The sequence below is a fragment of the Rattus rattus genome, chromosome 6 (assembly GCF_011064425.1).
Source record: "Rattus rattus isolate New Zealand chromosome 6, Rrattus_CSIRO_v1, whole genome shotgun sequence".
NCBI lineage: Eukaryota > Metazoa > Chordata > Mammalia > Rodentia > Muridae > Rattus > Rattus rattus.
The window spans coordinates 117,885,570-117,957,658 of record NC_046159.1 but is presented as its reverse complement, the minus strand read 5'-3'; the positions used below and the strand labels follow the sequence as shown (position 1 = coordinate 117,957,658).

Sequence of the window (72,089 nt, the reverse complement as noted above, 5' to 3'; positions counted from 1 at the left end):
TCAACCTTCCCTGTAGCTATTGTCACTGAAAATGCATTTATATTTTAGGATGACTTGGTGGCAACACAAACTGCTTCTAGGGAAGACTCTGTTCACATTTGCTCTGTTCACATATAATATAAGATTATATTTATCTTATAATAAAGGTCGATTATGAATATATCCATGCATGTGTTCACATGCATGCGTGCTTGCGTGTTCATCCTCAGCTTTCTTTATTCTAACTGTCAGACTATTGAAGCAAACTACCCTTTGGAAGTGAAATTACCCCCAGAAATCTCATGTAGTAAAAAGGAATATGCAAAAGACTGGGAAGTGCTGGAAGGAGCTTGTCTTCTGGAAAGAGATTTGTAATTTGTAAAATAATTTTGGGAGTGATACTGGAGCTGAGATAATGATGGGTCAACAACAGCGAAGGCCTTGCCTTGACCAGGACTATATAGCTATGCACACCACTTATCTTCTATTTAAACGTAAACCTCATGACGGTATCCCAACGATGGACATCAGTAGGTCATTGCATCACTTTGGCCTTCTTAGTTTGGCAACATTGGATAAATCTTTGTTTGTTTGCACTATTATTGTTTTTTTCTTGGATTATTGAAGACAGATATTGTTCAGGCATAAGGGAGAAAATATAAATAGTTTCAATTTAAATATTTTTGGTTACATTTAAGATAAAGTAGTTTACAACTTGACCAAATCATTTTAACCTAGAGAGCAGCAATATGTACAAACAAGCAATATTTCTCTAACAGGGAGCTGGGAATGAGCTGAAAGAAGATGTTGTTAGAACCTGAGAATATTAGTTGAGGAGGGTACATCTAGTTCACCTTTCATGCTTGGTTTTACTTTAATTCTAAATTCAGAGCAGCAAATTGGCTAAGGACTTACAGAGAGGCTGTTTACTTTGTGAAATCTAGGTCTCTTGCAAACATCTAAGATTATTGGAAAGAAAATGACTGCATGAAGATGATTTTGTTTAGACATGTTTCATACCTTAGTGCCAGAGAGCTTGGTTTATCTTTGCCTCAAACTGTTGCCTGAAGGCGGCCTATGGCTGTGCTGATGCAGGTCTTCTCAGAGGAAGACATCTGGTGGATGTAGAGGGAGTGTCAACCAGCAGCTGCCTATAGGCTATGACAGTCACTTGTCTGAGGAGCATTGTTTCCTCCAACACAAAGGAATAGAAACCTTTGTTAAAAGGTAATGCCCTGAAGGTCAAAATCAGGATCCAAATAATGCAGTGTAGCTGAGACTCTCGATTTAAAATTATTTACAGTTGACATAGAGCTAGAAATGGAAAATGAGCTGTGACGTTTTGAATCTAGCTCTCTTTTCTTCAGAAGAAAATTATTCACCATATTTTTTTTTCATTTTAAAGGTGATTTTCAAAGATCTCCCTGGCCATTTCTAAATATAGAAGCTTTTCACTCCTTTGTTCCTTTCCAGTATGAATTTTTAAAAATAAGCTCAATTGCTTAGACCCTCAGAATTGTCATTAACTTGTCGTATTCTTTTGTTGATGGTTCTTCCTTGCATCTTATGCTCCCTTTTCACCAAATAAATTGTAAATGTGTATTCTCTTCAAACCCCTTGGCTACCATAAATTATTCTGTATTTTTTCTTACACTAGAAACAAACTATAATGTAGTATGTCTTTATTGTTTCGGTTTGCTTTTTTTTACATTCTCAATATCTTTTGTTATGAAGATAATTAAATATTTCATAAGATATTTATAAGTGGGTCCTGTGGCATTTAGAGCATAATTTATCTTTGATCATAAAATAATATGACATTATATATTTTATATGCTATATTCAAGCTACTTGAAAACTATAAGACAGAATGAATCTATAATTGATATATCTGTATTTATGTACACACCACATAAACACATATACAAACACATACACATGCATTGGAATTTCACATCTTACTGATGACATCATATTAGCAATCTAGTGTTCATATTTATAATATATATGTAATAATTGATGGTGTATATAAAGCAGACTGTATGCATTTCATATTGATTTCATAATATTTAGATTTACTATAGTAAGAGAAAGTGCTGCCTAGATTTTCCTTCTGGCCTTAAATATTGCATGCATTTACTTGGAGTTTAAGCTGCTGATAGCTTTTATTCCCTATGTGGAAAACATACTCAGTTGAAAGAAAATCTTTGTCCAAGACTACAACACCTTCCTGGAAGCCAGTATGCCAGTTGATGTGGGGGATATAAACACCTGATGTCCTTGCCTGAAGTGGGATCATTGTCCCTTCTCCAGAGTTCCCATGGGATCAACAGAGACTTTTAGTGCAATTACACGGCAGTCCAATCACTTTGTCCAATCTTGCTACTTAACTCCTCTGCAGGTGTTGACCCTGAGGGTGCTTCCTAATACATTTTCAGCTTGCAACTCTTTGCCTTATAATGTCTTTTCAGGGCCAACAACCATAAAAATGTTGGTACCCACAAGTGATTCAAAGAAACAGACTCCAAAACCAGTTTTTAGAACCGAAACACATTTCAAAAAGTACAAAATAAAATCCCATTGCTCATCAGTTCTTGTGAGGCAGCTATTACCATTTTACAGTGACAAATAAAAGATAACTCTTGTTGGATCATTTCTGTGTTGAATGAAGTCAATAAAATCTAGAAAGCAATTCATGAAAGAAAGTATGAAAGGCAGAAGTCTTTTTGGTAGCCTAGAAAGAGGTGGGATTTGAGGTCTTTTATGCTCAAGCCATGCCCAGTGTAACACATAGTCCCCACCTGCGGCCTATAGATCAAGATGTAGAACTCTCAGCACCTTTTATTCCAGCACGATGCCTGCCTTATAGGATGACAATGGACTAAACCCCTGAAAATTGTAAGTCAATCCCAATAAACTATTTTCTTTTATAAGTGTTACCTTGATCATGCTGTCTCTTCACAGCAATAAAACCCTAAAACACATACATGCATAAATAGATAAAATCCACATAACATTGAGAAATGAAACAGCTATTTATAGTCTACAGAAAGAGTTGGATCACATTCTACTGAAGGAAATGGTTGGCAATATTCTCATGTGAAGAACTCTATAACACCTACAAAGGTCAGGGATTACTCTCCTCTGTATAACAGGGATCATGGTAGTAAATACTCCTGTGGACACGATGGTGATGAAGAGGCATACTTCCTCATTCCCAGGAAAGAGGCCAAACAGAAGAATATACCTGTCTAAGTCAGAGGGTGATAGTTACCCCAGTGAAGGACCAAGTCAAGGTGTACACAAACAAGGCCTATTTACAAAGAAGCAATTATTATAATTACTAAAATTATATAATATATAGCTATAATTATTAGCACATGATGCAAGGTTTTAACATACATTTTCCTTTTAACAGGCTATTGTATTGTATTATGGTCCACTTAGCCTCAGATCCAACAATTTTCTCATTTTGCATCATTTGCATATTAGTTGTCTTTATTTGCTCATTTGTATTAAGTGTCAAAATCTTGATATTCTAATGAATGTTAGTTGTAGCCTGAATATCTCCATGAAGTAAGACATAAAATCAGAAGGTGAAGAAATACCATTTTAGTAACAATTTATTTAAATTCCTCTACATCAAAACAGTACACATACAACACAGGACACACTGGGAGTTTTTGCCTATAGAGGAGCTATTTATAAAGATAAGGGAAGCACAAATAATACAACTTGTTGGAGCTAACAGCAAAAAAGAGGTCAAGGCAAGAAGCAAAGTCTATGATGTAGAGTAAGGGAGGATTGTGCTTTGCAAACCGTAACTCTGGAAGGAATTGTAATCTTCAACTGAAATGCACACCAACCCAAGTCATCCTCACAGGGTGAGAGACAAATCAAATAATCTCTTCCCAATGTTTGCTACTTGCTCTGACTGCTCATCAAAATCTAACACAGATGCAGAAAATGAATGTTCAATCTGTAGAATTTATCAATTTAATATATGACCTATAAATTTAAGAACCCATTATGGAAGAGAAGGTCTATATGTATCTGAAGGGATAAAAGAGAATATTTGGTTAATCTGTAAATTTTTCTTTCTCACTGTGAACATTAAAATATGATGGCAATAACTATTCATAATTGGATAAAGCTTTGGATGATTTCATCCATAAAGAGATTAGACAATTAAGTCATAATATCCAATATTAATATTTCTGTTGCTTCCTTCAATTCGAAACCTCCAAGACTTTCAAGAACAAAGTCAGAAAAGTTTGCTTCATATTTTGTATCAATTTACCCGATATAGAAAATTCTGTATTTTTTTAAGTTTTCATTTTAATTGCTGTCAAACTTATATGTGCTCCTCTCTAATACATCAGTTACATAAAGTTTTCTGTGAACAGTAATAGTTCCCACCTCCACTCTCCTCAATTACCCTTCTGCAAATCAATCACCTTCAAGTGTTCCCCCCCAAATCTTCATATCTCTATGGAACAACTTCACATCAGATATTCTTGATTTTCAGTTTCAGCAATTATATTAGCTTGTAGACTGAGTGGCATAAAAACTATTGTTTTACTGAGGCTGTTCTCTAGGCTTGGCAGATAGCTGCTGTCTCTCTGTGTGATCATATCACCTCAGGATGAATGCTGTTTGGGTCCTAATTTAATGTCCTTTTAGGACTCCATTTACACTAGATTGGCGCCCAAGCACCTGATCACATTATACTTTGGCGTTTTAATGTCTTATCTCCAAATTATGTAACATTCTGAGGTATTTTGTGTTAAGAATTCCATCAATGAACTTGAACAGAATACACACAACTCCATCTATAGAAACTATTGATGTGAAAGAGAAGGGAAAATGAACAGTGTTGTTATTTAAGGATCTTAAATGCCAAGGAGAAAAATTACTACTTACTGAATTGCCAATGCTTTATTATTGTATCCTTAATTTTAACTTAAGTGAATTAGATAAAATACTTTTCTCAAATAATTATTAGATTTATGTATCTATTAAGATAAAATCACATTTATATTATTCAATAATGCTTAATTTAATGAAACTTTGTGACTGGGCTTAGTTATTTTGGGATAAATATATTAATTTAAGAATGAAGATCTGGATGTGGTTTCTCAATCTGATAAGAATGACGTTTCCTTAAAATGTATTGGCAAGATAACTGATGTACCAAAGGTTGGATGACGTCTAATGAGAAATAGAAAGAACAGTATCAAACTCAATACAGCTAGGTTCTGGAGCAAACTCAAAAGAAACAATGCTTCTAGATAACATAGATTATGGGGAAGAACATTTGACTCCAAATCATCAAGCAACACAGCAAGAGGTGTTTTAAACTATCTTTATATTTAGATTTCACAATTCCCCTTTGAATTTCTATTATGCACGATAGACTGCATCCCATACTGAACACTTAAAATATAATGAAGTTCATTACATTTCATTAATTGAAGTTAATGAAAACTATGGTGTTGTCCCAAACAAACAAAACCAAAGGAATGTGTCAAAACTACAAGGTGGTGTTCTTACAATAAGTATTATCTGTCTTTGTTTTTAGAACAATCTGTAAGTCCCTGACCTCAAAATGAAAAATTGAAATGCAAAATACTCTTAGATTTTGTGTATGTACTCTGGTAATTTAAACATATCACTGCTCTATCATATTTTGCTCTCAAAAGAGCAGTTCAGGAATGAAATTAAGAATTTCAAGGTCGCTACTACAAAGCATTAAATTACAACTAAACATTCTTCCCTGGTTACACTCCTGCATGTCTGAGCTTATATGTGTCTGTGAAGAAGGATAGAAAGTTGCAGTGAGGATGTAGGATGGAGAGAAAGAAAACCATGGGAAAGAGAGAACAGAAGAAGAAAAGGGAAGGGGAAGGAAGAGAAAGTGGGGAAAGAGTACACAAAGCAAGAGAAGGAGCAAACATTTTATATATAAAGTGTCACAACATATATGTATATGGAATACCAACAAATAAGAGCAAGAACATGATTCATCTCATCCCCTCTGCTGCTGGTGTTCCCTGAACATGCTCATAATGAAAGTTAAGTATTGGAAATAGCACTTCCCGTTGGTCTGGAACTGCCCTACCCCTTGGGCTTCATGCTATAGCATTTTACTTCTCTAACTGCATTTCAAGCAGACAGGTCTTGTTGCTCTTGCCCCAAAACACTAATAAAGCTTTTATCTCCTGGCCTTGGCATTTTCTCTTATCTTGGTCTGAAATGCCTTTTCCAAATCCACATGACTCATTCTCTACTTTCCTCTCACCTTTCCAAGCCCTCTGTTTGATTGGCAGATTCATAAAATGTCCTCTCTGACAACTCCAGCTAAAAGTGACTCTCCATCTCTCTTGCTTCCTGCTCCTCTCTCTCTCTCTCTCTCTCTCTCTCTCTCTCTCTCTCTCTCTGTCTCTCTCTCTCTCTCTCTGTCTCTCTCTGTCTCTCTCTGTCTCTCTCTGTCTGTCTGTCTGTCTCTCTCATTCTTCTTTTTCTCTCCATTCTTATTATCTATTTTTCATGGCATTTTTATCTTTATTTTTCAGTTCACTGTCACCATTAAAATCTACTGCCATTATTATATTGAAAGATTATATTGTATCCCATTGTAACCAATATTATTCTTAGATAGCAGTTGATCAAGAGGTAATATGTAAAATATGAAAAATGAAGTTGTTACTTTAACATGTATGTTTCAGTCTTTGTGGTAGATCTTTCATAGAATTCATCTTTTGTAGCCCATTTAATGTGCAAACCACTTAGAAACTAGAGAAACCACATACAATTTCTTAGGCAAATGCATGAAACTAGCAAATACCATCCTGAGTGAGGTAACACAGTCACAAAAGAACACACATGGTATGCACTCACTGATAAGTGGATATTAGCCCAAAGGCTCAGAATACCCAACATACAATTCACAGACCACATTAAGCTCAAGAAGAAGGAAAACCAAAGTGGATGCTTCAGTCATTCTTAGAAGGGGGAGCAAAATACCCTAGGGAGGAAATACAGGGACAAAATGTGGAGCAGAGACTGAAGGTAAGGCCATTCAGAGACTGCCCCACCTGGGGATACATTCCACATGCAGACAACAAACTCAAACACTATTGTGGATGCCAAGAAGTGTTTGCTGACAGGAGCCTGATATGGATGTCTCCTGAGAGGATCTGCCAGAACCTGACAAATATAGAGGCAGATGCCCTCAGAAAACCATTGGACAGAGCACAGGATCCCCAATGGAGGAATTAGAGAAAGGACTGAAGGAGCTGAAGGGATTTAAAACCCATAGGAAGAACAACAATATCAACCAACCAGACCCCATTAGAGCTCACAGGGACTAAACCACCAACACATGGAGGGATCCATGGCTCCAGCCACATATGTAGTAAAGGATAGCCTTGTCAGACATCAATGGGAGGAAAGGCCGTTGGTGCTGTGAAGGCTTGATGTCCCAGTGTAGGGGAACACCCTAGCGGGAAGGTGAGAGTGGGTGGGTTGGTGGGGGAGCACCCTTATAGAAGAAGGGGGAGGAGAATGGCATAGGGTGGTTTTGGAGGGGAAACCTGGAAAAACAATAACATTTGAAATGTAAATAAATAAAATATCTAATAAAAAAGAAGATTGTTTTCTACAAACAGTTAGGAAAAGTTAACCGATGATTAAGAAATTTTACACACACACACACACACACACACACACACACACACACACACACTGAGATGTTGATATAACCTATGGAGTCCATTTAGTGTTCTTCCTGCTTATTTAAGTTTAAGGCAGATCACGCGGAATTGGATATCCTATTAGACATATTCCTGGTGAAGTCTGCTTCTCCTTTCAGCAGTCATTGCTTACCCATAGAGCATCAACTAGGGTGAGTGAAATTTATTCTGTTCAGCCTGTCAAGTCAACTGATTTTGTCAGTATGTAGATTTTGTTCAGAGAACCATATTGTTAACTTTCATAAGTTTAGCATATGTGTCATGCCTAGTAGATAACATCTTGCAGCTGGTCTTCTAGCTTTTAACATCTTTCTGTCCCCTCTTTCACAGTATTCCCAAAGCTTTATATAGAGTAGTTTCCTGGTAGATAATCCAGTTGGACTTGGGCTCCCCATGGCCATAAATTCTGTGGGTTTTGACCAGTTGTACATCCCCGTTACTCTATGCTGTAGAGTAGAAGCTTCTGTATTGAGGAGAAATACACTTATCTGTGAGTGTAGGAATATTTATTTAGAATACAGTTAGAAACAATAACAGGCATCAATCCTAAGCTAGTGAGTCTTCTGTTGTCTTCCCCTTTAGCTAAAAGTAGCACTGCTGGGTGTCTGGGGATCTCTTTCCTGACCTGTCAATATTTTGGTTCCCAGGCTATAAAACTGGGTAAGATTGCTTTTCCTCTTTTGCATAGCCCTTTTGATACTTTGACAACCAGTCCTCAGCTAAGAAGCTCCTAGTTTAGTTCCAACTTGAACCTTCCATGTCCTAGGTCTTTGCAACAATAGAATCCTATCTTCAAATTCTGAGAGTAAATGCAGCAAAATGGTAATAGCTTATATATTTTTGAAGTTTCTTAGACCTCTCTGATTAACAACCAGAAGATGGATTTCTCTAGTGAAAATTATAGAATTATCAATTATCTTTAATTGATAATTATCAGTTAACAATTAGAATAACACTTCCACATGAGATTAATTGAAGGAGGGAATCAGAATTAAACTCCATAAAATTGAAGACTGTATATACAAAAATCAAATTTGGAAGCTAAAGCTGGATATAACCTATATGGTTTTTTAATTGAAAAGTAATTAGAACAAAGTCCTACTTTAATCAGCGAACTCTACTAAAACCAATATACCATGCACTTCAGGAAGACTGAAAACTTTGACAAAGAATATAAATTCAACATAGTTATGACAGAATAGAAGAGAGAAGGGAGTTGTGAAACATATATATATATATATATATATATATATATATATATATATATATATATAGAGAGAGAGAGAGAGAGAGACAACAAAGAATGACAATGAATAATCTACCAATTAGGGAAATCTGCAAATTGTATAATCTTCAAGTTAAAACTGACATGGTATATTCTTGGTTATCAAAATCCTCATGTAGCATGTGGTTTTTGGTTGGCAAATATTCAAAATGTGGTGAAAGCATGGTATATACTATATAATCTCAATTACCTAAGGGTATGTACACTTGCAGGATCTAGAACAAAATATTGAGCTGAGCTGCTTCTGCCCGGGGAATGTTGTTCTTGCCTTCTTGTATTTTGTTTCCTGCACATATTTAAAAATAAATGAAAGCTTGTTTTAAAAACATCAAAAAAAATCCCATAGAGATAAAGAGTTAAGACACCAAGTGTTTTTTCAAATGAAAGTTCAGTATAGATTCTCCAGATATTAAGTTAAATTAAGGTGACCAAATTTAACCCCATCATATTTGAATCTTTGAAAATTATACGTTTGTTGAAGGACAAATAACATGTGTTCAAAAATAGAAAGTAATAACCTTCGGTTCTTTGAAAAGTGAATTTGTGGGCATAATAGGAAATATGATTGCCTGACAAGCTTGAGTCCTTTTGTTTGGATCCACATCACCCATGTGACAACCGGGGCACTATAGCATGCAGCCTAATCTCAGCTTTGGTGAGACACAGAAAGAGGATTGCTAGCTGTTGACTAGCAACCAGAGTTGATGAACTCTGGGTTCAGTAATAGACCCTGGGTAAAATAAATAAATGAATAAAGAAACACATAAGGAAAAAAATCATTGAGGGAGACATCTGGCATCAACCTCTGTCCTCCATATATACTCGCGCATACCAGTGCATTCACATACGCAAACACACATACACAAAAGCAAACACATTCATACAACTCCCCCTCACATGTAAATGAATTTGTGGCTAATTAGTCAGGAATCTGCAGAGGAGCAGACAATTGAAATGAATATAGAAGTATAGAGGTACTGCATTGTGTTTTATGATCAAATGCTAGATTGTCTTACAATAGTCACATGCAATCTAAAGGGCTGAGAAAACTAGAAGCATTTTAGTCTAAAAAAGGTAGACATTTCAGAATAGAAGAGAGCATTGATGGAATCTTTGCCTCAGCTGACAAGTCTAGCTTGGAGATTAGGTGTGGTGGAACACATCTTTAATTCTAGCAGCCAGGAGACAGAAGCAGGGCATCTCTATGATTTCAAGATGACTTTGATGTATATAGTGTGTTTCAGTCCAGCCAGAGATACACAGTGAATCTCTGTCATGAAGCCAAAATGAAAAAACAAAATAACAAAAAGCAAAGTCCAGATGTTATGACAGCCAAAAAATAACATCTACCTACCCAAGGGGAATATTCAGTAGCTTTTGTTGATTATCCCTTTTTTGATTAAACAAATATACAAAATCATTTTACATTTGTTTAGTGGTATGTACATGCATGTACATATACTTATGTGTAGGCATGTGCCTGCACATGTCATGACAGATGTCATACTATGGCTTGAAGGAGCTATTTCTCTCCTTTCAACAGTTGTGCGCTAGGAATCAAACTGAGGCATTTGGTTTGGTGACAAGTAGCTTTAACCACTGAAACCTTGGCAAACGCTCTTCTGTGGATATTTGTTCTGAGATTATTGGATGATGCTGTCACGTGGGCAGTTACTTTCCCTCACTATGACCTGAATGCCAGTGGTCCCTGGAAATACAATCACACATACCTACAAGTGTAATATACAGATTTTTTAGGCATTCTTTTCACTACCAAGTTGACAACAAGATTAGCTCACCTCTTCCCACAGAGAAAAATCAATGCCAAGATGGCTTCCACTGACAAAATTCATCAAATATTTAAAACACAAGAAAACACTAAAACTCTTTCTGAAAACAGTGGCAGATAAACCAATTCCCATTTCATTTCACATAGCCAGCATTATCGTGGGGATGGCTAATCTTGATGGTCAACTTCATTTGGATGCGAAGACACCTAGAATAGTAAAGCCACCCCTTAGCTTGTCTGCACAGGGGTTTATTCGAAACTGATTAGTGTAGCAGTCAAGGGGAAAGAAGCATCCTGAATGCGGATGGCATAATTCAGTAGGCTATGCGTTTAGGAGGAACAAAGGTGAAAAAGGGAGCCAAACAGCAAATGCCAGCTCCATGTTCCCTCAGACATATATCTTGCTACTGCTATAATCTAAACAGTGCGTGCTAGAGTTTTCAGCTTTTCCTCTCAGCAATTCTCTGAGGAGCTTCTAGGTTTTCAATCTGGAATTTGACTATACCAGTGCTTTCCATTTTCTGATGCCTCATGGACTGGATATGTACAAGATAACCTGGCTATTTACAACACAGATTGTCAGTGATACACTATATAGTATTAAGTAACTAATATAACCTCATTAATAATATACTTTACTGCATTTTTATAGACTTCTCTGAACTTGTGGGAAATGAAATTTTACAAATGTCAGTGCACAACATATTTTAAATATATTAACTAATTGTAAGTTGAAAAACACTAAGACTAAAAATGTATCTGAAACTAATGGAGGTCTGCTTAGACAGGGAAGTTTACTAAGATTATATAGACAGCTCTATTCACCTCCTCTGCAAAGTAATTGTAATTGCAATCAGACATTCAGACAACCGATGGATAAATGAAGATGATTCTATAGGTTCCATTGATACACAAAGTACATTGCATAGGTCTAGGCACCTCAAAACCATAAACCTGTGGAGGACTTAGATTGCCTACTCTTATGGTTATTGACTAGTATAAAGCTTCTACTATAATTTAAAGTATATAACACTAATGTAAAGTTATGGCTGTAAATACATAATACATAGCAGATCATTTATAAGATATGTATGGATGGTCAATTAATTTTCAGAATTCACCAGGGTGTTTCAATACATCTTTTTAGTAAAAGGTCTTGGAATATTGTGCTCATCTGGTAATAAGTTTCACACATGCAACTATACAAATAACTAAAAAAATGAATCAGTTATCTAGGGAGAATTGCCAAAATTGATAGCTGATAAAACATTAGAACAAAAGATAAGGTGAAAACTATAATGCTTTTGAATGGGCATAGATTTCTTAGGGAAGAAAAATGGTGAACATAAAAGAATCATGATAAATGACAAGAATATATTAGGAAAACAAAAGGTGGAGTAATAGCAATATTCACAACACATATATCAAATTTTAATCTACATGATGAATATTATTTAGAACATGTTACTAGTCAACATTCACTAAATGATCCTATATAAAATAAGATGATTAAGATGATATGTCTTGATTGTCAATTTGATTCATCTGAGAGACGTGCCTATAATAGTACTAAAATATGCGCGTGGAGCAATCTGTAATGATGGACATAAGGCTCTGATAAGTGAATGGTTCAGTCCTCTGATAGATTCAAATTATAAGGCAATTATCAAAAGAAAGTATAACTATGAAAGATGAGGCCTAGATGGAAAATTTGGACTACTGCTGGTGGTACGGTCTTGGGGACACGATCTCTCCCTGATTGCTACCTGTCATTGCTCCAATGTTCTTGACAGTCATGATGGAACTGTTCTACTCTGCGTGAAACCTCTGAAATGATAAGCAAATTAAATCCTTTCACTCAGGATTGTTTCTGTCAGACATTTTGCCATGATGATGAGAAAACCAGCTAATAAGAAGCTGCATAAGTGGACAAAATATACATGCGAATGCTTAACAACACTTCTTATAAGATAAATGAAAATTAAATCCACAAATGTAAGTGAAAACATATTAATTAAAACAGTTATAATTTTTAAAAGAATTTAATTCCTTCTACTATTTTTTACAGGATTTATGATGAAACAATGGTGACAGTATTGCCTAAATCTGACTAATGATACAGGAATCAGTCAATTTGTTATTTAAATATTATGTTTTACTGTAACTATATCTATTTAAAGAAAAAAGAGCATCTTTAATTGACTATATTAGTTTTGTGTATATTGTTTCTAAAGTCGTGGAAGGCTTATTGATATTACATTAAAATAATATTTAGGCTAAATAATAGTGTATTCAATTTTCATATCAGAAAATTAAAAATCACATACTATAGTGTACTGATTACCTTTACCTTTTAATGCTCTATCCAGAATATCATAGTATAAAAATGAATGACACAGACATGAAAGAGACCTTGTCAGATTGAACATCTTATAATTGGCTATGTGTTTATAGATTTAATTTTAAAAAGTAAAAAAATTGTTCAGTAAACTGAAGGTGCATCATGATTATCTTATTACATGTTTTTCAACGTTATATTTATATCAATTTGTTCAATTTTCCAAGCCTTGTCATTTTAGCCACAACTGTTTTAAACTGTCTGATTATTTTTAAATTTGTTCAGATAAGTAAAGAATCATATGTAGCTGAATACACTCCTATTGACAAAATTATAAACAGGTTTGCCGGCTTAGTGTAATCCTAAAGATTATAAGAGTATGACACACATAAAAATTCAAGGGTGAGAATATTTTACAAACTGAAATTGATGAGAGAATAGATCTATGCAGAGTCTAGACATTTTGCAGCTTGTAACTTGAAGTCAAATTTCATTTACTTGCCACATGATTCATATTTTTGTGTATAAATGACAATTCAAAAACAGTGTAGTACTGAGAGATAAGAATCAGAGAACTAAAGTAGAGAAGAAAGCGAAGTACTCAAGATATGATGAGATGGAAAACACCAAGTATTAATATTTACAATCCTTAATTCTTATTGTAAGCAATTTGGCTGATTTGCAGAAATGCATATGTAAACAATGTCTTCTTTAAATTTATCCCAATAAACTATATCTATACTGTAAATTTTTCAATCACTTTTGCAGTTTTTGATTTATATCTATTCCTATAAACAGGTCTTTTAAATGATGGAGAGAGTCAAAGTTATTTTGTAATGGTGCTTTAGTAAATTCTTGTGACTTATCTGGCTTTAAATTATGTTTAGCCACTTGATAAATATTTCTAATAGCTTCCTTTCCTCAAGAAGTACCACAGTATGACCCAGTACAAAGCGTTGCATTTGAAGTCAGAAAACAATACCCAATTTGTGTTTGTCATGTGAAACACAAAGATTATTACATCATTGCATACTTTTAAATATGTTAAAAGCAAATATGCAGGGTTAAAGATTGCAGTATGCGATTTAGATAAAATTCAGAGTGGGGTTTGATTAAATAAGAACTTGTCAGATAAAACAAGAAAATATTTTCTTATTTATTTACACCCCAAATATTTACCTCCTCTTGGTTCCAGCTCACAGATTTCGGCCCCAATTTTTCCTCCCCTTTGCCTCTAAGAGTGCAACACTCCCTCTGGTACCGCCCCATCCCGGTGCATCAAGTCATTTCAAGATTAGAAGTGGCCTCACCCACTGAGGCCGGAAAAGACAGCTCTCTGCTACATATGCTTCAGGAGCAGCGGACCAGCCCTGTATGCTCTTTGTATGGTGGCTCAGTCTCTTGGGCTCCCAGGCATCCACAGTAGTCAACACTCTTTCTCTTCCTGTGGGGTTGCTTTCTCCTTGAGGACCTTCAATCCTTCCCCTAACTCTTCCACAGGGGCACAGGACTTCCCTCTTGGTTTGTCTGTGGGTATCTGCATCTTCCTCACTCAGATGGTGAGTAGAGCTTTTCAGAGGGCTGCTCTGCTAGGCTCCTATCTGTAAGAACAACATAGTCTCTGCCCATGGGATGGCTCTCAAAACGGGCAGATCACTGGTTGCCTATTCCTTCACTCTCTGTTCTATCTTTGTCCCTGCATTAATTTTATACAGGACCGATTTTGTGTCAAAAGTTTTGTAGGTGGGTTGGTGAACACATTCCTCCACTGGTGGTCCTGTCTGGCTACTGAAGGTGGTCCCTTCAGGCTCCATATCCCAACAGTTGGGCATTTCTTCTAAGGTCACCATCATTGACTCCTGGGAGCCTCCTACATCCTGGGTCTCTGGGACTTCTTAGAGAATACCCTCATCCCTGACTTCCAACAACTCCATATTGCCCTTCATTCTCCTTGTCCTCTGTGACTTTCTCTGGTCTCTTGCCATCCCTGGTCCTGCTCTCCTATTCCCCTAGCCATCTGTTTACCCACTCACTTACTTACTTCCATCTACTTCCTATGACTATTTCCCCCTTCTAAGGGGTGATTCAAGCATCCTCACTTGGGCCTACCTTCCTGTTTAAATGCCTTGGATCTGCAGTGTGTATCATGGGTATTCTGTACTTCTTTTCTGTAATTTTTCTATCCTACTTCTGTAGTTCATTTCCACTTATCAGTGTGTTCATGCCATGCACACCCTTTTGGGACTGGGTTTCCTCACTCAGGAAGATATTGTCTAGTTCCATCCATTTGCCTGCAAAATTCATGATGCCATTATTTTTAATATTTGAATAGTACTCCATTTTGCAAATGTATCCCATTTTCTGTATATATTTTTCAGTTGAGGGATATCTTTGTTGCTTCCAGTTGCTGTCTATTATGAGTAAAGCTGTTATGAGCATAGCGGGTCACATGTTCTTAGGGTATGGTAGAGCGCCTTTTGGGCATATGTCCAGAGGTGGTATAGATGGGTCTTCAGGAAGAACTTTTCCCAATTTTCTGTGAAACTGCCAGATTTTCAGAGTGCTCTTCCAAGTTTGCAATCCCACCAGCAAGGGAGGAAAGTTCCCCTTTCACTACATCCTCACCAGCGTGTGCTGTCACTTGAGTTCTTTATCTTATCCATTCTGACTGGTACAAAGTGGGATCTCAGGTTCATTTTGATTGGTATTTTCCTGATGACTAAGGATGTTGAACATTTATTTAAGAGTTTCTAGGACATTGGAGATCCCACTGTTAAGAATTCTCAGTTTAGTTCTGTATCCCATGTTTGGATTGGGTAATTTCATTTTTTGGAGTTCTTTATATATTTTGGATATTAGCTCTGTGTTGTATGAAGGATTAGCAAAGACATTTCCCAATCTGTAGGCTGCTGTTTGGCCCTATTGACAGTGTCCTTTGCCTTACAGAGTGTTTTCTGTTTGATGAGGTCCCACTTATTGATTCTTGACCTTAATGCCTAAGCCACTGACATTGTGTTAAGTAAAATTTTCCCTGTGCCCATGCATTCAAAGCTGTTTCCCTCTTTCTCTTCTTTAGATTCAGTGCCTCTGGACTTGAGTTTTGCACAGGGTGATAAATAAGGATCTATTTGCATCGTTCTAAATGTAGACATCCAGTTTTACCAGCACAATTTATTGAAGAGGCTTGCCCTGTTCCTTTGTATGGCTTTGGCCTCTTTGTGAAAAGTCATATGTCTGTATGTGTGAGGGTTTATTTATGGGTCTTCAATGAGATTCCATTGATCTAGCCATCTGTTTCCACACCAACAGTGTGCAATTTGTATTACTATTGCTCTGTAGCACTGCTTTAAGACAGGGATAGTTATACCTCCAGAAATTCTTTTACTCTTCAGTAGTATTTTGACTATCCTGTGTGTTTGTTTGTTTTGCTTTTGTGTTTTGTTGTTGTTGTGAAGTTTTCATGTGAAGTTTCAAGTTACTCTTTCAAGATTTGTGAAGGATTGTGCTGGAATTTTGAGAGAAATTGCACTCAATCTGTAGCCTGCTTTTGGTAAGATGGCTGTTTTTCACTACGTTTATCCTGCCTATCCACGAGGAAGGAAGAACTTTCCGTCTTCTGGTATCTTCTTCAATGTCTGTCTTTGGGGACTTGAAATTCTTGTCATAAAGATATTTCACTTGCTTGGTTAGAGTTACACCAAGGCATTTTATGTTATTTGTGGCTATTGTGAAGGGTCTTGCTGCCCTAACTTATTTTTCAGGCCATGTGTCACTTGTGTAGAGAAAGCTACTGATTTCTTTGAGTTAATTATGGATCCAGCCACTTTGCCAAGGTGTTCATCATCTCTGTAGGAGTTATCTGGTAGAATTTTAGTTCACTTTTGCATAGTACCATATCATCTACAAATATTGATACTTTGCTTCTTTTCTATTTGTATCCTCTTGATCTCCTTTAGTTGTCTTATTGCTCTACTCAGCACTTCAAATACTATATTGAAGAGATATGGCGAGAGTGGACAAACCTGTCTTGTCCCTTATTCTAATGAAAATTCTTTAATATTCTTTCCATTTAATTTGATGTTGGCTGTTTTCTGTATGCTGCCTTTATTGGATTTTTTTTTTATGTCCCTTGTTTCCCTGATCTTTCCAAGACCTTTATCAGGATGGGGTGTTGAATTTTGGTAAATACTTTTTTAACATCTAGGGGGATGATTATGGGTTGGTTTGGTTTTTTGTTTTTTTTTTGTTTGTTTGTTTGGTTTTTTTTTGCTTGTCTATCTGTTTGTTTTGCTTTTGTTTTTGAGTTTGTTTAAATAGACTAGGTTAATGGATTTTTGTATATTGAACCACCCCTGGAATGAAGCCTACTTGAAGATGGTGGATGATGTCCTTGATATTTTCTTGGATTCAGTTTTCCAGTAATTTATTGAGTATTTTTTCCTGTCAGATTTGTATCTTTTATAAATTTTGGTTAGTTTTTTTTTCATTTTTATTAGTTATTTTATTTATTTACATTTCAAATGTTATCCCCTTCCCAGTTTTCCCTCCTCAAGCCTCCATCCCCTCCCCCACCCTCTGCCTCTATAAGGGTGCTCCTGTCCCACCTGCCCACCTACTCCTGCCTCAGCACCCTAGCATTGCTCTACCCTGGGTCATTGAACCTATTTTTATATCAATGTTCATTAGAGAAATTGGGTTGTAATTTTTTTTCTCTGTTGACTTTTTGTGGGGTTTTGGTATCAGGGTGACAGATTCCTCATGGAATGAGCTTGGCAGAGTTCTTCTGTTTCTATTTTGTGGAATAATTTGAGGAGTATATCATTAGCTCTCCTTTGAAAGTCTACATTTCCACATAACCTGGGACAGAGCTGGAGCTCTAGAACCCCTACTACACCCAGAGACAGTATGACTTTCAGGAGGTCTGTCACAACCAGGCTCATAGGTGAGTTCCACTCCCATTGTCTTACTGGGACATCATAGTGTGTAGCTGACTCAGGAACTATCCTCCCTGCTGGAGAAACATCTTTGTTCTGGTCCACAGCTGTGACTGGGGGCAGATCAGGTGATCTATCATGCCATCATGCCCATACTCAGAGACAGTTTGACTTCTAGAAAGTCCTTCACAACCAGGCATGCAGCCTCACAGGAGGGACATGCTCTAGTCTAAAATAGCAAGGCCAGTTAATACCAGAGATAACCAGGTGACAAGGGGCAAGCACATGAGCATAAACAACAGAAACCAATACCACTCAGCACCATCAGGACCCAGTTCTCCCACCACAGCAAGCCCTGGATACCCTAACGTATGTGAAAAGCAAGATTCTGATTTAAAATTTCATCTCATGGAGATGATAGAGGATGTTAAGGATGACATAAATAACTCCCTTAAAGAATACAAGAGAACACACATAAACAGGTAGAAAATCTTACGGAGGAAGCACATAAATCCCTAAAAGAAATGTAGGAAAACACAATCAAACCAGTGAAGAAATTGAACAAAAGCATCCAGGATCTAAAACTGGAAATAGAAACAATGAAAAAAACCACACAGAGAGGTCACCCTGCAGATGGAAAACCTAGGAAAGAGAATGGGAGTTACAGATGCAAACATCAACAACAGAATAAAAGAGATAGTAGAGAGAATTTCAGGTGAGAAAAGAAACATAGACGATATTGATATAGCACTCAAAGTAAATACAAATTACAAAATGTTCCTAACACAAAATATCCAGAAAATTCAGGACATGATGAAAAGACCAAACCTAAATATAATAGGAATAGAAGAGAATGAGGATTACCAATTCAAAGGGCTAGAAAACGTCTTCAACAAAAACATAGAAAAAATTCCCTAACCTAAAGAAAGAGATGCTTATAAACATATAAGAAGCCTACAGAACACCAATAGATTGGATGAGAAAAGAAATTCCTCCAATCACACATTATAATGAAAAACTAAATACACAGAACAAAGAAAGAATAGTAAAACCAGTAAAGGAAAAAGGTCAAGTAACATGTAAAGGCAGACCTTTCAGAATTACACCACACTTCTCAACAGAGTCTCTAAAAACTAGAAGACCTTGGACAGATGGCATGCAGACCCTAAGAGAATATAAATGCCAACCCAGTGTACTATACCCAGCAAAATTCTTAGTCACCATAGATGGAAAAACCAAGATATTCCATGAAAAAAAAAAACAAATTTAAACAATATTTTTCCACTAATATAGACCTATAGAGGATAATAAAAGAAAAACTCCAACACAAGGAGGAAAACGAAACCCAAGGAAACCAAAGATATTAACTATTTCACAACAATCCAAAAAGAAGAGACACACACAAACATAATACCACCTCTAACAACAAAAATAACAGGAGCCAAAAAAATCAGTGGTCTTTAATAGCTCTCAATGTCAATGGATTCAATTCCCCAATAAAAAGATATAGACTAACAGACTGGGTATGTAAACAGGATCCAGAATTTTGCTGCATACAAGAAAGACACCTCAGTGACAAAGATAACACTACCTCAGACTAGAAAGCTGGGAAATTTTTCCAACCATATAGTCCCAGAAAACAAGCTGGAGTAGTCATTCTAATATCCAATAAAATATACTTTCACACAAAAGTTATCAAAAGAGATGGGGAAGAATACTTCATACTCATCAAAGAAAAATGATCCAAGATGAACTCTCTATTCTGAACATGTATACAAGGGCACACGTATTTGTTAGAGAAATATTTGTAGAGCTCAAATCACACATTCAAACTCACACAATAGTAGTGAGGGACTTGAACACCCTATTCTGCACAATCGAGAGATCATATAAACAGAAACTAAACAGAGACCCAGTAAAACTAACAGAAGTTATACACCAAAATGATTTAACAGATATCTACAGAACACTTCACCCTAAAATAAAAAAAAAAATATCGGTTGGGGATTTAGCTCAGTGGTAGAGCGCTTGCCTAGCAAGCACAAGGCCCTGGGTTCGGTCCCCAGCTCCGAAAAAAAGAAAAAAGAAAAAAAAGTTTAAAAAAAAAAAGTATCTTCTCAGCACTTCATGATACCTTCTCCAAAATCGACAATATAATTCGACAGAAATCAAGCCTCAACAGATACAAGACAATTGAAATAATCCCATACATTTTATCAGATCACCATGGACTAAAGTTGCTATTCAATAAAAACAAAAACAACAGAAAGCTCACATACTCTTGGAAACTGAATAACTCTCTATTCAATGATTTTGTCAGGGAAGGAAAAAGAACTCAAAAACTTCTTAGAATTTAATGAAAATGAAGTCACAACATACCTAAATTTATGGGACACAATAAAAGCAGTGCTAAGAGGAAGAAAACTCATAGCTCTGAGTGCCTAAATGAAGAAATTGGAGAGATCATACACTAGCAGTTTAACAGCCTATCCAAAAAGCTCTAGAACAAAAGGAAGAAAATACATCCAAGAGAAATAGATAGCAGAAAATAATCAAAGTAGGGAATGAAATCAACCAAGCAGAAACCAAGAGAACTATACAAAGAAACAAAAAACCAGGAGCTGATCCTTAGAGAAAATCAACAAGATAGATAGAACCTTAGCCAAACTAACTAGAGGACACAGAGACAGTATCAAAATAAACAAAGTTAGAAATGAAAAGGTAGTCATAACAACAGAAACTGAGGAAATTTTTTAAAAAATCATCAAATCCTACTACAAAAGCCTATACTCAACAAAACTGGAAAATCTAGATGAAATGAACAATTTTCTACATAGATACCAGGTACCAAAGTTAGATCAAGATCAGATAAACCATCCACACTGTCCCATAACTGCTACAGAAATAGAAGCAATCATTAAAAGTCTCCCATCCAATAAAAGCCCAGATCCAAATGGGTTTAGTGAAGAATTCTATCAGACCTTCAAAGAAGACCTAATACCAATACTCTTCAAACTATTCCACAAAATAGAAACAGAAGGAACACTACCTTATTTGTTCTATGAAGCAACAATTATGCTGATACCTAAATAACACAAAGACCCAACAAAAAAAGAGAACTACAGACCAAATTTTCTTATGAACATCAGTGCAAATGTACTCAACAAAATTTTTGCAAACCAAATTTAAGAACACATCAAAATAATCATTCACCATAATCAAGCAGGCTTCATCCCAGGGATACAGGGATAGTTCAATATAAGGAAATTCATCTGTGTAATCCATTATATAAACAAACTCAAAGGAAAAAACACACAACCATCTCATTAGATGCTGAAAAGCATTTGAAAAAATAGAAGAACCCTTCTTGTTAAATGTCTTGGAAATATCAGGCTTACAAGACACATACCTAAACATAATAAAAGCAATATGCAACAAATCAACCACCAACATCAATTTAAATGGAGAAAAACTTATAGCAATACCACTAAATCATGGACAAGGCTGCCCACTCTCTCCATATGAATTCAATATAGTACTCAAAGTTTTAGCTGGTGCAATTAGACAGCAAAAGGAGGCCAAAGAGAAAAAAATTGGAAAGGAAGATGAAAAGATATCACTCTCTGCTGATAATATGATATTATACATAAGCAACCCAAAAAAATCTACGAGCGAACTCCTACACCTGAAAAAACCTTCAGCAAATTGGCTGGGTAAAAAATTAACTCAAACAAATCAGTAAACTTCCTCTACCCAAAGGATAAACAGGTTAATAAAGAATTAGTGAAACAATACTCTTCACAATTGTCACAAACAATATAGAATATTTTGGTGTGATACAAACAAGTGAAAGATCTGTATGATAAGAACTTTAAGTCACTGAAAAAAAGGCACAACTCACATTCTTGCTAATCCTGGCTTAGTACAACTATGTGAAGTATTTGGACTCCTGAAACTTTGAGTGTTCCCAACAGAAGCAGGTTCATCAGGTTCATAGTTTCTGAGGTAGTCAATATGCAATACAAGCTGTCCACACCCTGTCCTTCTCCTATATTAAAGAGCAAAACAGCCCTATACATGTCTGTATTCGATCTATCCAGAGGGCTGTTGAGAATAGGGTGCACCCCTTGTTCATCTCACACATAAGATCATGTCTAAATTGCCTGACATATTAGCAGAAGGAAATGAGAGAACTGATACCCTGATTATGGTTATAGACATGGAATTTCTAGAACAAGCCAGAATGTTACTCCAGCAATTTCACCTTCCTTCTAATAATTTACATAAGCCTTGACTGAATTGCCTATGATGCATTGTATATTTCTTACAAGGTCCTGTGCAACATGTTCACACCTCTTAAACCATTGGGACCTCTGACTAATCAGGAGTTAACCTTAGAGGTCTACTCCCCAATACAATCTGGAAAATGGATGTCACCCATTATACTTAGCCTTTGATAATCTTAGGTATGTACATGTAGTTGTAGATACTTGCTTGGCCTTCATATATGTGGTGGCCATGACAAGTGAAAAGGCCACTCATGATGCCATTATGGCCATTAAACCAGCAATGCTGTTAATGGGAGTGCCTTGCGTACTCAAGACTGACCAGAGACCTACTTACTTATCTCAGTAGCTCAGAGCTTTCCTATCTTCATGGATGACCAGTGACTCCTTTGGGGTACCCTAAAACCCTCAAGGGCAAGCAATCATAGAAAAAGGAAATACCTCCTTGAAGGGATCACTTGCTCAGGTCACCTCCCAGAATCTAAAGGAGATCCACACCTAGCACTGTTAGAGTTCCTGTTCGACAGGAAATTTCTCTCCTTCAATGAGAAAGGCCTGAGCCCTGGTTACAAATATTAGGCATTTTTGCAGAGGAACACTCCCCTCCTATTGGTTAGATGGAGGTACCCAATAACCTCTCAATGGCAGCCACATACTCTGCTTCTGATGAAAGGGCAAGGTTATGCTTGTGTTCCCCTCCAGGTGCAACTGTGCAATATGGGTATGCCTGGGAGATGGTCACCCAGCTATGGACCAGGGGGCAATGAAGGGGCCAGAAGAAGACCAGGACTAAGAGGTATAATGTGCATACTACTTTTATTAATTTTTCTTCAGCCTGAGAGAGCCAATGAGCTCTCTGGGCTTTGGTGCCCCTGCCCCCCTTTTTTGCCTGTGGCAGTTAACTCTCTAACTTAACCTGTTCTTTTCTCCTCCAATGTGAGTTTGGGTTTGCCTTCCATGGACTTAGTCACTACTACACTATGATTAGAAGGCACCTGGACCATGGAAAAAGTTCTCTATTTTATCACCAATGTCTCCTCCATTGGTCCTTGTAACCAATTATACAATATGACCATGGGATTTTCATGGTAATCTAACCTATGAACCCATGTTAGTCATGGGACTTCACTTTCCCATTACTGATTACAAATTCTGAAAGGATCCCACAAACATATCACATCCACCCCTGACTCCTTGTCCAGGGATCCCTCAAATGCCCACTTTTGTGGTATTTTCTATCCCTTGGGAACACTGCCAGCCTGCACTAGGTATAAAATTCATCCAGGACTACCCAATATTGTCATCTAACCTCACACTTGGCATGTAGAGGTTTGCCTCACATGATGCTTCCAATAGTACCCCATAAGGTAACAGGGATCCCACAGATGCTGATATGACCCCATTATGAGCAATTGGGATTTATGTAGCCCTTTTAATTGTCTTGATTTATGTACACCCTTACTCTCCTAAAAGGAGACTGTCTCTTTAATGGGACATATTTCCACATAAACAGATGAGCAAAAATATGGACTAGGGAGAGCCACATGAATGTGACCATTCATAGCAAGGTTGGCAGGAAAGTCACCCCAGTCTCTGTCTGACCTCGCTTTTTCTTTCTGGGCTCCATTGTCGGAGACTGTCTTAGGTGCTTTAATGAAAAATGTCTCCTGACCACCTGCTGGATATGGTATTCAACAACAGCTATCCTGATGAGGGAATCAGCTTCCATTTGGATGACTGTGGTAAATAACACTCACTTTCTTGCCATCACTCTGATGGCCCAAACTCACTTATAACCCCTACACTGAGGAAAGACAGATTTTGTTATTATAGCTGTCATCATTGCAACCATCACTGCAGGCATTGATGGGGCAGGCAACAACAGCGGCTGATGATTTCACCAAGACAGCTGTTATGGCGGAGACTGTCAATGGGGTAGTCTCTAAGTCAGCTGAGGTGCTATAGGAACAGGAGGTATTAAATAAACATCTTTATAGAGCCATCCATATTTTATAACAACAGATTGACTTATTTGCAGAAGAGTTGACCCTTGTTAGGGACATGTCACTTTTGGCATGAGACCCCAGGCTTCACTCAATCTGCCTAACCCCTTACCAGGTACAAGATGCCACTGAAGCCCACAACAGTTGGCTCAATATCTTAAAGGTACCTGGTCAGACACAATATTTAACTATTCTGAGCTGTTAAGGGAGGACATAGCTAAGATTAATGTAACCAGGGTATCTGTATTCTCCCTAGATGCTGGATTCTTGGGTAAAAGTGTGGGACACCATTAAGAGGATATTCAACTTCTTATGGATAGCCGCTTACACTATGATGGGAAGAACTGTCATTCTAATAATTACTTTGCTTAAATCTCTCACACAGCTTATTTCCAGGCAATGCTCCATAAATAACGTGTCCCTCTAGGTGCTGATGGCTCTTGAATATCCATATTGCAGCCTCCATAAGGAAATGATCAAATCCTGGATGACAGAGGTTCATGAGACCACCATTTGGGCTATTCCTTATTCCCCCCTTACATGGTATGCCTCCTCTGTAGTGATATCTTTGAGGGCTGGTAGCCAATGAAGTATAGATCCTGGATGTCAGACATCAGAACAACCAAAGACAGGCACAGTTCAGTATACTGGGAATCCTTCTAGGTAGGGTCAACAATGTTGAGGCAAGGACACCCAGACTACCACTAGGCTGTCAAAATGCAAAGCAAAAAGGGTAGAAATATGGAGGAATGGCATGGCTGCCTCTGCATAAATGCTGGGGTTGGGATAGGACACAGATGCAGGAAGACTTGATTGAGGACTTCCTGAAAGACTAAGAATTGCTGATGTAGACAATGCTTGTCAATTGGGAACTGGTGTTTAGAAGAGATGCTCTCTTGGGACCAATGGAGCATGGGTGAAGGGTATTATAGAAACTTGCAGCAGTGTTCAGACGAGCTTGCTGCAGATTTCTCACCTGCTCTTGGAATCTGTGTCCTTGATACTGTGCCACTTCACCTCCAATCCCCAAGGGCAGGTAGAGTCAGATAGCGGGTGGTCCAGGGCACAGGCAATACCTCTGGGTGTATTCATCTTCACTAATATCTATGTAACTATGTAATAACTATGTTCTAGTCCCATCTGTAAATGTGAGAGTTAGCTCTTCTCAAAATTATTCATAGGTAATGGCTCATACTTAACCCATTGGATTTTCACTGCGAAGGTTTTAGTCATAATACCCATCTTTCAGACTGACTTATCTAAGTTGTTAATGGTTTACTAATTATAAAACATTTGTCATGTAGAGTTTTACTCCACCTCACCCCATCCATTCAATATTCAATAAATAAAGCAGAACAGTGAGATAGAAGTTTATACTTTAATTAATCACAGTTCATTAATAAGGATTCAAGAAGTGAATGCTGACATGATATTGTAAACGTACCTCATTATAAATGTTACATTGATTTTTAATAATTCAAATCTTTACAGGTGCTCATTCATTATTTCATAAACAGGATAAAATATTACTCACAAATGTTTCTTCATATCATATACTCATGGTAGGTTATACTTTTCAAAAGATATCAATCAGACTTCTAGTCCCACTGGAATTTCTAGAATATTGTCACTTTGCCATTAAGGGCTAGATCCTATATCTCCTTCCCTAGACTCTGGATGGAAATAAAACAGGGAAAGTGGCTCTGTGTTGTCCAAGTTTAGTCATCAAAGATACATAGCTTTTGTCTAGATCTTGCTTTTGGATAGTGGCCAATGGAAGCCAGCCATAGTACTGTGAGGAGACCCAGCCTCCAGGGTGATACCCAGATGGAAATGAACTGAAGTCACAGGCTTTCTGCCAGGCCTGGGCTTCACTTAAGAACCGTTCACTATCAGTCACATAACCGTATCCTGTGAGTCATTTATCTGTACTATACATAAGTTTGGTTTTTTTTGTGTGTGTGTGTGTGTGTTATACATATGCATATAATATACATAGATATTAATGTCTATAGTGTACATAAATGAACAAAATGAAAGGATCATTGCTTGAATTATATACTCTTGTTATTGGTTTTAAAAGATAATTATAATTCATGCAAAAGTGAATGAATACATTCATAGGAGTAAATCTTTCACTGTAGGGGATATCCTTGTAATGTGAGGGTGAAGTCCAGGGAAGCCCAGACTACTTCTCTTGGTCAACTTTCATATTGTTAGTTCTTTGAATAGAGTTAGTCCAATTATGAACTTAGTATATTAAAATATAAAAGCATACAATTATAACAAATTGGCTTAAATATCTAAAGATCATTTACATCTGGTTTATAAACATCATGTAACATTTATAACTCTTATTCAAAAAACACTGTTCTCATTTCCAAATTTTCTATTCCAATGATATTATTATAAAACATATTGAAAATTATGTAGAATCTTCCTTCATTCATTCCTTTCTTCTTTGTTTCCTTCCTTCCTACATTTATTTTTCCTTCTTTCTGTCATTCCTTCTCTCCTTCCTTCTCTGCCTTTGTCTCTCCCCCCTGATCTTCCCCCTGATCTCCCCCCTCATCTCTGCTTTTTGTTCCCCATTCATCTCATTATGAGACAGTTTCATATCATCTAAGTTTGCCTCAGAGTTGATATACACTAAGGGTGATCTTGAACTTTGGATCCCCTGTCTTTCCCTCCCATGTGTTGGGGTTAGAGATATACACCCAGGCAAGTGCTCTTACATGGTTCTGATGATCTAATCCAAGGCCCAATGCTTGCTAAGCAAGTGCTTTACAAACTGAGCTACATCTCTAGCCTTAATTTTTTTAGTTTTTCATTATTTTATATACAGTGGATATTTTCTTTAAAATAAATATTTCTTAATATTTTCTCTAAATGAAAAGGTCCTGGTAGACATTACTAACAAAGAATTCATATTCAATTAAATATCTTATACTTTTATTGATTTAAAGCAAAACAAATTGTTTTCCAAAGAATACTTTAGGGTTGGGGGACAGATATACCATGATTGTGAAGATGTTCTTACTATTTATTCTGCTTGTGAGACACAGCTAGTTACTAGTAGGATTGACAATAAGATGTATTAAATAATAAGCAGATATGCATAGTATCAGAATAAAAATATCACTGAGTAAATTTTCACTGAATATGTTATTATCTTCCATTTTATTCAACTGTAGTGTATATTTACTGGAAATATTATCAACATCTCACAGACATATTTATATATCTTCTTTAAAAACAAAAAGTTTATTGATTACTGTTATTTATAATCATTAGGTTCAATAAACTCAGAAGAAAGGAAGGTTAGATTTTTTTTAAAAATTGTGTATTAAAATATCAAAACAGCACATTAGAGAAATGGGATGTGTCATGAAAATGAATATTTATGAGTGACAAAGTTGTATTAAAATGATACTTTATATTCTTCTCATGAAAATATTTAGATATCTGTCTCAAAAACGTCAGGATGTAATTTATGTCATAAAACTTAGAAACAGCTATTGCCGCTGTTAAATTGTATTAGCAATGCCCTACCTTGAAATGATCTACTGGGACATTCTAGAATTTCAAAACCAAAATAAGATAACAAAATCAGCACATATGGATTTAGTTCTAACCTATTGCTCCTGACAGCATCTCCCACGGTGTTGAAGCAAAGAATGAAGATGAAAAGCTTTGTTTTTCAAAGGCAAATGCTTAACAGACTCATCTATACTGACATTATAGGTGGTTGGCACCCTTTCCCCATTGCATATAATGCATAAATGATAAATTTCATCTTGTACTTGTGTTATATTCTGAAACTTTGAAAGTAGCTTTTAACCTGACAGAAAAATATCTGAAAACATATAAAACAAAATGCTGATACTACTGAATAAAGAGTATATTACCTCTTCTTGTATTTATCAAAATTTATGACTAGAGCAAAATACTGTCACAAACTATTTCAAGGAACTATTAAGCTGAAGAAAACTGATATGATTCTGTTTTGGAAAATGACAAATAGCTAAGTGACTAAGGCTTTTCTGGTCTATTGGTAGTTCACAAATAAGAGCACAAATGAGCTCAGAGTGTAATAATGATCAAAATGTCTTTCGTTGTCCCAAATACCCACTGGACCATTCACTTGTACTTCTTATCTTGACTGCTTCTTGAAGTATTAATGCTTCATACTTAAGGATGCAGAGATGCCCTATCTTCCCGTACTGCAACACCACCTTTCTGAGACTCCATGCTTCAGAAAGAAGTTATTTGTAGATCACTCCATGATTCCCTATGTCTGGTTTCTTCCCTGTGTTGATTAACCTTCCTTTTGCCCATTTCTGGGCCAAATTCTGCTGTGTCATTTACACTCACTAAAACTTCGCTCAGTGTTTGTAACCCAGTTTAGAAGTATGTTAAGTGCCTCTAAATCCACTACACATACAGACATTTCCTAGACTCACAGAAGCCAAACGTGGTGTAGACATCTGTAAGACCAAGACGCTTCTGGGGAAGTTCACAAAAACCAAAGTTAAAGATATCTCTGGCTATACAGTAATATCTTATTTAAAAACTAGGCTTACATGATTCAGTACTTAGCTCTGTTATATAAGGTAGAAAGGATACATATTGGGAACATTCTTGGGAAAGGCTTTGCCTGGACGAGTTATATATGTTGCCTATTCTATGTTGTCTCTTTCCAGTGTGGCAGCATACACAGCACCTTTTCCCCAGCAATGATGTAAACAAGTGCCAAAATTTCACACAGGAAAACCTATTCATTCCACTTGGGGTATGTATGGCTTACTGAATATGAGCTCTTCTTACAATGTACAGAACTGATATTTCAGACTCCTAAAAACAAGTACTCAACACACACTACATAGGACACACCTTTGTACATTTTTGGATAGGTGAATTATAATTACCAATTCTTGAAAACTGACCCAGGAACCAACTTTCCATATGTCAACACGGAGTACAATTTCTAAAGAGATTAGCACAGGCCTCCTATGGCCTTCAGAATAAGAGATGGCGCTCTGAACACTCTAGTGCTGAAATAGTGCTGCTTCTGCTGCTGCTGCTGCTGCTGCTGCTGCTTCTGCTGCTGCTGCTGCTTCTGCTGCTGCTGCTGCTGCTGCTGCTTCTGCTGCTGCTTCTGCTGCTGCTTCTGCTGCTGCTGCTGCTTCTGCTGCTGCTGCTCCTCAGTGTTCCTGTGTGTACAGGCTTCCTCTGATGCTGTATCTGCACTAATTTTACTACTACGTACTCTTGGAAACTAGATAGAATTTGAAAGGGTTTGTTTAAAAATTATTTCATGGCTTCTGCCTATGAGCACAACACAGCATCACAATTAGTGTCAGAGTTTGGCACCTACCATGGCTGTCTCTGAGAAACTCTATCAGCAGCTGACCAAGATAGATGCAGATGCTTACAGCTTGATCATTGTACTGAGGTCTGGAACCCTGTGGAAGAGTGAGAAGGATTGAAGGAGCTAAAGGGGATGGCATCCCCACAAGAAGACCTCAGTAACAACTAACTGGACTGTCGGGAGCTCCCAGAGACTAACCCACCAACCAAAGGGCATAGATGGGCTGGTCTGTGGCCCCTGGACACATAGGTAGCAGAGGACCTCTTTGACTGGCCTCAGTGGGAGAGGATGTGCCTAAAACTGTAGAGACTTGGATGCCCCAGAGAAGGGGGATGTAGGATGATGCCATTATACAGGTGAAGGCAGTTGTAGGATAGAACGAAGCCTGTCATTGGACAAGAAAGAAGGATGGGCAGGAGAAAAGTTTTAGAGAGGAGGAGGAGGAGACTGGAGTGGGAGGAAAGAGCAGCTGAGAGAACATGGAGGCAGATGTTAAGATTTCTCTCTGCACATTTGTAGGTTGTTACGAATATTCTTAAAGGCTAGATGTATACAGGGCTTTGTATGTCTAGGTGGGCAATTATATATTATCAATTGGATGAGAGGTTATTGTGTTGTGTGTTCTTTCATGCAGTGATTTTATTGAATTTAAGAGAGTGTGTGGTGGTTGGAGACACTAGGCCACCATGGAATTGGGATGTGTATGTCTGGCTTGGTGACAACCTGCCTTGGGAACTAGATGGGTAGAGAGATTGCTCCCAGGCTCAGAGAGTAACCATCGGCAGTGTGATATGGGATGGAGCACAGCAGGTGAGAGACTGAGCTGGGCTGACTGAGATGAAGAAATCTAACAGATGTTTGCGGGCACTACGATGCCGGATCTAGTGCGGGGTAAACGAAAGCCCTTTTTAATTTTACAGCAACAGGGGATGTCGGGGGTGATGTGGGGAAGCACCCTCTCAGATTGAATGGGGAGGGGAAATGGTATTATGAATTCTTGCAGGGGAGTCCAAAAGAAGAGATTGAACATTTGGAATGTAAATCAATAATATAACTAATAAAAATAATATTTAATGGAATCTGGAAAAAATGATTCAATGTTTAAGAACTCTGGTTGCTCTTCCAGGGGACTACGGTTTGATTCCTTGTTCTTACATGCAGCTAAAAGACCTTCTGGAACTCCAATTCTAGGTGATACAATACACTTCTGGCCTTCCTGAGCACCAGGTACACACACACACACACACACACACACACACACACACACACACACACACACACACACACACAGATATCCACACAAGCACAACACTCTTATGATAAAATAAAAGTTAAAAACATTTAAAAAGTCCTTTACATTTTAAGGGATTATTGAATCTCCTTCTACTGAAGACTCTTCATAGTACACGTCCTTTTCCATTGCCATCTCCTTTCTGATGGAATAGTCTACTCAACACTAAAACTCTGTGCTTTCCAGGAAGTTCACCTTCAGCAGCATTAGCAGGTACTTCCCTCCTCTTGTTCAACAATAGTGCTCTGCACGCATGGAAGAGGGGTGCTCACTTGGAGGATATCTCACTGTTACCACTCTATTCTCATCGAGATTTCTCCTGCACATGCAGTAATGGAAAGGAGCAAACTTGTTACTTTTCTTTTGGAACCAGTTATACAAATGAACACCACTTAGGATCAATGCTGGAATGTCTTCCCTACTGACTGATTTTTCTGGGATGGCCATCGATTACTTTTCATGCCAGAGTTAGCTTTGTTTATATCTATCTTCATCTCACTTAAGTGTTGCCTAATTTTTTTTGTATCTTAGAAGGTTTTATATTTATATGGTAAGACATTCCAAAATTTAAAGGATATTTATGCAATTATTCATGCCTTACTTCACCATGAAAACTGTTGTTAAGAAAGAAAAGCTATGCTTTGCAAATGTCTGTGTTCAGAATATAATTAACTTAAAAGATTTTGGTTATCCAACACTGAGAGCTCATCTCTGAAAACATGCATATAAGTAACATTATAGAGATTGGACAGACAGTGTTTACATATTTAAGAGCAGAGAAAGAATGAGAGAGAGAGAGAGAGAGAGAGAGAGAAAGAGAGAGAGAGAGAAAGTGTGTGTGGGTGTGTGTGTGTGTCTGGGTGTACATATACACATATGTATACAGAAATAGAGAAAGCGATCATGAGAAGAAACAAGGTATGTACACAGAAAGGGTTTGAGGGAGGAAAAGGAAGGGAGAAATGATGAAATTATACTTTAATTTCAAAAGAGAAAACAATGTATTAAAACTATTGAAAATTAGACCAAGAACACCAAAGACAATACCTCAATAAGCATCCAAGGCCTCATGCTCCTTATCACCAAGGGGCTGTTAAGATCAGTGGGAGAACTGTTCCCATAAGGGTTCCACACAATGGGAGAAAATGAGAATTCATACACATAGCAGAACAAAATCTAATAAGCTCTCGCAATTACTACTTACCTGAGGGACTAGAACAATTTTAATGGAAAACCTGCTTAATAGCCATCTATTAAATAACTGATTTTCTTTATTTAAATTAAAATCTAACACACACACACTTAGTAAGAAAACAGGATTTATATACCGCATTCTTCTATTTTGAGTTAATACAGAGGATGTATTGCATTGTTCTGCTTTTCTTTATGTTCTGCTTTGGGGGATGTATTTAAGGCAACCACATAACTTTACATAAAGATAATGAAGCAAAGGCATGTCTTGATAGATTATATCAGATACTATAGAGTAAGCCAGAAATGGATAGATTTCTAGCAAAACAGGGCAACCTAATTAAAGCTTTCTTGTCCTTGTAAGACATTCTGAGGGTTTCCTTTCCTGTACATTTGACACAGGTCATTTTGTACCACGCTACATGTGATCCTATGAAGAATATGCTTTTTCTAGTGTAAGAGTAAAAACTACTTTTTCAGCACTTTGTCTGTCCCTTTCCCCTTGGTACTCACAATTGTTATGGTACTGTAATGATTCCCTAGCAATCACTCCCAATGTTATGATAAAAATCTTAAGAGGGACACTCACAATGTTCTCATTCTTGTCCTCTTCATCTTTCACAGACAGTTGACAGTTCATGGATTGGCAGGATTAATATAGTAAAAATGGCCAACTTTCCGAAGGCAATCTACAGATTCAGTGAAATCCCCATTGAAGACCCAGAAATTCCTACTCAGTTCTTCATAGAGTTAAAAAGAGCAATTTGCAAAGTCATTTGCAATAACAAAAACCTAGGATAGCGAAAACTATTCTCAACATAAAAGAACTTCTGGGGAATCACCATCCCTGACCTCAAGCTGTATTACAGAGCAATAGTGATAAAAACTGTATAGGATTGGTACAAAGATAGGCAGGTAGATCAGTGGAATAGAATTGAAGGCTCAGAAATTAACCCACACACCTATGGTCACTTGGTTTTTGACAAAGGAGCTAAACCATCAAGTGGGAAAAAGACAGCATTTCAACAAATGGTGATGGTTCAATTGGAGGTCAGCATGTAGCAGAATGCAAATTGATCCATTCTTATTGCCTTGTACAAAGCTAAAGTCCAAGTGGATAAAAGACTTCCACATAAAACCAGATACACTCAACCTAAAAGAAGAGAAAGTGGGGAAGAGCCTTGAACACATGGGCACAGGGGAAAACTTCCTGAACAGAACACCAATGGCTTATGCTCTAAGATCAAGAATCGACTAATGGGATCTCATAAAATTCTAAAGTTTCTGTAAGGTAAAGGACACTATAAATAGGACAAAATGGCAACTAACAGATTGGGAAAAGATCTTAACCAATCTTATATCCGATAGAAGGCTAATATACAATATATACAAAGTACTCAAGAAGTTAGACTCCAGAGAAACAAATAACCCTATTAAAAATAGGGTACAGAGCTAAACGAAGAATCCTAAACTGAGGAATAATGAGGCACCTAAAGAAATGTTCAACATCCTTAGTCATCAGGGAAATGTAAATCAAAACAACACTGAGAGTCCACCTCACACCAGTCAGAATGGTAAGATCAAATCTCAGATGACAGCAGATGCTGGCAAGAATGTGGAGAAAGAGGAACATTCTTACATTGTTGGTGGGTTTGCAAGCTGGTACAACTACTCTGGAAATCAGTCTGGCAGTTCCTCAGAAAATAGGGCATAGTACTACCTGAGGGCCCAGCTATACTACTCCTGGTCAAATACCCAAAAAATGCCAACATATCACAAGATTACATTCTATGTTCATAGCAGCCTTATTTATAATAGCCAGAAGCTGGAAAGAACCCAGATGTCCTTCAACAGAGGCATGAATACAGAAAGTATGGTATATTTACATAGTGGTATGCTACTCAGCTATTAAAAACAATTACTTCATAAAATTCTTAGGCAATTGGATAGAACTAGAAAATATCCTGAGTGGGGTAACACACGTTATATGTACTCACTGATAATTGTTTATTAGTCCAAAAGCTTGGACTGCCCAAGATACAATTTACAGACCACATGAAGCTCAAGAAGAAGAAAGACAGAAGGGTGAATGCTTCACTACTTCTTAGAAGGGAGTAGAAAAATATTCACAGGAGGTAATATGAAGACAATGTGCAGAGCAGAGACTGAAGAAAAGGCCATCCAGAGACTGCCATACATGGAGATCCATCCCACATGCAGTCACTGTGGGGGATGCCAAGAGGTGCACATTGACAGGAACCTGATGTAGGCTTCTCCTAAGAGGCTCTGATGGAGCCTGACAAATCCAGAGCCATAGCAACTGTTGGACTGAAAACAGGATCCTCAATTGAAGAGTTAGAGAAAGGAAGGGGGAAACTAAGGCAGTTTCCAACATCATAGGAAGAACAACAATATTAACCAACCAGACCCCCCAGAACTCTCTGGGACTAAACCACCAACCAAAGAGTACACATGAAGTGACCCATGGCTCCAGCCCCATATGTAGCAGAGGATGGGATTTGTTGGGCATCAGTGGGAGGAGGAGAAGCCCTTGGTCATGTGAAGGCTGGATGCCCCAGTATAGGGGAATGCAGGGCAGGTAGTAGGCAGGAAGTGTGTAGGTGGGGGAGCACCTACATGGAGGCAGGGGGTGGGGGATGGGATGGGATGGGGGATTTCCAGAGGGGAAACTGGGAAATGGGATAACATTTGAAATGTAAATAAAGAATATATCCATGAAAAGAAAAGGAAAAAAAATGAAAACAGCATAAAGACTCTAAAATGCATAAACATTTGTTTCAGTTGAAACATATTTCTATTCTCTTGTGTTAATTTTCCTCCCATTAAGCCCATTTAAGGTAGATTGAACTTCAATAACTAGAATACAAGTGTTTGAGTGGTTAACTTGCTGGGAGTTGGTGTGGTGTATTACAGTGATAACTTTTGTACCACAGTAGCTGGCTGCTCCAAATTGAGCAAATTCCTACATACTCTGCCCTTTATCATGCAAACCTTGCTCACCAATTTAAAGTTAGTTGGCTAATAAAAGGCTAGAACCTGTGATTGGCAGAGAGAAAGAAAGGACTTGAGATTCAAGTGAGCAGTGTCAGGGAGACCGGAAAAGAAGGAAAAAGGTGATGGAGAGAGGAGGCGGTCTCTAGGAGAAGAGATAGATGAGGAGGACATGGCCAGGAGAATTGGACCCTGAGGATAACCCAGGCAAGAATAAAACAGCAAGTAAGGAGGGCCATATGGCTGAACTGTAAGTTAGAATAGCTCAAAATCTGCCCGATGCAGGCTTACAACTTGTAAATAAAATACCGAGGTTTTGTGCCTTTTATACGAGCTAGCTAGAATATGTAATTTATTTTACACTATTTGCCATGTATATGAATGATTAATTAAAAGGATACATTAACAACTGATTCTTCCCTTCCAATTTGCCTTCTGTTTTTCTAGGTCATGGGTAAAAAGACACCAAAATGCACGAAACCAAGAATATGTTTACAAAAAAAAATCATCTTTATAATGGCATTATTAAGTATATTGGTTTATGAAGAATTGCATGTATCAGGACATGCACTTCAATGTGTTAGGACATAGGGAAACAATTTTGAAACTCTTATTAACGAAGCAGTTAAGGAACGTGTTTTAGAAAACTTGTTAATCTTCTTAATCGAGCCTTAAGCTTTTATTCCTAAAAAATAACATGTCAATGTATATATGTACATACATATACACATTCACATGCATATACATATACTCATATGTATATCACATATCCCATTTACATATACATATACACATACATATACATCCTGTGTGTGTGTGTGTGTATATATATATATATATATATATATATACATGTCCATGTGCCATATGGATACACAGACATGCATATACAACACACATTATGGGTATTAGAACATGCACACACATACACATACATATATGTATATAAATATGGTACATGCTACATGCACATGTACATATGTCTGTATTTACAGATATATGGTATATATTATAATTTTTTAATATATAAGAAATAAACACACTATACTCCAATTATATTCTAATTTGATATGGGTTGAGGAATGGTGGTAGAAGAATATGAGAAAATTTGCCTGGTACTCAAATATTGTTTTTTTAAGGGTGGAAGAAGTGGTATGAACAGTAAAAGCACTGGAATGAGCTAATAGCATTTTAAAATAGAGAGTCTTAGAAAATATTTGTTAGTGTTGCTTGACATGACAGCATACACATTGCAAAGAATGCATATTTTATATTCATATCCAAAGCTTCAAATCAAGGTGCGCGATATAACGTTGGTAAATATTTCCAGAAATAATTCAGATTCATTGCACATTTGATTTTGAGCAGCTTTTTAGTCATCTACCATTCAAAAGTCTTTTATTATGACCAAATTTATGACTTCTAAATTTAATTATGTGAGCTCAGGTTACCTAGCTGGGCTATAGACTTCTAATCTTCTACGGTGTGACTGGTTTTCAAAACAGCATTGTGGGCATGTTGAAAAGAACTATGTGAAAATAGCTAAGAATTTTCTATATATGAAAAACGTTTTAAAATGGGAATTGTTGAAGGTTTAAAACCTGGAAAGTACTTTGAGAGTGAACAAAGGGACAAAATAAATCAAGTTCAAGTTGTCAACTTATCCTTTTAATAGTGTCCCAAAGGGAGATTCAGGTCATGGCACTTGCCACAGTGACTATATTCCAGAGGTTCTTGTGCCTTTTGAAATATCAATATATTTTAAGCATTTGAGCAGCCTTAACAGTGCTGTGTCATTCACATGTCTCCTGGCATGTCAAATTTGATTTCTGCGTGATATAAAGGGATAGAAGGGAGGGGAGAAGGAAGGAAACTCATTGCTTTGTATGCAAACCAAAAAGTTATAAAGCTCCCTATATAAAATTAAAATAAAATAGTGGAAATAAATGACATTCTCCTTTTTAGCAAATAATGTGTGTGGATATTAAAATATTTTGTGTGGTATGATTACGAGTGTGTGTGTTAATGTATGTGAGTGTCAGTGTGTGCACACTACATCACACATGTACAACTCAGAACAAGCACTTTGTCTTGACATAATGTCCTGTTGTTCATTGTGGAATACAGAAGGCTGAAAGTCTTGTGTGCCTTTGAATGCATTTGTCTCCATCTCTAATCTCATTGTAGGAGTTCAGGGATTGCAGATGTGTGCTACCCTGTCTGGATTAACATGACCTCTGGCACTCTGTGTACGTCTTCCTATGTGTGTGGCAGATGCTTTAATCAACAAGATATCTCATCAACCACAATATGTTGTTTTAATAAAAGAATGCACGACTTTGCAGTTGTTCAACTTTCCATCTATGTTCTATAGAGCATAGGAAAAACTTGGCAAAGGGAAGAGTTAGCCTATGGAATAAAAGAAAAAGATTTGTGAATGCTTTGTTAATGTATTAAATGACTAGAATATACAGAGAATTCAAGCAACAAGAAGAAAAATCTAATTTAAATGGGCAGTTAATCTGAATAGACAGTATCCACAAGGAAGATGTATGGATGGATATCAAGTGTACAAAAATTTGAAAGTACTTATTATCAGAGAAATGTATACCACAATTACAACAGGATGCAACTTTACCACATTTAGGATGAACATTTTCCAAAACGCATAATGGAATTGGCTAGACTGATCAGTAATAGGCATCCTTACAAAATTGGGAAGAATGTAAATTAATATACCTGTTAGATCAACGACTATAGAATAGGTGAGTCACTTTTCTTCCTGGTGTAACAAAATGACTGTGAAGGAGAGATTTAAAGAAAAAAGGGTTCATTCTGGCTAACAGTTTGTGGGGGACATGGCTTCAGGAAAGAGAGACGTGGCTTTGGAAGCAAGGGGCTGGCTAGTCACATTGTATCAGTGCTCTGGAAGCAGAGAAAGATGAATGCTAACACACAGTTACCTTGTCCTTTTAATTTAGTTCAGGACCAAGTCCTTGAAACGGTGCCACCTGCATTTAGGGTGGGTCTTTCCACATCAATTAACCTAATTAAGTAATTCCTCAGAGGTATTCCCAGAGGCTCCATTCCTAGGTGACATCAATAGGAACTATCATATAGATATTCTTAAAAATGTAGAAACAGAACTGCCATATGTCTGTACATCCCCATCCCTGGATATATGTCCAGAGGAAGTGAAGTTAGTCTGTTGAACAAAGAAGTTTGCATTTCCATGTGTATAGCAGCAGTGATTTACAATATACAGACAGGCAGCTAAAGAAAATATTGTATAAGTACATAAGGAATATCATTCAGCAGCAGAAAGTGTTAAGAGTTACTGTATAACTGCAGTAATCAAAAGGAGGGGGAATGCTAGTGATTGTTACGAACGCAGAGATGAACAGGATAGAAAAATAGAAACATGGGAGCATCTTCATAGAAGCAGGGGAAGGGGAGATGGGATGGGGGGGAGATAACATTTGAAATGTAAATAAAAAAGAAGAAAAAAAGAAAAATAGAAACAGATCCACAAGAAACATTCAAGAGAGCTCAGACAAAGCCTTAAAAAATGTCTATCAGTGGGGTTTGGGGGGAGGCAGCCATTTTAATAAAAGTTACAAGTGCACTTTCAGTGGTTTAAGGACAAAGAGGATGCCAAAAGTAGAATTGTAGAATGAAATTTACTTTATGCAAAAATTAAGCCAAGGAGGTCAGAGGTTTGATTTTAAAATGTAAACTATAAAGTGCTTAGAAAATTTAGAGGAAAATATTAAGGAATAAGAGCTTTTGCTTGAAACCAGCAGGGTAACTCCAAGAAAGAAAAAGATGATAAATTGAGTCTCTGCAAAATTAAAACTTTTGCAGTATTATAGATGCAGGAGAATGATTCAAAACAAGCTACACTGAAGAAAACTATCTGAAAACGATGTGTCTGATTCCGGAACACCGTCTAGAATCTGTATACTCTTCTAAGTAAACACGTAAGACCCACAAAGTTCAAATTGAATATGTGTTGCAGAATATGTGCAGATGAGAAATAAACACAAAATATCTTCAATAAGATCAGTCATTAAGAAATTAAAATTTAAACTGCAATGAGGTACGAACGATCAATCATTGTAGACAGTAGTGAATGTGGGGTGATCAGACCCAAATCATTAATATCCTGCTGCAGTAAGGGGAAAATCCAGCGATAACTGAATTACAATTCAATTTGCTTATGCAGGGAAAAACATCTTTAAAGTGAGGATGAGAGGAGCATGCTGGAGAAACAGGGACTCTACTGAAGTGGAGGAGTGCAAAATCACAAAGGTCTGGAAGAACCAGGCTGAACCCTTTATGATTCAGTGCTGGTACAACTGATGCTCACGAAGCTTAGCCGCATGCATCCTCAGCCTCTGTGGGAGGCACTCCACACCTTCACGATGGGCTGGATCAAGTTCCTTTGTCAGCCTTAAGTATTCTCATGTTAGGCGATCTCAAGAAGTTATTTTAGGTAGCATTCTCAAAGATAAGTGGTAGAGAACAGACTAGTGGACGGATGGTAAGAGTTACAGGGTGGGGTGCTGTTTTATGTTTATAAAAGGGAACCCTTCATATTGTCATATGCTTCATGTCTATTACGATGGCGGACAACTAACAGTAACGAAACCTAGAACTAAAGGATAAGCACGAACGTCAGTGTTTGTAAAGTTGATAGATTTTAAAATGGAGTCTTCGATTCCGTCTTCTGTGCTTAGAAAGTGTGTGTCCCCCAGATTCATATGTTGAAATGAACTCCCCTAGTGTGGCAGCAGTAGTATATGGATGCTGTGGGAGACCATTGCACAATGAAAAGTAACGATTAGGTCAGACATTCCCCCGTTGGGATTAAGCCCGAGAGGTTCTACTACAGGAGACAAAGATGGTGTCTCCTCCTGATTACAGAAAGCAAAGGCTCACTAAATCTCAATACACTGGACCTTCCGATACTCTTGGCTACTCGACCTTAGATTTCCACCTTCCAGAAGCGTGAGAAAAGAGATCTATTTTCATAATTTTCCCAGTTTGTTCAAATGGGACTCAGAGGATATTAATATCACCCTCTGGCTGTGATTTAATAGGATGTGAGGGGATATCTTTAGGGGAATTAGGCAATAGGGAAAGTAGGACCCCATACCTATTGCTATACCTATTCCTCCTAGGCCATAAGATTGTTCAGCAACAACAGCAAACCCTCTCTAAATGCCATGTAGGGATGAATTGGTAGTGAGCACAGGACACTGACACTCACTGGGTCACTGTGTGTCTGCTAGGGGAAGTAATGAAGGAGTGAGTACCATCAGGGGTCTTTCCTGGCCTTCACTTCAGGAGAGGAAGGAGAAGCCGATATGATTAGAAGGTACTAATGAATTCAGTTTTACTGTATTGAGTTTTTGTTTGCTGCCCATTTAATCAATATGGCATAGGATACAGGATGGGAGGGCAATGGGCATCAACCGGGATTTAGGACAAGGAGAGGAAACCCAAGGCCCCTGTTGGCTTTTCAATATGTAATCTCTGGATGTTTTAACGAACAGCCGAACATTAAGATGTCAGGCATTTGCCTGTTGGGAGAGGGAGATATGCTTTATTCGGAGATAAAAGTAAGTATGATGTCTTTGTGGAAATCCCATGCACAGGCTGGATAAGATGAATTGCATGAGCGTTAAAACAATAAAATAGCTGGTTTCCATGTTCTTAGCAAAACACACTGGAACTTGGGAAATATGATCTTTAATTTTTACAACAGGCCTAACATGTTTTATTGTTTTACTGCCTTCCCAAATGGTAGACGTCATATTATCTAAGGCGTCTTCTCATGAAGTTAAATGTTTCTTTTATGGTTAAGTATTTGATCTCCCAGTGGGGAATGTGGAAAGGTCTGTTTCCCAGATCTGTTCCATCCTTACAGGGAAGCACGATACTATGGGCTTTTAATACCTATGCCCCTTTCTTATTCCGATGTCATGACTTCTTCATCTTGCCACGATGCCATCATTTTTTTTTTTTGTTAAATTTGTACCTTGTTTTTTTTATAACCATTGGAAGGCAATCCCCTCCTTTCTCTTGGCTAGTTCTCAGCTTTGCAGACTTCGCAAGCATCCTTCGCTTGGCTGATACAAACAAATAAACAGCAGGTGTCCCACATTGCCATGGTGCATTAGCTTCAACTTTGCTACCTACCCTCACTGGAATCCCTAACCCCGCTCATGTAAGTAAGCACAGCAAACAAACATCCAACTTGACAGCTAGTCCCGTATATTACAGGGGATGCTTATTCTCCTTCTTTGACGATTTTCTATACTTTAAGTTCATAGATTCTCTTTGAACACCCATTTAAAGTAGGCACATCATGCTTATGGTCTCTCTCTTATTGGTTTCTACACAGCAAATCACAACCCACTTTCTTTCCATACAAAAGACAGCAAACAAAGCCTTGAAAAATAATTTTCATGTAGAGGTCAGGCAGCTCTTTCTAATGAACTTCACTTTTCCCATGATCTTAATGGTTTTTCTGATCATGACTTGGTATTTGAGATGTAATTTTTCAAAGACATTTCAACAGGAAACTCTGACCATCATATTCCATGTCCAACAAAATGCATCTGAAGCCTGAACAATGCGCGTCATATAAACACTGAAAAGGTGGGTGGTCTCGGGAAATGTAAGGATTTTTATGTGATCTGATTCTCCATCGAATCTGTAAATTTTTCTGATCCTTTGCCTTTCTAAAACAGCAACCTTAGATGTAAATTTAACTTCTCGCCACTCCTGCCATCTAGTGGCCACTGCTGTTAAAAGCTTGGTTTTTAAGGAAGACACCTAATGACTGGGGGCGGGGTACACGAAGACCAAAATCGGTTGGCCACTACAATTTTCCTGTCTCTTTTCCCATCACTCACCCCTCACCGGGACGCGTTTTCTTCCTTTTGGTCATTTTAGATATGCGCAGGGATGCGCAAAGGGCACCAAGAGACACACACTCTCAGAGCCTCACTCCCCTGCACACTGACATTTAGAAAAGGGTCTAAATTCTCCTGTCATTTGCAAAGGACAGGGGGAAAGGAGTTGTGGCAAGACCTAGCCAGAGGAGACTTGTGTGACTTTTCCAGCAAGTTGGACGGGTAATATATTAACCTTAGTATCGTTAACATCTGTTTTGAACAAAAATAATTACAAAAAATAAAAGAACGAGGGGGGAATCACTTAAAAATTCTGCCGCGGAGCTTTGCAGGTTTTGCGACCCAGTCGCCCCCCAAAGGCAACCAATTCCTTCGCGTTCCGCTCTGTTCACCCCCCCTTTGCAGCTTTTCTCGATTTTTTTCGGCCCCCCTTTCCCACGCTCATCTGGAACCGGGGCTCCGGAGGCAGCAGTAAGCCACCGGTCCCTTTCCTCGTCTCTTCCATCAAACAGCCGCGGCCAAGCGCCTTGAAGCTTCCCTTTGTTCATCCGAGGCTCCCTCATCCCCGGGATAGAACCACCTGGATGCTCTCCCTTGGTGACATTTGGCGTCGAGGCTGGTGGGTGGCTAGGGTGGAGCGAGAGGAGCCCGAGGGGGCGGGGGCGGAGAAAGGTCAAGGCGAGGGAAAGGCAGGAGACGCCTTTGCCTAACCTGCGTGGCGGGGCGTTCGTGCGGCTCTCGCTCTCTCCCTGCTTATTTATCGATCGCACGGGCAGAGCAGCGCGCGGAGCTCGCTCGGGGGAGATGCGGGACCACCCACTGGCGGGGAAGCAGCGAGCAGCCCTCTCGCGCCCCCGCGCCGCCGAGCGCCTCCTGCCTCCGCGCCCGGACGCCAGCCCGCTCCTGCCTCGGTCCCGGCCCCACGCTGCCACCGCCTGCCCCGCAGCCCCGCAACCCCGCAGTCCCGGAGCCCCGCAGCCCCGCAGCGCCCCGACCCCGGGGACGCCGGCCGCGCAGTAAGTTGGCAGGAGCGAGTGGCCTGGGCGGCTCGCCTCCCCCGCACCTTTTTGAACTTGTTGCTGTTGGCTCTGCTCGCCTGCGCCTGGCTTTTGGGAAGGTGACAAGGAGGAGGGAGGCACAGAGGGTGGGGGAAGGGGACAGAGAGCTCGCCAGAGCTTTATTTATGCTCCCCGGGAGCCTGGGATCTGGCTGCTCGGGAGCCGCTGGCTCTGCCTTTCCCTTTCCGGGTGCAAGGCGACAGCAAAGTCTCTATGCAACTCAGCCCCGGCGCGCACTTTGCCAGGTATGTACCGCGGGCGAGGCGCGTTCTGCGCGGAGGCAGATGCTGCTGCCGCCACGGCGGCGGCGGCTGCCAGCTCCCGGGCTCTATAACTGTCACACTGCACCTGAGCTGAACTTGAACAGAGAGTGAAGGGGCCCATCAGGCGAACGCTCTCTCTCGGCTGGCACAGAGGGTGTCAGTCGACGTGAGGGGGAGAGAGAGCTCTAGACCGACGCCCCCCGCCGCGAGCCCCGCACTTCACCTCCATCTCTGCAAGCGCAGCGTTGAGTAGAGGAGGCCAGCGGACTCCAAGGGACTCGGGACAGCGGCTGTGACCGCATCTCTGGAGCTACAACAACAGGTCGTCTTTTTGAGACGCCTTTGGCGGGAAGGACCACTTCAGCAGAAGGGGAAGGTGAAAAGGTTCTTTCTTTTAAGAGACTACCACTGGTTGACTTTCCCTGTTTCCTATCCCCTGCTCTATATACCGACCCTGTATCAACCAGACTGTATCAGGGGAGAAGTGAAGACACCTGTTTGAAGCAAGGCTGTCTCTAAAGTCACCTGTGCGTTTAGATGTGCCAGGAGGTGCCCTGGTCCAACTGTTGGCAGAGCTTTGTTTAGGCTTTATGGAGAGAGATTTTTAGGTCACTGTATTTTTTTTTTCTCTTAGTATTCCAAATACTTGTCTGTGAGAGAAATCTGGCTTTTTGGGTACTGTGACTTCACCTGCGCCACCTTGGAATAACCGTGTTCCTGTGAGCAGTGTTCCCCAGTGTTTTGTCTGAGGTGAAGAAGTGGGGCCTTTTGTTACTTTCATTGTGTTACTTTGGGTGACCCCTGATCACTCTTGTGACCTCTACTTCAGACAACATGGCAGCCGGTGTTGCAGCATGGCTACCCTTTGCCAGGGCAGCCGCCATTGGGTGGATGCCTGTTGCCTCCGGGCCTATGCCAGCTCCCCCAAGGCAGGAGAGAAAAAGGACTCAGGACGCTCTAATTGTGCTGAACGTGAGTGGCACCCGTTTCCAGACATGGCAAGACACCCTGGAACGATACCCAGACACTCTGCTGGGCAGTTCCGAGAGAGACTTTTTCTACCACCCAGAGACCCAACAATATTTCTTTGACCGTGACCCAGACATCTTCCGCCACATCCTCAACTTCTACCGCACCGGGAAGCTTCACTATCCCCGCCATGAGTGCATCTCGGCTTATGATGAAGAATTGGCCTTCTTTGGCCTCATCCCAGAAATTATTGGCGACTGCTGTTATGAGGAGTACAAGGACCGCAGGCGGGAGAATGCAGAGCGCCTCCAGGATGATGCAGACACTGACAATACAGGAGAGAGTGCTCTGCCCACCATGACTGCTAGGCAGAGGGTCTGGAGGGCCTTTGAGAACCCCCACACCAGCACCATGGCCCTGGTGTTCTACTATGTGACCGGGTTCTTCATTGCCGTCTCAGTCATCGCGAATGTGGTGGAAACAGTTCCATGTGGGTCTAGCCCAGGCCACATAAAAGAACTGCCTTGTGGGGAAAGGTATGCAGTGGCCTTCTTCTGCTTGGATACCGCCTGTGTCATGATCTTTACGGTTGAGTACTTGCTACGCCTGGCCGCAGCGCCTAGTCGTTACCGTTTTGTGCGCAGTGTCATGAGTATCATCGATGTGGTGGCCATCCTACCCTATTACATTGGGCTGGTGATGACAGACAATGAGGATGTCAGTGGCGCCTTTGTCACACTCCGAGTCTTTCGAGTCTTCAGGATCTTTAAGTTTTCCCGCCACTCTCAAGGCCTGCGTATACTGGGGTACACACTGAAGAGCTGTGCGTCAGAACTGGGCTTCTTGCTCTTTTCCCTCACAATGGCTATCATCATTTTCGCTACGGTTATGTTCTACGCAGAGAAGGGCTCTTCAGCAAGCAAGTTCACCAGCATCCCCGCAGCCTTCTGGTACACCATCGTCACCATGACAACACTGGGGTAGGTGCCTTTGTAGGAAATGAGATGGGGATTGGACATGGGGCGGGTTGATTATGAATCTCTTCCGGCTTCCTGATGCTTTAGAGTGACTACATTTTTTTCTCTTAATGGATTTATGAAAGCACTTGTTCAAAAGTTTAGAAACAAATATTTTGATCTGTGAAATGGGTATGACAAAAAAAAAGATTGAAATTACCAGGGAGTTGCAGGCAAATATTAATTACTGATTCTATAAAGTGACAAATATAGAATTAATTGACTAAATACTAGAGGTGGATGGGATGTTTTTCAACCTAAGAGTCCTGTCTAACTTTACATCATTATAAAAATTATAGATACGATTTTCAAAACTTTTATATCGGTATGCTATTATGTTCATTTTCATTATGAGTAATTTGTTATAATTAGAATATCAGATCAGAAACAGGTCAACTATACAAAATATAATGTTTGGAAGTCTAGGTTTGCCTCTTTTTGTAAAGAAAGAAGCATATGACTCTCAGTCATCCCTACAGTTTTCAGAAGCTATGGTTCCCATCAGTCAGAGAGTCTACAGATGCTCCATCCACTACACATGGAAGGCAGAGCAGCGTCTGTGAGACCATTGGTTACCATGGATCAGTTGCAGTGTGCAATTTGGGATTCGAAATTTCTCCTGGAGTTCTTTCCTTCATTCTTTTATTTGAGGACATGAAGTTTTACAAACCAAAGGAAGGTGTTTCTGAATTTGTGTTTTCTGCAATGGACTTCTAGGGAAAGAATTCAGACTTCTCTAGATGTTATAAAGAATGGTGTGGAGTGATTAAGAATGTTACTCAAACTGCAGAAAAGTAGCAGCACTTGTCGGGGTAGGAAAGCTAACAAAATAAACCAGAAAGAGAGGCTACTTTGCAGAGTTCTTAGATGATCCTTGGAGAGGTATCAGTGTTCCTTCTTTGGCTTTGTGGCTACCTTTCTTGCCTAGGTAATCAGGGTAAGAAGGATTTGATAAGGACTCTAGGAAAAAAAAAAGTTATTCCCAAGGCTGTATTCTCGGCTTTGTGTTTCTGACTCATTTAATTGGCTTCTTTAAATGACATCGTGGTTAAAGTCAACTTAATTTTATTGGCCATATTGTGCTGAACAGAATTTCTCGTGTTATATGGCCAACTAGTGGAATATGTTTTTATGAGGGGAAATTTCTGGCTGAGTTAATGAAGAAGACTGGCTGAAGCAAAATATAGTGCTTTGGATTTTGATTAAGTCTGCCATATCCTTGAGGATATAATTATAGTTTTAAAAGGTGAATGAAGGGAACTCAAATCCTTCTGCTTTCCTTCCCCTTTATCCTGTTGGTCGTTTTGTGACAGATAAGAGAGGATGTTGGCAGATTATTACAGGTGCTTACCCTTACTCAAAAGAGTTATGCCTTTTTATTTTTTGTTCTGTCTCTGTGTTGTGTGAATCATGAAAGGACAGTCAGGTAGCTAGGATTGCTGTCATTTCCCATTCGAGCTCTACTAAAGAAGCTCTATGCTAAGAAGAAAACAAAGGAGAAGCTACTGAGAGACAATACACTTTACAAGACGTGGTGGCGTGCAGGTTTTTTCGTGAGGTCTCAGTGTGTCATTTAGAATTGCATGCTGTCTGGATGCTCGAACGTAGGCATCATTACAAGGAATGGGGACGAGTTTCTAATTTTTTAAGGAGCTGAAATTCTGGACGTGAGAAGTTAATGTCAACATTCCTTTCTGGAGACAGCTTCCAATTCTTTCTCTATCTTGAAATGTCTGCTACTTTCTGGAAAAATGGGGCTGTGTTACTATTACTGCTCACAAGCATTCTCTTGTGGATGATTTAAGAAACTGCGTTGAAATACTTGAGCAGCATCTGGGCAATCAGTTCCGTTTGTCCTATAGGAGAGCAAATACAAACAGTTAAATACACGAACTTTCTAGAACTTGGAAGCAATAAGGGGGTTGACTTTTAAGACTTCCAGTTTGAGTGAAGTTGAAAGTTTTTTTTTTTTTAAGAAGATAATCAATGACTCATTGGAAAAAAAAACAACACCCAGGCTTTTAAAGCAATAAAAATATATGTGAACATTGAGGAAAGCCTGTGTTTTATATAATACACTACTCTCTGTTAACAGGAATATCTGCAGTTCCTTTTCTAAACGTGTTTATAGTATTTTAATTGCCTTCACAAAACGAATCTTAAATGCCTTGTCTTTTGGTGTTTTACTGTTAGTAGCCTTGTGGCTCTGTGCTATTTAAGAGTGGAAGGGATGTAACACATCTGTCTATGACTCTATCTTTTATGTTGCAACTTTAGAATGGGAAGTATAAACTTTCTGGAAAATATGCAGTAGTTTTAGCAGTTGTCAAACTGTGACTGATGGATGTCCAAGAGTTTGACACCAGACTTTCTATGTTCTCTTTATGTGGCTATTATTTCTAATGAAGTTAATATTTATTAATTGATGATATCAGACATGAAATTGACATCCCACACGATGTTATCGGAAGTACCACCTGATATGAACGCTGTTTTCATGAGAGGAAAAGTAACCAAGCACCTTTTGATTCAGGTCTGAAAAGACTCAGCTAATACTTTTTGAGGATCTCCAGTTGGTTTTGGCTTTGAAGAACTCAGTGTGTGTCTCTTGGGACTACTGTATTTATATAATGTTTTCAAACATTAGCTTTATCATAGACTATAACATGACTATGCTTGCTAGGTAAGTATCTAATCTGACCGGAAAATGAACACAGTTTGAAGGCTACTCATCTTGTATCAGTAAACGTAGAAAACATTGAAAAATATCAATAAAAGGACATAAGAGAAAAACTTGTTAAGTGCTTAGACTGGGTAACATGGGCATCAGTTCTTTCATCTTGCCCTTCCTTTTCAAGCTTATTTATTTACTGACATGGGACCAGGAGGCCACCTCTCTGTCCTATCCTTGTAATCCCTGATCCAAAGTGTAAAGTCTATTGGTTTGAATTGCCTTAGCCTAACAAGAACCCATAGTCCCTCTTTGGCTAGGGTTTGGGACAGCATATCCACTGGATGTATTCTTCTCAGGAGGAAGTGTTTGCATAATGCTAAGATTGGCACATCTCTAAGAATTGTCTAATGACAACCAGAAATTGATTCGCGAACGTGGAGATGAGCCTTGGTTTGCACTCTTCTTCATGCTCATGACGTTCGCATGGAAGAGATCCCAGGTGGCACAGTAAATCTTTGGGGCTGTAACATCATGGTAGGCAAAATGTGTGTTCTCAGCCACGTCTCCCAACCATATTTGCTCATAGCATGAAGCTGAAGGAGTTGAGAGATACCGTTCCGTTTCTGCAGTCCATTCCACTTCTTTAATCACAAAACTGAGTTGTTTTCATCAAAGGTTTTTATATGGGAATAAAAACGCCTGTGTGGTATTTCTGTAAACATTGGGCATAAAAATCAAATGCTGTGAACATTGTTCTGATTTCCGAGCAAACTTGAAAGAACTAAAATGTTGATGTGCTTCACGGGAAGGAAACAATCAGGTAGAAAACAATGTAACTTTATTGAAAATTTTTCTCACAAGCCATTTTTTTCTTAGAAATAATTTAGGAGTTGATCATACCTATATGATCATATCAACCAAGTATGATACTCTTAGAAATATGCATTAAAAAGAAGATTGAAGATATTTATTTATTTATTCATTTATAGATAGATAGATAGATAGATAGATAGATAGATAGATAGATAAATAGATAGATAGATTCTCACTGTCTATATCTGAATGACCTGGAATTCACTGTGCAGCCCATACTGGCCTCAAAGTCATAGAGATGTACATTTAAATAACACCTTCTGACTACCTATTACTATTTAAGTTATATAAGTTTGGAGAATGCTGAGAAGATAATTTACAAAATTATTTAATTTATAAACTTCCAATTTTCTCAGTCCTTCTGAGAAATAAGTGGAGTCCTATTACCTCGTGAGGTGTTCTGTACATAAATATGGCTAATATGTTGGTCTGAAAATCTTTAGAGGTGAGAAGCACACAAATTTCTTTCCAGTAAAGAACACTCCAGGTAATACTCATTTTTATTTCCGTTTGCCTTAGTATGGGGCTGTTGACATGGTCTTTTAAAGAAATACAGAGAAGCGAGATATGTATTTGCTGTTAAGCAACAAAGGTGAATCTTAAAATGTTTCATTGTGTTTAATCTTTAATTCGAATTAGAAATAGCATCTGATTACATTTTAAAGTTTGTATATGTTAGCATCTAAAATGTGAAACTTCAGTTTCCACTTGATTTCCAGACAGAAATGTGCAAGAAAAAACATGTGTACCGGAAGGGAAGCTGGTCCTTTGTTCCTCTCAGTTCCTCTTCACTTATTAAATACTTTGTTTTTAGAATTAAACCATGTATTTCTGTGCACCCCCACTTTGTGTGTATGTATGGGTAGGTTTGTGTGTGTTTGTGCGTGTGTGTGTGTGTGTGAGTGTGCGCGCGTGCACGCACGCATGTCTGTGGTCCTGCATATGGAGGCAGAAGTTGATAGAAGCTGTCTTTCTTTCCTGCCCTTCACTTTGGTTTTTCAGACAGGGTCTCTCTGAAGAACTTGCTGTTTAGCTCCACTTGATAAGTCAGTGAGTTCCAGGAATCTCGTCTTTACTTCCGCAGCAGCCCTGAGATATGAGTACTTCTACATGAACTTGATTTGTATTGGTTCCTGTGGTCCAAGCTCACTATGCTTGCAGGACAAACACTGGCCTCCTCTGCAGCCCTTATATTTGTTTAGGGATGCGTTTCTGAAGCTCGAATCTCCTTTTCTTTGCATTTCTCACTTTGTTGTAGTCCAGTGCGGCCTCTGACTCAGAAGGTAGCTAAAGATGACCTTGAAATCCTGATGCTTTTGTCTGTATATCCCAGGTCCTGGGATTATAGACTTGTGCCACCATACAAATTTCTTAACACCAGAATTCTCATTTCCAAGAGGAAGGGAGATGTGCTTTTATTGAAAGTCTGTCATTTTACACATATGAGAATTTTGTGGATTGCCCATAATTTGGATAGTGAAATTGTAATAGTAATTTTCAAAATTACAGTTTTGTACGTTTTTAATCCTGAGAAATCCAAATGTGTCTAAAAATGTGCTGTAATAATTATTTCGGGCTCGCTTCCAGTGCCACAGAGCACCAGGAGGATACGTGAAAAGGCCATTTACTTCATTAGAACCCTTCATCTGACCCCAGTTTTGAACTCTGGAACTCACTGTTCGTGTTTGTACCCCTCTTGCTGGGCTGTGTGGATTTTGCTGCAGTCTCAGCCGTTATTTATCCAGCCCTGAGGTGGATCATGGACAACACCCAATCACTATCATACGGCTGCATATTCTCCTCCCGTAAACTTTTAGGCCATTTGGAGCAAACTAATTAATGGTACCTGGCCGGATGCAAATGGAAATCAAGCAATTATGCTGCCTAGATTACCTTAAAAGAGTTGGCTTGTGAAATCCTGAAAATGTGCACTTTCTGTTCTCTTTCTTTGACAGAGTAAGAACAGTGAGATCATTCACTGTGAAGACGTATTGTTTTTCTGTCAGAGCTCCAATAATTAATCCCTTCTTACTCTATATATGCCTTATTTCATCTTCTAAACAACAACAGCAACACCACACATGTATACACTCATATTCTTAGGTCTCTGTCCAACGATCCAAAAATGAGTCCAGCTTAGATTACAGGAGGATTTCTGAAGGTTACATAAAAGCCAGCATCCCTCAGGAAATTGTGAAACCACTTTTCATCCGCCCAAAAGAGTCAATTTCCTTACTACTGGCAGAAGGAATCTGTGGCTACCTGTGGCATCGATCAGTGTACCAAAAACAGTGCTGGCATCCAGGCTCCCTCAGTAGTCTAAATACTTACTATACATTTCAAAGTCCACAAGAACATCCTAGCCCTTTTCACCTCCTTCCATACCCTAAAGTCCTTCAAGTTCAAGGCCTTCACTTTCCCCAGCTCCTCATCCTTCTGAATTCTGGCTGTTCTCACTATTCCCTCTTTACCCTGCATATTCATATTCTCTCTCTCTCTCTCTCTCTCTCTCTCTCTCTCTCTCTCTCTCTCTCTCTCTCTTTTCTCCTATCCCCTCTATCTTAATCTTTTCCTCCTCTCCCCTAACTGGCCATGTTCAGTTCAACTATTTCTCCCTCTGCTCTGGCCTCTTAGCAATGCCTGTTTGTTCTTTCTGTCTCTCTGTGTCTGCCATCTACAGTAAAAATGTTCCCTAATAACGGAATGGTCATATTGGCCATTTTTTTTTTACTGTGGTCCCTCATATACATACTTACATACATACACACACACACACACACACACACACACACACACACACACTGTGTATCTGTGTATATAGATGAAAAATGAGGTGATAGAAAGGGAGAGAGGGAAGGAAATATGTAACGAGGAGGGGAGAAAGAGGAAGGCGTTGCCTTGTCACTAGCTTCAGAAACTACATTTGGCGGGGTGGGATATTGTCTAACGCTATGACACGGGATCGAAACCCAGGAGTGGGACACTTCCTTGTGTGGGCGTTTGCATTTCAGAGGAGTCCATTGACTGCCTCTCTGCCTTTGGTTCCTCCTTCTGAGACCCAGTCTTTACAGGAATCTCCATCTCTATTTGCAATTACACTTGAACTTAGAAAGTGCCATTTCATACAGCCGCCATTGTCATCTGGTTTTCTTTCCTTCTTTCCTAACTAGATTCAATGGCTTTTGAGAGGTGCGTGCACACTGAGTGAGGAGCAATTTTTCTCTATCAGTGCTCGAATGTAGAGAGTGATCTTGCTAATATTTTGTTGATTTTTTTTTTATTTTGTTGATTGAACCGTGAGATGATACAAACTCCCCACAGAGAGACCCTTAAGCATGGAGGAGCCCTTCTCAGCAGGATAAAAAATATACCAATCACAGTTAAACCCCTGCTTTCTTTAGTGCCGAAACAATGCAAATTTATTGTTTGAGATTTAGTCATCTAATGTATCACAACCTACCCTTTTACTCTGTCTCCCTCTCCCCTTCCCTCTGCCCCTCTCCCCTCTCCCTCCCCTCTCCCTCCCCTCTTCCCTCTCCTCCCTCTCCTCTTTCCCTTTCAGCCTGCCTGTCTTTATGCTACCTTTTTCTTTTTTTAAACTGTGAAATACTACAAAATGTCTCTGGTCTATCATCCATCACTAGTTCTTCTGCAAAGCTCTGAATTAGTAATTGTCTTTGTCCTTAATCAGCTTCTTCTACTGAAGAATAAGTAAATTGCACATGCCCCTGGGAAGCAAAAGGGGACATATTCTGTAAGTCAGTCTTACCTTCATTTTTAAAAATAGTTCAGATTTAAATAGGAGCAGTTGAAGGAATTCCTGCACTAAAGATTATCTCGATGACTGTCACTACAAGGTATCTTTTCTTTGACCCATTAGCACAACCTGACAAGATTTTTTTCCATCCAGGTATATTGATTTGAATAAAAGTAGTGACTGCTGCCTGCAAGCGATGAACAGCTGTTAGCCATAAGATACTTCAGGCCTCTCATGGCTTGGTCAAAACACTTGTGTAATAAGAAATTCACTTTCTAAGTAAGGGTTTAGTGTTGAACGGACGGTGGAACTGGGAGGAGATGGGGCAGGAGAGAGTGATTGAAATACAATTCTCGAAGAATCAATAAAATGTTTTTGAAACTTAAAAAAAGTAGTCCACAGTTGTAAATATGGACGTAAATGCATGTGATCATTCCATACAATCAGCTTTGCCTTGGGAATTTGGACAAGACTGTTACATAAAGAAAATCTGAACCACAGAAAGTGTGGGGGGAGTAGAGAATGAGTTAACAGAAGTTCATAATGACAAAAAAAATAACATTGACAGAGTAGGAGGGAAGTTGAAACAATGTCAGATGGAATGGCAGGACTTTGTTCCCTCTTTCACCCTCCAGTTAAAGGCTTTATTTCATGTATGCTTTGCATTTGCTTCCCCTCGAGGAGTACCGACCGGCACAGTACTTGGGAAACTTGAAGTAATCCTAGTATCCTATACTCTCAGGAAATCAAATGCGAACTGCAGAGCTCAACTTAATTCAACATGTCTGTTGAACCCTTATTACCAGTTATTGACCGTAGCAGTAAACTGCACCCTACTTCCCAGTGCTAAGAAACATGCAGAACTACACTTGTGGGATAAACAGAAATTAAACATGCATACCTCATAGAACATCAGTTTTCTGTGATAGAAATGAATCGGGTTGAAATATTTGCTATTATCGGAAAGGGCTAGATAAGGTGCTTTCAAGAGGAACGCCTTTGAGCCGAAGACCATTGCAAGGCATGGAACGGAGGTGAAGCTGTCAGAATGATGCTTTACAAGGAGGCAGAAAGGAAGAAGAGGTTAGGAACACCCCTTCCCCAGAAAGCTTCAGACTAGAAAGAATTTTTTTTTCCTTGCAGGTTTTGAAATTTTGCAAATGCATAATGAGCTATCTTGGGTATGCCACCCAAGTCTAAAGGCGGAATTCATTTACATTGTATATACGTTTTATGCACAGAGCTGGAAAATAATTTCACACAATAGCTTTAGCTCACTTGTGTTTTCGCTGGGATGTGCTACCTGGGGGTTAGATACGGAGTTTTCCATTTAAGACATTACAGTGACACAAAACACATTTGGTGGCATTTTGACTTTCAGTTCCAGAGTGCGAATGCTAAACCCGCACAGAGCTCTCACGGTGAGGAGTTTGGTGTGTTCTGTCTACTCCCTTTGTCATCAAGTGGAGTGCAGAGCTGGGGAGTAAATGAGTTGTGAAAGGGGGTGGGGGATGTAACCGGACATTGGAGACCATCGCGAAGACTTCTGGCTTCTACTGGCTTCAGCTGCTAGACTTGGCATTGTAAGAGATTGTGATGTAGGGAAAGAAACAAAAGAGGGGAGCAACACCTCTTTGATTCCGTGTACATCTGCCGAGTTTTTGCTTAATAGCATTCCATCTGAATGCTCTCCTCTTTAGTTTCGCCCTCCGAGAGCTAGTCTTCTCACTGACCTTCTCCATGAAGCCTTCTGCCCTCTGAACCCTGCACCATCTCCAGGATTACATTTGATGCTGGCACTTGTCATTCCACGTGTGATTTGGAGTTTTATCTGTTTTAAGCTTTTCTAAATTGAAGAGCTGTCGTGGTTGCAGTGTACGCTTCTTGGGGGCTGGTTTTTCCTAGTGCGCGGTATAATTTTAGAAAACGTCTGTATTAGGAAGGTGCTGATCAGGGTATAGATGTTTGCAGCAAGGGAGGGATGCCAATCACATAGTAGTTTATCTCAAGGCGAGCAATAGTCGATGAGTCCAAGAAAAATATAGGTGGAGTTTAGGAGAATGGGAGACATTAGATGGGGGGAGCATGGAAGGGATGGGGCATATCTTGCTGTTAAAAATGACCACAAAGTTCTGCAGTACTTTGAACAATTTTTAAAACTCTTTTAAGATTAACCGCTTTGGTTAGTGATATACGAATTCCAGCCCTTATATTTATTCTATTTACCTCAGCTTAAAATTATAAACAGTTACTTACAAGATTGCTTAAAATTTTAGTAACTTACAAGGTATGGTTAAATTGCTCCTAGCTGCGAAAAAGATTAGTTAAATGAAAAGCTCAATTCCACATTTTAGCTTAAAAGAAAGAGCCAGTGTTCAATAGATGTGAAACTTTATCAGAGATGACAGGATAATTTAAAGACTTTGAGTATGGATTTGAAGATTAACAGCTGTCTATTCTAATATTAGTGCTTAAGAATATCACACTGATCTCGAATTCTATTTCAAGGATTTCCGATACTTTTCTCTCACTTTACCGTGGGTACATATATATATCCTTTCTAGGTGTTTGTTACTTTTGTGAACTTGGAAGAGAAAGTGGCTCGTGTGTCTTGAAACCTGTGAAGATTCCCATATGATACATATTTTTCAGTGGAGCCAAATTGGGAACATTCAAGTAACAGGTGTGTAATAAAAATACACAGAGCTAGTGCTTCGATAAGAACCACAGTGCTGGAAAACTAAGCACAATCATAAATGGACAATTGGAGAGGCCTCTGTTTAGAATGGTAATTGAATTAATATCATAAAGTATATATAGGACTTTAACTTCTTCGTGTGCATTTATGAATTAACATAATCAAATACATATCCACATTGATATCACAGAGAGTGTACATTCCTATATACATGAAACTAAGGGTGTTTTCCTGTGACATTTCACCACAGCATGCTCTTACCAAGAAAGCACCTTCCTTTCCTCCACATCAGGACTATATTCTACCCAGAAACTCCTCAGAGATGAGGAGTGAAGATACCTATGATACACTAAAGCTACCACAATGGCAAATTTCTTGAAATTGCCTGGTCTTTGTTCGTGATGAACTTGGGCCATGACAGCTACACACTCCTAATTACTCTCCTTACACTTCTAGAGCAATGCATTATCCTCTTCCCAATTGTTACAGAAAATAACCATGTATAACCCTATTCTACTTTAATGCATTTTGAGGGGAAAACGTTATAAATAGTGCTCTAGATAATACTTGAGAATTGTATAAATGTTTTCAGTTTTTACCCAGTGTGGTGGTTTCGGACTGAAAAACAAGTGCAAGGATAACTGTCTTAAATTAGATCAATCCAGTAAGGTGTACTCACATTTTTTCATCTTTATTAACTTGAGTATTTCTTATTTACATTTCGATTGTTATTCCCCTTCCTGGTTTCCAGGCCAACATCTCCCCAGCCCCTCCCTCTCCCCATCTCTATGGGTGTTCCCCTCCCCATCCTCCCCCTATTACCGCCCTCTCCCCAAGAATCCTGTTCACTGGGGGTCCAGCCTTGGCAGGGCCAAGGGCTTCCCCTTCCACTGGTGCTCTTACTAAGATATTCATTGCTACCTATGAGTTTGGAGCCCAGGGTCAGTCCATGTATAGTCTTTAGGTAGTGGCTTAGTCCCTGGAAGCTCTGGTTGCTTGGCATTGTTGTTCATATGGGATCTCAAGCCCCTTCAAGCTCTTCCAGTCCTTTCTCTGATTCCTTCAATGGGGGTCCCGTTCTCAGTTCAGTGGCTTGCTGCTGGCATTCGCCTCTGTATTTGCTGTATTCTGGCTATGTCTCTCAGGAGAGATCTACATGCGGCTCCTGTCAGCCTGCACTTCTTTGCTTCATCCATCTTACCTAGTTTGGTGGCTGTATATGTATGGGCCACATGTGAGCAGGCTCTGAATGGGCATTCCTTCTCCCTCTGTTCTACACTTTTCCTCCCTATTCCCTCCCAAGGGTATTCTTGTTCCCCTTTTAAAGAAGGAGTGAAGCATTCGCATTTTGGTCATCCCTCTTGAGTTTCATGTGTTCTGTGCATCTAGGGTAAATTCGAGCATTGTACCCACATTTTATTGGTCATAAAAGAATATGCCCAATGAAGCGCTGCAAATGCCTTGTTTTTTTCCTCAGTCCAAAGGTATTAAAATCACGGTGTGTAAGCTTGCAGAACACTTTAGAAATTGCACTGTAAAAACATAATTTATGTTTGAAGAAAGTAAGATGAAGTATAGATGGAATTACACAAAATCACAGGACTGGTTATTAAAGACCCCGAGTTAGATTCGGAGGAAACTTTTGGTGAAGTCTAATAACAAATCCAGTATAATTCCCTGAAAGGCCTCCTGTATTGTTTTCCTCCATTTTACAACAATTCTTCATATCTAAACATTTCTCTACAATTTAATTAAGTATCCAATAATTATTCTTTTGGATTTTATTTTTAATCTTGTATGGCTAAGCAAATTCTTGTGGTCACTCTCGTTTGTTGTTCTTTCTGGGTAGTCTGCTGATCATAGAGTCTTATTAGATTAAGTGGAATTCCTAAACAAAATGAAAATATGAACCCAGAATTTTGTACAACTCTCCAAAATTATGATTATGAAGATCATCATATTAATAACATTGAAATCAGACTGTGAATCCAGCATGAAATATTTGATTTGAACCAATTTGGGACTAACGAATATAACAAGAAATTCAAAAGTTGAAATATTAAGTTCATAATTTGCTTGAAAAATATATTATGCTTTCAGTATTAGATGCAAAAGGAACTTTAAGGATATCTTAAAGTAAACATTTTAATTGAGCATGTATGTTAAGACAGTTCTCTCTAGCTCATTTAAACACTATGCTTCTATTTAAAATAATGAAAAGACTTGTTTTAATTTAATCCCATGGATCCTGAAGGAAGAACGGTTTCTTTCAGTTGTTTTCAGAGGCTAAAATGTTACTACAGTCAGGGAAATTAGGTAGTAAGTGAAAACTTCTAACACTTCAGGGTAGATGTAGTTAACTGGATAACTTATAAGGACGCAACTTAAATGTCAATAAAATGCATTTACCTAGCTTATTCTTTTGCGAGTAAGAGTTGGAGGTGAAGAAGCCTGACTATTGGTTGACGCCATTGCACACAATGTTAAGTAGCTGTTATCCTTGTATGACTTCTGTCACTCCTCCATCGTGACCCTTCCCATCTCTTCCTCCATATGTTAAATTCAGCAGCTCTCATGACGAACTAAGAAAGCACAGATCTTTTTGTTTTTTAATTTGCCTCCTCTTACTTCACATTATATTGTGTCCCTTTCTCTCTCTTCACAAGATAAGAAGCAGCTGGTATTCTGTATCTATTACTCTTTAAAATGAAATTTTTATTGAATCTATTCAATTCGAACATGGATAAAATGTTGCATGCAGTCATTGAGTTCTTCTACGGTTATAACTGGTTTACCACGCATGACAATTGGTGTTCACACTTCTATGTATCTCCTTCTTTTTGTGTAGATACTCTATAGTATTTATTTTTCTTCAAGTATTCTGTTGATGAAAGCACATGGGTTGCAATCTGACCATTGTCAACATGTAAAAACATTAACCTTTGTATATACCTTGAGGTGAAATTTCCAGAGCATATGGTTGGGATTTATCTCTTGAAGGATAATACCTGTTTCCCCCCAACATTGGGAAACAATTGCATACATTTTTCTAGTCCTCTCTTCTACAAACAAAGAAGTTAATGGTGTGGTTTCTGGTATCGCTTTTACTCTTCGCTTTCTAAAATAGAGATTAGGTTTTGTATCATATCCTGTATCAATCTGCCTGTGTTGTAGCCAGATCCTTTCTCAAGTACAGCGATATGCAAGCATAGGAAACAGAATTTTCTCAGAAGGGGCTACCTACTTCACACATTCCATTGAAATTAAGAGTGAGGATTTGAGGGCTGAAGTTGGCATTCAGTTAATTTCCCGATAAATGGCAGTATTTCATAGAATGTTACCTGTAACTATTGCAAAGAGAAACAATGAAGAAAATGCTTAATGCTTTCCACTCATAACGATTACTTTTATCAGAAGATGGGCGTGCTCAAAAAATGAAGCATCACTGTGAAAGGGGATACAAGAACAAACCCCGGAAGACATTTTCATTTCACGAAATTTTTTAATAGTAGGTATTAAAGTGAATATTACTTCTAATCATTCATAACTACCCTCGTCACTTTTCATGTTTACAACAAAAGACAGTTCTTTTGTGAAAAGCATAATAAAGTTAATGTCTTTCTGAAACAAGGGATGTGTGCATATATTGTGCAAACAAATTTGTCCTTTTCATTCAGAGTCCAAATAAACTCATATCCATATAGAGTAAAGCAACTATTATTTTATTTAAAATGAAGGAGGCTTCTAGTGAAGCAGTCTGTGGTGGCAATATATTCTAATATATACACACGTATGTATTTAAAACTAAACTGTGCAATAAATTAAGGAAGCACTGGACAATTCATTTGTATTCACGTCGGTGTCATTGTTTCTCACATTCCCCAGTGCTGGTTTTTAGATGAGTTCATGTTACTTTAAGTGTTATCAAACTGTAGGCATACCAGGAGGACACACCCAAACACATATTTACTGAGTACAAATGCATATACATAACTAAAAAAAATGTATAGATGTAAAATTTGTATTGGGCACATTTTCATAGCTCGGCATGTATACCATTTTCCTACTTGGAAATACATTGAGTGAACTATTGAGGATAAAATAGTCAAGAACTGGGCATGTAGATGGTGGGACAAGTACATTTTCCCATATAAATGTGTGCTCATATGTATATGGGGGTATATGTATATTTAAAATAGCTTATAGATTTTGAGGTTATTTACAATACACACACACACACTCATGCATGCACACATGCACGCACACATGCACACACACACACACACATACATACACACACACTCACCCATTAATAGTTTTCATCTAAAGAGCATCTCCTTCTATTTAGATATTTCTCTCTGTGTTTGCTATAACAATATATTTTTTTAAAGATTTTCTTTCAAATTCTATCCATTCCCCTCTAATAACCCTTCAGGGATTCATTTAAAGTAAGTTAACTAGTAAAATAATATAATAGAAATGGTCACTATTTAAATATTAAGTTTTCAGTATGAAAGCTCAATGCTCACAGCAATAGGTTGAACCTTTTGCAGAAGTAAACATGAATATGTATTTTTTTTTTACTGCTATGTGGCACACATGTACAAAATCAGCTCTTACTGTCTTATTGTTATTTTATCAAATACATATTAAATGAGATGTTAAACTAGTACATATTTCTTTTATGTAAGCAAAAATTTTTACATATTTTCTTTAAATAAGTAAAAGCCTTTAGTTCAATTAGGCAGAAAATAATTGATGAAGAATTGTTAACTTACCACAGAATTTTAATTGAATGTTTTCTAATTCAGAAACTGGAATTTTGAGTCACAAAGTTGTTTTTTGCTGAAAATTAAACACTTCATTAACTTTCATTAGAAAAACTATAAAAAAAAAGATCTTGTGTTCCCCGACAATTTTAGCTTAAAATTACATAATCTTCCCTTACTTATTTTTATTCTTTTAACATTCAGAGCATTTGAAACAGTTTATTGTGTTAACTCAAAAGTATCCGAGTACCAGGAGCTAAAGATGGGGAGGAGTTAATGAAGAGAAATCAAGTTAATTAAAGCATGAATAAGTAAGGAGGCTTTAACTGGACATCCAGCTACAGCAAAAACAACAACGACAAAAATTTTCACAGGACTTGTCCTAAACAATGAATATGACTTTGTGAAGAGTATTTAAAATTACACTCCACTTATTGTTCTGCCACCAAACCCCGTGTAGCGTGTACATATGCATGTGCCACAGTGGGTGTGCTGCTGTCACAGATGATTTTCTGGAGCTGGTTCTAGCATTCCATCACGTGGTACTGGGGATTAACTTCACTTCCAGCAGCAGCAGCTGCATTTGCCCACAGTCACCTCATCAGCCTTTGTGAAGACATTTTAAGAGGAAGGCTAAGATAAATTTGACACACGGGTTACTTGCCAGCATGGGGAGCTGCCTCTGCACCAGCACTTTCGTAGCGTACTGAGACATAGTTCTGTTGATGAGGGTTTTTAGTGGAAATGATCACGGAGGAAGGTGTGATAGTTCAGTTCATAATCACAGTTGGAAATGATGGGGGGTAACATTTCTGTCTTTTTAGATAATTCAAAGGGGGTTTTCCATAATAATTCTGTATATTGTAAGCTTTTGGTATGGTATTTCAGTGCATATATACAATATATATTAATTCAGTGTAACTAACATTTCTATCTTCTTAAACTTTGTGTTTATAACCTTAACAATCATAACTCATAAAATACATAGCAAGTAATGAGGATTACGATGTTCTTCTGTTGAACAGTATAATTTGTTTATTCTGTGAATTCAGTGTTTTAAACCTTCCTTTCATTATCCCTTCTTTCTACCCTTTCCGTCTGTAGAAATAAGTATCCCACATTAAGATGGATATTTTTAACATCCACATATGAGAGGTTACAGATAGGATATGCTTTTACCGTGTGATTTATTTTACCCTAACACAGTGTGTTCACGTACCATGCATTGTGCTGCACAGAACAGGATAATTTTTTATGGATGAGTAATATTTCACTGTGCATATCCATGCCACATTTTCTTTAGCCTCCGTGCGTTAGTAACTTGCTAGATTCTGTATCTCAGCTATCGCCTACAATGTAGCTGTAAACATGAATACAAATGTAGCATTTCTTGACATGCTATTCCCCACCACCCCGTGTGTGTGTGTGTGTGTGTGTGTGTGTGTGTGTGTGTGTGTGTGTGTGTGTGTGTTTGTATTAACAGGGAAATGGTTGGATGTTATGGCGAACCTCCCTTTAGTTTTTGAGCACCCCGTATTAGAGATTGTTCACTGACACTCTCAGCAGCAATTGTAAGTAGTCCCCTCTTCAGTTCTTCATCATTTCTCTCAATCCTTCACCGGATGACTAACTTGCAGCTTTCCCCCCCATTCACACGTAGTAAATACTCTGTTTTCTCTACCCCTTCAATTTGACGGAATATCATTTGAACATTTATTTTAATTTTGATACTTGCGATTTTTGTGGCTCATACTTAAAAAAGAAATATTATTTCTACACCTGTGTGGGAATTGTTCCTCTGCAGAGTTTCAGGTATTTAAGGTAAAATTGAGCTATTTTATGTTGAATTTTATAGCAGTTAAAAGATGCGGTATAAACTCTTGGGTTTTAGAATATATCTTCATATGGAGCTAATAAATCTTTTCTAAAGGAAAATACTAGTTTTGTGAGAATATAGTAGTAGTGTCATAGGGAAGGCAAGGAGGTCGAATGACACCCCTAACTTCTACATCATCACGGTGTATACACATGGACATGGTGAGCACATGTGGAATGATAATAGAAAGGATATGCAGAGATCTTAGGTATTGAATCACGTGATATATTTCAATGAAACCATAGGCTCCTAGAATTTACTTCAAGCACTCCACGTTGTTTTCAGAGGTCCATGACATTGGCGTTTTTCTCCTCTGGTCATGTTTTGAGACCCATTAATCTAGGAGACAAGACAGAATAGTACTTCAAATAAAATTACTCATCCTAGTCCTCAAGAGAGCTACATCCTTGACACTTCGGCATGACCAATTATTAAAGTTACTGATGTCCCAGTATTGTCAGAAACAGGTAGGCTGCGGTTTTCCTGTCTAGGATAATGGATCATAGTGGATCATGCATAAAAAATACTATGCTGGATCTCCTACAGAGCAGAAGATCTCAGAAAGCAACTCCCCAAAACACTGGATCTTACAAAACTCACAATGTGAGTATTTTCCTTACTTTTGAATAATTATTTTCCCTTTGCCATTATATTCTATGTAGACAGAAAATTGTTTTAAAGGGATTTCCTGTCCCCAAATGAGTAAATATAGGGGAACCCAACTGTGTTACACTTGGTAGATCCTTAGATTGTAATTGAATATTCGGGAAGAAGTTTTTTTGTTATTGTTTAATTTCAGACAGGACACTACTTAGCCAGGAGGGACTAAAGGTCATTTTACAGCCCAGGCTGAGCTCAATGCACTGCAGAACCTAGGCTACCCCTGAACTTGCAAACTAGAGGAGACAATACTGTTGTTTCAGTCTTTCAATGTGAGGATTAGGAGCCTGATCCAGCACCCCTCATTTTAAGGAACATCTTATCTAAATATCAACAAAATGGCTGACTTGGCTTTTCATGGCTGTTAGTCTGCTAAGGGCTATGTGTTCTCTGGACACTATGTAATATATATTCCTCTACATTATCTAGATATAAAGAAGCCACCTTTATAAAAGCATTGTTCTAGATTAATATTACCAGGAATTGGAATCTACTTTTGATTTAGAGGATGCTGTCTGATGAACGGTGGCTGGAGGGTCTCTGGTCATTATTTTGAAAAATAAGAATATCCGTATTTGGAAGATATGATCAGGTCCTAGTATTCTGATATGATTTCAAGCTAATATGGATGTTATTTAGTGCCATTATAATCAGGATGCCTGATGAAGCGTTTGCAGGATTGGTTTTATGTAAGATTTTTTTTCTTGTTCTGATATGTGGGGAAACACCTTGTATAAGACCTTCTCTGGACAAAAGATAAATGGATGTAGTAAAGCAAGAGGAGTGTAAGTGGGAGCAAAGGTTGTATGACACAACTGGAGTATAAAGGAGGGTAAAGTAAGCACACTCTTATACTCCTGTTCTGTGTCAGGCACCATCCACGAACACCATTTCTTTATTCTGTGAATTGACTTTCATACTTCCTTGACACATTCCAAGTCACAGATGAAGAACGCCAAAGGCAAACTCCATAAAATTAACAAGATAGAAACCAACAAAATAAAATGGCACCACTAGAATCATGCTTAAATTCAACGGGCTTAACAGGAAAAATAATCAGAATATCTGAGTTAAAACACGAATAACAAAAACCAGAGGGCTGTGTTCTGAGAAGCATGTCTTGAGGTTTTATATAAGAAGTTCTTCTGGGGTAAGATCAGAGATGATTCAGCTAAATAATGCCAGCTCTTGCTCTTCTTTCTGATGCAGTGTCTTTCTACTGAAGATCTGAGCCACGAAATAAACAGTCACTCTTATCTTTGCAAAAGAGTAAAACTACCCTTTCCCTTCAGCAGAGGCTAGACATGAACATCAGCCAATGTCAGGCACATTGTGCCCATGTTCTGACCTGTTTAAATCCAGACTTTTAAAGACAAAGCAACTTCAGACTTCTACTCAAGTTCTGCTCTTGGCAGGAATGTGACTTCTTGTTTCTTTCATTTGATTTAAAGGAATCATTTGAGAAGCCACGGTTGCAATAAATTTTAAAAAGTTCCTTCTAAAGTGACATTGTGTATTATTATTATTATTATTATTATTATTATTATTATTATTATTATTATTACTATTTTGGTGTGGTATCGCTAGGACAAATGAGAGAAGGATCCACGAGTTCTACAGTGCTTCCCCTGGGGCCAGGTTGCATTTCAGAAGCCTGTTGACAAAAGTCCTCAGTTCAAAGAACCTTAACCCTTACTTGACACCACTCCCATGGGTTTTAAAGCATGGTGTAGAGCACTACAAACTCTGCATGAAGATTTCCCCCATTGGGTGTAAAGTTGAACGTATGCTTACCATAGAACGTCTGTCAGTCGTGTTACTTTAGAGTACCTCGTACTTTGATTCCCAGATGTCTAAATAAACGTCAAGATTGCAGGTCTGCCTTCAACTCAATGTCAATATTAAATATAAACTTCTTGAATTTTAACTCTTTTTGATGCTGACTCATTCCCCCATAAAACCTTATCTTCCACATCCTTATTCATTGTCTTAAACTGGTGAAAGAAATCCCACATGTCTATGCTACTTCTCTTTTCCCCTTGATGCTGGTTCAGAGTTATTCATATCTGTTCTGAGCCATTCGAGCTTCAGACAACAATTTCCAGATTTATGCTATTAGGAAATACTGTATCAGAGGCTTTGGCTTTCATAGAAAGCCTAAGAAGTGGCCGTATGGAGAGTAATTCTAAAATCTCATGCAAAATCACCAGACTCAGGGTATTATCTACCTAGAACCCTACTCGAGTTCTCAAAAAATGCCTTGTATTCAAATATAGAATTTTTAAACAATAATATTATGTGTATATATACACATATGTAAGTATATATAAGTATATATTCTAATTTTTAACACCTGCTAGATTTAGGCATTTATTTATTAATTTGCAATGAATCAGTACTACCAGCCATAGGTGTGAGTCAGGAACATTTCCTTACCTGGCAAAAGCAGAGCCCCAGTAGCAGGAAAGTGCTGAGCAGATTCTGGGCACAGTTAGTGGATTTGCTTGGCACTCAAATATAACTTTAGCAAAATCTGGAATCATTTGTGACTTTCCGAATCTTAGTACTAGCAATAGTTTTGAAAACGTCAGCATTGCACAAAAGTAATCCTTTCACTTACAAATTATATCCACTTTTATATTTTCTTTTTTGTACATGTTTTGCCTATTATGTAATAAATATCCATGGAATACAAGGGATAAATGAAAATTATACTTACTACTGCCAGATCATTTGATTAATTTTCAAACATAGACAATTATTCTTCGAACCCAAGTTTTAGCAAGGTTGCATTAGATGACATTTGGACCTTTTTTATGGTCTTAATGCTCAAACCCAGATAATCAGTGCTGGATGACAGGGTATTAGTTTACCACACTGTAGTACTCTTTTCCGTGTCTATGGTATCTTCAGATGCTTGAATTAGTAATCTGTATAATTGATGTTCATTAGCTGCAGCCTAGACTCAAACATACTTGAATATTGTTCTTTAGCCAAAACATAAGCATGATGCCCACAATTGCAAGGAAAAAAACTGTGCAGTTATATAGAAATCTTAACTCAGAATCCATGTTTTAGCTACCTTGATATTTGACTGCTCCTATATGCCAGACAATATACTCAGCACTATCAAGACAGTTTTAAGTGTAGAAAACTGAGATTACAAACGCAAATGAACTGTGCCTTTAAATTCTGGTTCTTCTCACAGACTAACTTCTTGCTAAGTTAGAAAATTATAAAGGTGTTTGAACATTAATTTCCCTCTTTCCAGTCTTTTCTTCTTCTCTTAGGTCTGTCTTAGCAAATGTGGTAGACTGGCTACTTGAGCTGTCTTTTCTTTCTTCCTTTATTTTTCTTTATATCTGGAATATAAACAATCAGTATTTTTACAAGGAGGTTAACTGTCCCATGCCTGCTGTAATCTTAAATGTTGAATTACACAATTTTTTTTTTAAAAAAATAGGATATCATCTGTGAAAATATTCTCTAGTACTTGTTATAATACAGATCTACAATCTTAAAGGCAATTATATCAAAAATAAATCTCAAACCACTGTAGATATTCTTCTTACATAGTAGCGAATTATACTTGTATGAAATGAAAACAGTGACATCACTTCTCATGCTATTTTTTTGATTTACTTCTTTTATTTTATATGGATGAATATCTCACATACATGTGTGTGTTTGTACCATGTGTATGCCTGGTTTCTTCAGAGGCCAGAAGAGGATGTTGGATCTGTCCTCTGGGACTGGAGTAGGGGGTGATTGTGAGTCACCATGTGGATGCTGGGAATGAACCTGGGTCCTCTGCAGCCACCCAGGCATTTCTCCAACCTTACACTTCTCAGTTTATGAGAGCTCTGTTCTCTTTGTTCTCTCTCCCTCTTTTCATTCACTCTCAATAGTTCCCCTTCAATGGAGTCATTTTACTCCATGATATGTAAAGCCACTGATAATATAATAGATGTTGGCATGTACGACTCCTCAAATCTGTAGTCCCTTATACAGAATCTTGAAATTAAAAAGTTCCTTATACATCATCTATTTAACTTTTTCACACATTTAAAGTCTTCAATTTCTACTATATTCTCTGCATTTATACATCTTCAGTATCAGATGTGTTAATGTTTTAAGGCAACCCATCTCTTTTGGACGGCGGCTCACATTTGTATCAGATTTAAGGGATATTGAACTGGAATGCACATCCTTCGTAAGACCCACTTATGCAAATGAGATCTCATGAAGTCAAATGGGTATGCGTTCATTAGCACATCATTTTCAGGGCGCTAGTTATGTCCTTACTTGGGCATTTCTTCAATAAACTTAACCTTTCTGATTCATGAGCATTACTGGGTGAAGTGTTTTCTGACCTTAATCATTCTCTTGATTTGAATTTTCGGAAATGAATTTGATCATAAGAGAGTACACAAGATATACTGAATATGTCTCAAAATACAGCCCAATCACACAGAACTTGCATCTATCCTGTTAAAGAAAAAGGGGGTGGGGTGCCAGTTATTTCTTTTACTTTGGTGTTGGAATGTTACAATGTCACTATATTTCTACCTTTTCTTGAATTGTCCACTGATTATATCTAAGAATAAGTTACACCACAATCTTTTAAGGATATTGTCACATTTTATTCGAAACTAATGAAACATACTGTTTAAGTGTTACCTGTATACCTAGTTAGAGTGCCTTTACTAATCTAATTGCATCATAGGACAGAACAGAAAATACTCCACAATGTTTCTGATAAAATGCTATAAAGAAGTGATCAGTGGAATGTAGAGTGTCCATCCAGTGAGACCAGAAGGAAAAAGGAAGAGGAGAAAGGCTATTATAAAACCTAATTGATTTGTTTGAACAATATGGGTACCCAGTCTGATGACTTTTCCCTTCACGACCAAAATAGAAAGGCTCAGACCTACATACAATTGTCATTTCTTTCTTCTCTTTTCTTTTAAATTAATCATGTTGTTTGTTTACATTTTGAATGATAGCTCCCTTCCTGGTTACCCCTCCAAAATCTCCCTATCCCATTCCCCTGTCCCCCCTATCCCCTCCCCTTTGCCTCTGTGAGGGTGCTCCTCCACCCACCACCCACTCCCTCTTCACAACTCTAGCATTCCCTTATGTTGGTGCATCAAGCCTCCACAGGACCAAGGACTTATCCTCCCACTGATGTCGGATAAGGTCATCCTCTGCTCCATATGTAGCAGATTCCTCCATGTGTACTCTTTGGTTAGTGGTTTAGTCCCTGGGAAGTCTGGGTGGTCCAGTGAGTTGATACTGTTCTTCCTGGAGGGTTGCTATCCCCTTTAGATTCTTCTGTCTTTTCCCTAACTCTTCCATTGGGGTTCCCAGACTCAATCTGATGGTTGGCTGTAAGTATCTGCATCTGTATTTGTCAGGTGCTGGTAGAACCTCTCACAGAACAGCCATACCAGGCTCTTGTTAGCAAATGCTTCTTGACATCACCAGTAGTGTCTGGATTTGGTGTCTGCAGATGGGATGGATCCCTAGGTGGGGTGGTCTCTGGATGGCCTTTCCTTTGGTCTCTGTTCAAATTTTGTTCCTGTCTTTCCTTTTGACAGGAATATTTCTCCCTTAAAAATTTTGAGACGGGTGAGTGGCCCCATCCCTCAATTGTGGGCCATGCCTATCTACTGGAGGTGGTCTCTGCAGGTTCTATCTCCACTTTTTTAGGTATTTCCACTAATGCCATCCCTCTTGGGTCCTGGGAGCCTCTTGCTTCCCTGGCATCTGGAACTTTCTAGTGGCTACCCACAGTTCCTCATCCCCCACTGCTACATATTTCTAATTTCCTGACTCTCTGTTCTTCTCTCCTGTTCCTTCTAAAACCTGATCCTGCTCCCTTTTTCCCAAGCCCCTCTTCTCTCCTTCCCAGGTCCCTATTTAGTATTTCTACTATAGAAAAGATTTATCTCAAAATGCATCAACACTAGTAATAACTAAATTTCCTGATCTTGAGGTGTATTATGATGACTATACCAGAGCGAATATCTGTCTGCTTTGTTGTATTGATGCTAAGTTGGTATGTGAAGTTTCTCTGTAGGCGATGGTCTGTCATCAGCAAAGTTCGGGATTCCTCTTTGAGATCACTCAAGATGAAAAAAACAAATCCCTAATTCAGCACTTCCAAATAATTTAATGAAAAACTAATGGTTACATTATACGATCTTTCAATTTTTTCTTTCTGTAGAAGAAAAGTATTCTTGAAGACAGTTCAGAAATCCTCTGTTTGTACTTATGATCCAAGTATCATTGAAATAACACTTGACTTGACAAAATGCACATTCAGTTCAGAAGAGAGAATTGATAGTCTTCCTACTTTAGAAATGGAGTTTATCTAGAAAGAATTTGACAGTAGACTGCTTCATTATGTCAGCAGTAATGGACACATTGTCTGAGTGGTACCAGCTTACTTCTGGTAAAGAGGCACTATTTATTAACTCTATCTTTCTTCCTTGAATAAAATATATTTATTACATTATCTCTATTTTTAAAATCATTCTACCTAATCTGATAATTAGTGATATATAAATAAAACTTCAAGATTCTAAAGTAAATCAATAGATTTTTTCATAAAACTTAAAATTCAGAGAAATGTGCATTCTACAGCAAACATGGCCCAGTGGTTTCAGAAGTTATTCTCCAAATATTAATTAGAACTGGTTTAAATACTATTTATTTATTTATTTATTTATTTATTTATTTGATTTTTTAGTTCTTTTTTTCGGAGCTGGGGACCAAACCCAGGGCCTTGCGCTTCCTAGGCAAGCGCTCTACCACTGAGCTAAATCCCTAACCCTTAAATACTATTTCTATGATAAATGAATTACAGAAAACATTGTGGTTTTTAATTATAGGAAAACATGGTCATTAGGTAAATGGTTTGTTTTTTTCTATGTATCTATTTTTTCTATTTTTCTAAAACATGACCATATGTATGCATACATACATATGTAAAATAAATTTGCAATATTTTTCTTATTTTTGCTGTGCTTTTCCCCATAATATAAATTCTTGAAGGCCAAGACCTGGCTCTCTCTTGATTTATTATAATATGTGCGTATTGAATATAGTCATTAATTTTTATATAGGTTTTTGATAAAAAAGTGGTATTCTATTTATAAAGGGGAATTATCTTGGCACAGAGATAATGATTTTCAATATGTAGCACTAAGAATTCACATTGAAGCCGAGGCAGCAAACTCAATAAAGCATCACTTTGGTACAGCCTCTGCGCCAGAAATATGAAAATGCTTCTCCGCAGGAAGTAGTAGAGATATCCAGATTATATTCTTTTTTTATTCAACAAATATTTCAGCATCTACACTGGGCCAGAATCTTGATAAATATTGAGGATACAAAATTTAATCAGTCACCTTTTCACCTTGAAGGGATTTGTTAATCACATACAGTTGTGCACACACTCACAAATGTCAAATTATGACACAAAACTGCATTAATAAAGTTTTGCTAGAAAGTTATGGGAGCTCAAGGACGAACACTTAGTCAAGATGTAATTCTTACTGTATCCCTGTTTATGCTACATCCAGAATGATTTTTTTTAAGTATAGACATTATCTAAGCGGAAGAATTATGATGAAAAGGATAACATGTTGTCAAGGAAATAAAATCAAAGGAATAAGTGGCATGCTGTATCTAAAATGAAGACATGAGGTACGTGTTTAATAATTAATATCATTAAAGGCTTTCACATGGGGTATTGCTTTTTCTGCCTTATGATAACTTTATAAAATATATGTTCAGCTTTTAATCTGTTTGTAGATGAAGCATTACTTTCACACGTTAAGTGTGGAAAGTCTGGGTTTCAAACGCAGGTTGTCTGGTGAAAGTCTTTCCACAGTCTAGCCACTGCGAGTTGGATCAGCCTGACAGTCCAGGGATGCCATTGACTGCAGATCCAAAGCAGGATCCAGAGGACAGTAGGGCGAGAGTTCCATAGCATGGGTTCATTTTAAACGTTGACACTGAATTCTGAAGTATGACGCAAGCTGAATGCTTTTCTCATGCACAGTGCTAAAGTTTTCAATTTGCTTCTCACACATGGAGGCCTGGCCTGCACTATTTACTAATGGAAAAAATAATCCTTTAGTTGGTTTTTGGCAGCTTCAGGCTGCATTCGTGTACAGAGTATAAGAAACTGACACATTCTATTTGACGGTGACATAGCTTCCGGCTTTTGTAAGTCGTAAGTCACATTTTACAAATCATATTGTTCCTATTGAAGCCTTAAGCTCATCCATCCTTCTAATTGTAAGTTGAATTCTGCAAAGTTTCTCATACCTGGGGATAGCATTATGTTTAATTCCTAGGACCAAGGAGACAGGAAATCTCTTCCCAGTGTAATCTTTTAAAATCAAATCTACTATTTCAGACACCGCACAAGAAGGATTGTTGCTTACGATTAGGTTCATGATGGCATTGACTTTTAGAAAACCGGACTCAGTGTGTGTCTCTAGTAAAAGCGTATGAAAGCCTCCTTACTCTACAAGAAGTAGTCGTAAGGAAGAATTGTCTGTGTGACTGTGTACCATATAAAATTTTAAATTACAATACATGTGACATTTTTCTGTAAACAGTTGAAAGAAGAGTGCATTTTTCGGCACTAAGAGAAATGAGAGCTCATCATTTGCAGTTGAAATGGACATTAGATCTGCAGGCTGCATTAGATCTGCTGGGGGAAACCAGCAGCTGGTTGCAGTGGTGGAAACCAGCAGCAGGCCTGGAAATGAGAGCCCAATAAAAAGTGTCAAGGCTGAACAGTTAACATGGTCAACTACTAAGCCCCTCGTCCACAGTAATTCTCTTCTCTGAACGTTTTAAGCTGATCATTTTTTCTTAAGATGGAAAGGATTCCGTTGTGCATTGTTATGAGCTTAGAGTGCATTTTCATGATGCAATTATCAAACCATATTATTAAAAAATTTCTTAGCATTAATGCTTTTCAGAAACATAATTTAAAACCCCTTCTATTTGTGTCTTCTTGTACATAACTGTTACTTCTCATGCATGCTCAAGAATATTCTCTAATATAATACTTTAGAGCCATTTGGGATGCTAGATTTGCCCTATTGAGTAAAAATTATTGTAAACAATATTCTTTATAGTTTTAAATTAATTAGCCAAGTGCCATGGTGCAGACTTGTTGAGAAAGGACCTACTATTCACCTCTTCTGTTCAGTCCAATAGCTACTAGCTAATTATGTCTGCTGAGTGTTTGCAAGTGGCTGGTGTGATTGAAGGATTCCTGTATTTGTACTATA

At 38.3% G+C, this 72,089-nt stretch overlaps 2 protein-coding genes across 2 annotated transcripts; both read left to right on the top strand.

Moving 5' to 3' along the window:
• Positions 1-29,746: 29,746 nt before the first annotated feature.
• Positions 29,747-44,308, top strand: LOC116904434. Its single transcript, XM_032907265.1, has 3 exons — positions 29,747-29,843; positions 42,562-42,698; positions 42,788-44,308. The coding sequence occupies exons 1-3, from the start codon at positions 29,747-29,749 to the stop codon at positions 43,586-43,588; spliced, it is 1,035 nt and encodes a 344-aa protein (XP_032763156.1). The 3' UTR covers positions 43,589-44,308.
• Positions 42,841-45,672, top strand: LOC116904050 (potassium voltage-gated channel subfamily D member 2). Its single transcript, XM_032906908.1, has one exon. The coding sequence runs from the start codon at positions 44,312-44,314 to the stop codon at positions 45,428-45,430; it is 1,119 nt and encodes a 372-aa protein (XP_032762799.1). The 5' UTR covers positions 42,841-44,311; the 3' UTR covers positions 45,431-45,672.
• The last annotated feature ends 26,417 nt before the right edge of the window (positions 45,673-72,089 follow it).

Bases quoted from the DNA above. Each gene is read 5' to 3' on its own strand.
- LOC116904050 (XM_032906908.1), top strand. From the start codon at position 44,312: ATGGCAGCCGGTGTTGCAGCATGGCTACCCTTTGCCAGGGCAGCCGCC.
- LOC116904434 (XM_032907265.1), top strand. From the start codon at position 29,747: ATGGCTGTCTCTGAGAAACTCTATCAGCAGCTGACCAAGATAGATGCA. The intron at 29,844-42,561 runs GTGAGAAGGATT...CCCCCTTTGCAG, and splicing joins GTCTGGAACCCTGTGGAAGA to CTTTTCTCGATTTTTTTCGG. The intron at 42,699-42,787 runs GTTCATCCGAGG...GTGGGTGGCTAG, and splicing joins GCGCCTTGAAGCTTCCCTTT to GGTGGAGCGAGAGGAGCCCG.